This window comes from Mercenaria mercenaria, chromosome 19 (assembly GCF_021730395.1).
Source record: "Mercenaria mercenaria strain notata chromosome 19, MADL_Memer_1, whole genome shotgun sequence".
Taxonomy (NCBI): Eukaryota; Metazoa; Mollusca; class Bivalvia; order Venerida; family Veneridae; genus Mercenaria; species Mercenaria mercenaria.
The window spans coordinates 44,899,269-44,955,017 of NC_069379.1; the positions used below are offsets into that span (position 1 = coordinate 44,899,269).

The window sequence follows — 55,749 nt, forward strand, 5'->3', positions numbered from 1 at the left end:
AAAACTTTCAGAAATCAATTAGTGGATACTACTATTTTTTTGTAAGGGGTCACCGTTTTAAATGTCCGTTTATATTGTTTTTTGTTAGTTGTCTTTTAGATTTTAAACCTTGGAAAAACTTTAAAACATCTAATTTTTCGTTTGAAATTCATTTTTCTTTTTAGAAAGCGATGACTATCACAAAAAACAAAAAAAATGTTTCAAAATTGTAGTGTTTGTGGGACATGGACAAATTTAAAGGGGTGACTAAGATTTTTAACTCATGCAAAAAGACAATAAACAAATTTATGTTGCGTTTTTTTTCTTAGACTTTCCCCAATAAAGTTTTACTTTTTATTTTACTATTTTCGGATTTTGCCCCCCCCACACCATTTTTTATCCCCTTTCAAGAAAATTTTTGAAATCCCAATACTAAACGTAGGTTTTCTGGGGGTTGTTTTTAGGAAAAAAAATTTCAATTTGGGGGTTTGTTTTTTTTGTTCTTCAAAATAACAAATTTTTGGGGAAATTTTTCCTATCCCCCCTACAATTTAATGAAAATTCCACAATTATAAACATTTCGGGGGTTTAGGTTTTTTAAAAAAAAATTTAATTATAGTTTCTTTTTTTTAAAATTTTACCCAAAAATTTAATAGAAAAATTTTGCGCACCATTTTATCCCCCCGGAATTTAAAAAACTTCCAAATATAAAACCAAAAAATTGGATGGGGGTTTTTTCTTTAAAAAAAAATTGAATTATGGGGATTTTTTTTGTTTTTTATTATATCATAAACAATTTTACCTTTTCATTTTAAAATTTAAGAAAAACAATGATTTTAGAAAACATGTTGGAGGGGCTTTGGTTTTTCAAAAAAAAAATGTGCATTATGGGGAAATTTTTTGTTTTATTCTTTCTGACACAATTTTTTTGGGCCAACCCTTTCCTCATCCCCCAACAATTTAATAAAACTTTACCAAATAAAACAGACAACAGTATTGTCATGGGGCTTTTTGGTTTTTAAAAAGAAAGGGATTTTTTCTTTAAATAATGCAACATTGATATAACTTTCTCCCCCAAAACTACCAAACCCTTCAAAATTTAATGAAAAATTTCCCCGTGATTTTGTAAAACCTAGTTTATGTTGTTTTTTCAAAAAAATTCTGAAGTTTGGGGACTTTGTTTTTTGTTTTATCTTATCTCAGTTTTACTTCAAATAATTATGATTTTGTCTCTTGTGTTTTTGTGATGCGGGGGGTAATTATCCATTTAGTGAAGCTCAGTTTATTTTTTCAATCCCATGCCTTTTTCATGCACGATAATAGGCCTTCAAATTTAACTCCCAAAAGGGTTTGTTGATTTTTTCATATTACATTTTTAATTAAAATTTAAATTTTTTTAATTATTTAAAACGTGCCCAAAGTAACATGTTTTTTTCTATGGATTTTTTTAATAATTTTAAAAAAAGGGAAACCTTTAAAAAAGACCAGTATTTTACCCAAATTATTTTTCCTTTAAAAATGAATAAAAATTTTAACAGTTTAAAAAAATATTCATTTCTTTAAAAAATATTTTTCCCAATTTAAAATATGAATTGATTTTTTCCTACAAACCCTTTTACAGTGGAAATAGAAAATACCTTCAAATTTTTTAAGAAAAAATTGGGACGGTTTTCATAAAATAAAAATTAAATTATTAACTTTATATATAAGTTCATGAATTTAAAACTTTTTTGATATCTTGTTGGTAGCCTTTTAAAAAAAAAAAAAATTTTTTTTTAAAAAAAACGAAATTTGATTTTGAAAAAAAAAGCTTAAAACATTTGGGTGATTTTGTAAAAATTGTTCAATTAAAAAAATTTTTGACTTATATAAAACTGTTTTTTTATTCGTGTAAAACGTTTTTTGCCCTCCCCTTTGGTTTCTTTTTCAAACATTTATTTAAGGATGTTTATAAAAAACTTGTTTTATTACATTTACCAGAATTATCTTGAGTACTATAGGGTCAAAAAACCCATTTTTTGTTTTTTGATTTTTTATAGAAATAAGGGGCCGCAAAAGGTGAAAATAATTATCTTTTGATTGATGACGTTTAAATCAAATACAATTTATCAAGCAAAAAGTTTTTTGTAAAAAAATATTGCTACCCCGGGCGTGTTATTTAATTTTAATGCTTTTAAAATTTTTTTGTATTTGTAGTTTTAGATTAACTGTTTCGAAATTCGGTTTCCATCACCTTTTTTTCCATGTTTTCAGTCATATTGGAAGGGCATTATTTAAAGGTTGTTTTTGGATCGGGGTGGTAATTTAATTTCCAATGAATGGAACTGGAAGGTTCCCCAAAAAAAAAACAAAGGAAATTTGCGGAGGTGAAAAATTTTTTAAGTGGGCTAAAAAAATTTTAATCAGGCATTTCAAGGATTTAATTTTGCAATACATGGCTTTTAAAAAAAACAGAATGAAATCTTTTAATTTTTTAAATGGTTTTTTCGAATTTTTAAAAATTATTTCGTTTTATTTAAACCTTTCATTATTTTGGGGTTTTAAAATCCTTGTTGAAACTAATCTTTTATGTGAAAAAAATTTTCAAATTAAATTTTTCCCGAATATGGGGTTTTAATTAAAAAAGTAAAAATTAAAAAAAAATACTTAAATATAAATAATATTATTTTTTTGCATTCAGATATAAAGAATGAGATTTCAAAAAATTTTTGTGAAAACAGTGGGGGTAAAATTTAGAAGGGGTCCTTTTAAAATGTCAAAAAATTTGTTTTTAAAGAGAAAAATTACCGGTTTAAAAAAAAAATTAAACCCAGTAATTGTTCCAAGAAATGGGGAAAATTTTTTACGCATTAAAGTGTTAAGCTAAATTTAAACAAACGAATTAGAAAAAAAAAAAATCTAAAATTTTTGGAATCAAAAAAGGATACAAATAGATCTTTGTCGAGCTTTTCTTTAAAAGATTTTAAATGGCAAAAATTTAACCCCCCCGACCGGGTGTTGAACAAATTTAATCCTTTAATCCCCAAAAACCCATAAAGAAAATTTTAAAAAATTGAAAATTTTTAGAAAATTTGTCGGAATAAAACTCAGCATGATATTGGAAAGTTTGCAAATTGTTAAAAATAAAGAAGGCAAACGCAAAATTAAAGGGAAGGTCAAAAACCCCCCCTTACTGATCCCAAAAAAAATTTCCCAAACATATTTTTCGCAAAAAAAAATATTACTTCGATTTTCCAAAAAACGGTGTTCGGAATTAGTTTTAAAGCAAGCATTAGAGTAAGATAAAAAATAAAAAACTTTTCCCCCCCCTTATCAGTAGTTAAAATTTTTTTTAAAAAATCGCGGGACGGATTTTTCCTCGGACGGGGGGGTTTTTTTTCCTGTACTTGCTTTAATTTTATTGACGGTAGCTTTTAATTTATTGATTATCATCTTCTATTTTCTTTTTTATCAAAACAAATTCGATTTAAGGATCCCGGGTTGGAAAAAAGTTTAAAAAACTTTAGCTATTTGCCTGGGAAAACTTTCCCCCACTAAAAAGACTACAGGAAAACCCCCTTTTAAAAAGTTAGTACAAAAACGGGGTTTTTACTTAAAAAAAAAGTGCATTAAATGAATTCAGGCAATGTTTTATATTTTTTTAAATTATTTCCCAAATTTGGTTTAAGATATGGGAAGTCCTACAAATTTTTCGGGCAACAAAATTTATGCTAATTTTAATTTTTGGACATTACCTTTTGACAATGACTGTTTTTTCTTTTGATACTTCTTTTGGGAAAAATTTAAAAGAAATGCTTAATGTTTCCTTTCGTTTTTTTCGGCAATTGTGGTAAAAAAATTTTGGTCAAAAATTTTGTGTTAGTTTGATTTTTGAAATTTTAAAGGGGTGGATTTTTTTTTTTTAAATGTTAAAATTTTTTGTTTTTTTAAAAAAACTTTTGCTAACCCATATTTAAATGTAATTCTTAAAAAAAAGTTAAAGGGAAAACCAATAACTTTTCTAAAAAAATTTATTTAATAAACAGACAAACATACCCAAAAAAGGGTTTTTGGTTTGAACCCTTGTATTTTTTTAAAATTGCCTTTAAAGAATTTTTCCCTTCTGTCTTAAAAAATTTTTTAGTTTAATAATTGAAGAAAACAACCATTTTTTGGTAAAATTAAGATGCACCCATTTTTAAAAGGGAAAGGGGACCCCCTAGGTAAGTTTTTTTTCTTTGTATTTTTTATTGTTTTTTAAAATTTAAAAAAATTTCCTAAAAGATTGCTTAGCGAAATTTTAAAACTTAAAAATTTTTTTTATAAAAATTTCGGGGGGAAAACGGCAAATTTTGGTTAAAAATTGTGGTTTAATTTTGTAAATTTTAAAGGTCTTTACCTTTGGGAATTTTTGTGGTTGAAAAAAAAAGAAAATATCCCCCCCCAAAAAAAATATTTCCGTAGGGGGTATTTTGTGATCTGATTGGTTCAAAAATTGGTAGTTTTTACCTAAAAAAAGAAGTAACTTGTTTTTAAATAAAATTTTTTCATATTTTTTTTTTTTCAGTCCGGGGTTCGTTTAAAAAAAGGGTTTTTTTTAAAAGGGTTAAGAATGACCTTTTGCAAAATATTGTTTGGGGGCCCCCTTTTTTTTTTTTTTTTTACTTTTTTAAAAAATAAAAAACCTGAACTTTTTAGAAATATTTATTTTATTTGCATTGGTTCCCTCCGAACTTTTTTTTGCGGAAAATGAATTTTAAAGAAGAGGAAAACAAAAACTGTACGGAACGCATTTGTTTGTTTAAAACCGGGGTGTAAACTGCCCCGTGCATGAAGGGGGTTTCATCCAAACGGAGATAGTGTGGGTAACCTCCTTTTGGGAAGAGTATAATGATAAAAAAGTTTAAATATTTTTTCATGCTGCACAGCCTAATATTATAAAGAACTTACAACGAAAAAACAATAGCTCGAACCTTTGCTTTTTCTCTTTGCAATATGAAAAGAATACCAATGCTTTTTCAAAAATATAATTTGCAAAGAAACGGATCCGATAGTGATATCACCGTTAACCTTATTCCTCTTTTTTTCTTCTTCTTTAAATTCGAAAAAAAAAATAATCAATATAAAAGGCTACATTTGAATTTTAATCGTCAGTTGGGGCCCCCCCGTGGCCCTGGTAAGGGCCTGCTTCAAACACTTCCCCTATCGATGTGGGTTTGAGCTTTACTCGGGGGGTAATTCTTCATGTGAGGGGGGGCCCTCCTCCGCTAGGAAAATCGGTTTTGGGGTTTTTTTAAAAAAACAGGGGGGACCTGGGGTCCCCCCACATCAAAGTGGAAAGTCGCCAAAGAATTATTTTTCGTGCGACGTTAAACCCCAACAAAAAAAAACGCCGTGTAAAGATATTTTGTAAAAAACTCATTTTTATTTTAAGATATTTTACCATTACATAGAAAAGAATATAATTAAAAAATAGATGAGTGCACAGCAGATGAAAGTCCATGTTCCCACAGTGTAATAAAACAGAAGGAAGTTTCGTTGCATTTGAGTTGGCTATATTTCAAGAAGAAGAGTAACATGTCGAGGGAAATTGTTGGTTGAGTGTCTAGCAACTTTAAATAATGGATTTGGTACAGGTATAACCAAAATCTATCACAGGACCATTTTTTAAAAAATTTTCATTTTATTTGATTTGATTATTAAAATCATTATTACCCAAAAACACCCTTTTCAGAGTGAAAAACATGGACTTTTTGGTTTAAAATGTGAACAAAAATTGTTTTTTGTGACAAACTGAAAAAAGAAAAATGCGCCCCGAAACTGGAAGGTTTGTAAACCTGGTTGACGGACTTACGATGGGTGGGAAGAATGCAAATCGACATGCTTTCCCTAAAAATTTTATTTGTGAAATGCGGGGCGGAAATAGAATGTAAATGTAATAAAGGGAAAAATTAAAACAGGGGCTAGACACTGGAAGGTAGGTTAAAAAAAAATTGTTTTTTGAAAAACATGTGTGATTCAAAAGCTGTAAGGTTTTTGTTGGTAGCTTAATCTTTTGTACTCAAGACAAGGAACTAAAACGATTTGTAAAAAACCAACATTCATTTATCTTACAACATAAATTGGTTAGGAATGTGGAAAAGGCTTCCCACGTTACGCCCTCCCCTGCCCAATTTTTTTTTTTCTTTTCAATTTTAAAGTTCTTGATATTATCATTGTGACGAAAAAAAAAAATTTTTAATTTTAAAGAAGGAAAAAAAAAAATTTTTAACCTTTTCTTTAAAAGGCCCATAGAAAGTTGGTCGAAATTTAAATTTTTGTTAAAGGGGTAAAGAGAAGCATTTGAAAGATTCAGCGAAAAAAAATAACTGGTGATAAAATGGAAATTATATTTCTATGTTAAACCCCAAACGAATTTTAAATATTCGTTGAAAGAAATTGATAAAGTAAAAGAAAAAAAAAAATAAAAAAATGTATTTTAATATTTGATGAAATAATTTTATTATTTACCCCTTTGTCTTGATGTTATAATAACGAAATTTTACAGTAAAATTTAAATTTTAAAATTTTTTTACTAAAATAAAACAACCTTAGGAAAAAAATTTTTTTCCTTTAAGTAAAATAAGGTGCATTGATTTTAAAAGTCGTTATTTCTTTATGTTTATTGTTTTTTTAAGAGTGCGAAGCGAATTTTGGAGAAACTGTCTTGAAGAATGTACATGAATGAAATACAAGGGGTTGTGTCATGAGCGGGTGAATGTAAAAGCAAAAAGGGATTTAAATTTAAAATAAACAAATAATAAAAATACGGTGTAGAAAAACTAAAAAGTCACCCTGTATAATAAATATTGATACTTATCATATTTATCGAATCTTTGACTTATTATCGTGCATACGATTAAGAAGCAAACACAAATTTTTCCCCGCTGTTTCGCCATTTGGGTGATATTGAGCATTCCTTTTTAAAATTTCAATCAGAATTAAATTTTTCAAATTTTTTAAAATGTGTGATTTTTAATTTTAAAAAAAAAAGGTCTTTTTTTAAAACATTTTTATACGTAGGAAACTGTTAGGTTGTTATTTTGTTTTTTAAATGGGCTTTTTATTTTTTAAGGGAAAGGCGGGTAAAACTGTACTACCCATGGGACGAGGTGAAGAGAAGAAAAAGCTTTTTTTTAAAAAAAAATTCATTGTCGAAATTATTGGGGTCTTTGAATGTGTTGAATGAAGGTTTCGTTGAAATATTGGGGTTTGTAAAGGTTTGGGAAATTTTTTATTTTTTGCGTGAAGATAATACTACTCTGTTTATAAGTCCCTCTGATGTATTTTATATCTATTGAAATTAGTTTTGAAGAGACTTTTGATTTAAGAAATTTTTTTTTCTTTTCTCATTTACTTTGTGGCAGTGTTCATTTGATTATTTTGTAGTGAATTTATTAGGTATTTAACCTGTGCAGGAAACAATAAACGTTGGTAATCATATATTTCCACGTGCTTGTGTAATTTTTAAGGTTATTTTATTTGTCTAGTAACTTGATACAAAGCGCACATCTATAAGTTTCACTGAAAAAGGCATCTATATTTGATATTCTGTTGTATTTGACTTGGCACTACGGTATTTCCACCTTGAAAATTTTGTGTTTTTACAGACATAAATGAATGCTTAGATTCAGCAGTTAATAATTGTGAGCAGATATGCTTGAACACACCAGGCGGCTTTGAATGCGATTGCGAAACTGGTTTCGACATGCTGAATGGAACATGTGCAGGTATTTTGCGATGACATTGTGCCATTATCATCAAACTTCTGATATTCTGTACGACATACCTCCAAAATCAACCGCGACCTTTTATATTAACGTAAAATCGGGAATAGCAAATATAGTACATCTAAAACTGCATTAGAAGTTCTATTTATGCAAAGTAGGCAGTTTGTGTTACACTTGAAATCGATAGCTTTTCTTAACATTTTCATTTTAATTATTGTAGTAGTTACTAGTATGAGGCTACTATTTTTGTTTGTGTTATTTGTAGATATAGATGAATGTAGTGATAAAGAATCGTGTCAACAAATCTGTAACAATACTATTGGAAGCTATACATGCTCATGCGAGCCAGGATTTAGTCTGAATATAACAGACAGGAAGTCGTGCATATGTAAGAAGATTTATCCTATTTTTCACTTTCGCCATAAAACCCTCGGGAGTTGAGTTGTACAGCGATTACTTTGAGTATGGGAGCTCGTGGGTTTGATCCCTGGCCGCGGCATTTTAAACACGTAGCATCTTTCTCGCTTTGCATTTAGCATTTAGAGAATAGTGCTAGGACTAGTCGGCCAAGTTTCATTATAATTTGACTGTGTGGGGTATCATGTCACGTGTCTGCGGCTCGATATTCTTGTGAGGAAGCACTATAAAGTCGGACAGTGTGCTCGCTGCTATAAGTAGACATCGTCGTTTATTTGACTGAAAAATTGTTCAAAACACCCGGACAAAACAAAAAAACATAAAATATTAAAAACATTTCCAACGGGAATTATAGACGGAAAATCTTGCTAATGTAAGCATTTTCTCCAGCGTTCCGGTGTAAATTAATAAGAGCCGTAGTCGTCTATTTAAAGTTTTCAGTTTAAATACTTATTGCATTCATTTTAAAGTGGATATTTGCTTCAAATGTAATACTGTAGAATCTACGCAAAGTAATAATTATATACGTTATGCAATGAAGTCATGACTCAAGGAAAACTATTTCAGCATGTCAATCGTGGACCTATGGACTGAATTGTACATCAAACTGCTCTTGCGATATTCCAAACACGGAAACATGTAACGCGAAAAATGGTGACTGCTCATGTAAATCTGGTTGGAATGGCACATACTGTGAAGCTGATATCAACGAGTGTGCCAATCAATCTGTGTGTCCGGAAAATTCGTCATGTGTGAATGTGAATGGAAGTTTTGACTGTACTTGTGATAGGGGGTATTCAAAGACAAGTGACAAATTTCTCTGCAAGGGTATGGTCAAGATTATAACCATTTCTAAAGTTTACAAGCTCATGGATTATTTTACATACAGTAATTACAAAAAGTAGTCGAGCGTCATGTATTTTCACTCCTTATGTCTCTTAATAACCTTTGGAGACATATATGTCTCAAGAGTTTTCAGTTAGACTTAGTATATTGTTTATATATATCATTGACATGCTTCGTAATTTTTTTATATTTTTTGGGGGGGGTTGGGGTGGTGGGGGGCGTGGAGGTGGGGGGGGGGCATTATATTCCCTAAACAAAGAATTGTACGGCTTTTTAAGCTCTTTTTGGAGAAACCCTGGTCACATTTTTAGGAATATTGCATGCAATCTTTAGTTCATTGTGGTATTTTCGCATCCTAAACAATTTAGTTAGTTTTAGTCATTTGTTTTTATACATTAAGTATTCAGATCAAGGCATTATCCGAAGTGTAGTTAGGATTATATGTGGCAATATCTGCATCTGCTATTTCCAAATTTTTAAAATTCACAAAATTGTGTGCGTACCCTCTAGTAAATAATTTGCTAAATTCTTATGAAAATAAGCACAACTTATAATAAGAAAGTTAATTAAGTTAAAATATGGCTGTATTATTGTGAATAAAGTAGTTTTTTGAAGATTCTAAGTAAGGAATCTTGACTGGAAATATTCTCTTATATCGCGTGTGTGCTTTTGATATAACATCACACCATAATAGCACTGGCATCACGATAATTTGCACGCTAACATATATCTGGGAAATGTTTTACCTAGCTGCAAAATTTATTAATTGCTGGCAATTAAATAAATCTTTTTGTCACGCTTATTTAGAATGTGATGATTACATGTACGGTGATGATTGCCTTGAAAATTGCACGTGCAATGTTGAGACGACAAATGCCTGTAACAATGTAAACGGAAGTTGTTATTGTAAAAAGGTAATTATTTGTGATTGTTAGATTAATTTTATTTCTATTTGCGGTCAATTACACTTTGGTCGTAAGGTCTTTTTGTTTATTCAAAGTTTGGATTGTTCTTGGAGAGTTGATACCTTAGCCATTTGTTCTTAATAAAAGTGTAAAGTACTTAGAATCATTTTTTTTTGCTTCTGAACTAAAGCTGTTTAATGTTTAACCTTAGAAAGACAATTAGATAAGTGTGACTGATGGTTTTAATTATTGTTAATATATTAGTCATATTAATAAGGGAAACTTTTCAACGTTTAATGGAGTTCTCAGTATGATTCCTTTGTTGGTCATGAAAAGTAATTGAAAATACCAATTTTTGTCTTAAATGTTTAGGGAAATTCTGTATAGTATAGTACAGTATATATTAAAAAGAGTTCATTAGAGTTAGGCAATAATGACATATGGTTTGTATCTCTTTTGAAAGGGTTGGGAAGGTGAACGGTGTTCGCTTGACACAAATGAATGCTCAGAAAATGTTACTTTATGCTGGAATAAAGCAAACTCAACCTGCAAGAATGAAGCTGGTTCTTTTCGTTGTGATTGTAACGAAGGCTTCCGAGAACAAGACGGCTTTTGCACAGGTTCGATTATACATAAAATATATTCCATTATAATCTTGTCGTATTGTAATGGATAATTAATATTTATCTAAAGTTATATATAAGCAGCGCCTTATATGTGCCATTATTTTCTTTAGTTTGTTGTCTAGTTAAGCTTTGAATAGTTTAAACCATATTTCTTCTCGGGAACGGTATACTTCGTAAAAAATATCCATAACATATAAACCAAACATATCTAAATTTTGAACGGTAATAAATCAAATCAAAACATACCATGCACAATCAATTAGAACATATTTAGATAAAAGTTTGAACCAATAACTGTTAATAATAAAATTAGTAGTCAATATTTGAAACAAAGAATGTTCATAATAGTTCAGCCTAATTAAAAAAGATTAATATATTTAATGAAAATGACATCAATAACACTTCTGAACCACTGTTTAAAGTTTTTGACACCCATGATATATCTAACATCATGTTAGATTAAAATGTTACATCAATTGTATCTACATATTGCATGTCATTATTAAATTACTCTTATTGCAATTTAAATTTGTTTTTCTTCCAGATTGTGATCAATGGCAATTCGGAAAAGATTGTGAATCAAACTGCACATGCAACGTGACAAAATCTGAGTACTGTAATCAAATATCTGGAATCTGTGTATGTAAATCAGGGTGGAACGGCACAAACTGCCAGGATGACGTTGATGAATGTGACATAGAAAATATTTGCCCGGATAACTCTTCATGTGAAAACACGTTAGGAAGCTTCGAATGTAAATGTAACCTAGGTTATACAGAAACCGATAATGGGCAGTGCAATGGTTAGTTTCCGAATTATTGTTTTAATTGAACCATGTGACATTACATGAGTTAATATGTATGTATGCAAATTCTTAGTATTCCGTTTTTTGTTGGTGTTTTTGTACAAAAGTTCATTAGATATTTGTATGTTAATAGTGGTAATACGTACAGTCTGGTAAAATACACAACACAGCTCTTGAAGAGTAACTTATTTTCAGCTTCTTGAAATAACGTTTCGACAAAACACAGACTAATAATAGGCGTGTATTGATAGAAAGTTGTTCCCTTTCTCATTTACATTTGTGATATTCCGTATTGCAAGTAAGCATTATGAATGTCCATTGTTGATGATTACAAGGCTACGAATCGGTAAGTATTATAGTAGATCCAAATATGAAAGTTAAATGCAGATTTCCTGGAAGCACAGAGTATCCAAACGACAGAGTCTGACATAGAGCCAAGTATCGCGAAGTAGTTCCGCAACAAAAAGAAACTGTAACAGAAAAATAAATACAGCAGACGGGTGGCTTCAAAAATTTAAGAACAAGTACTTTTTGTTTATATGTAAATATAAAATGGGTAAGGGGTAGATACAATTCATGGCAAGTCGACACATTTTCTAATTTGTTTTTTTTTTTACTGTAGAAATGCATACTGTCTTGTTATTGCTGTAAGTCTATAGCCACTGTTTGTTTCACGTGCAGATGTAGATGAATGTAATGCCACTGAAACATGTCACCAAATCTGTAGCAATACCATTGGAAGTTTTACATGTTCATGCAAGCTAGGCTTTAGTTTGAACATAACAGACAAAACATCATGCACATGTAAGTTACTATTTTATATATTTTGCTTTTACTAAAGAAGCCTTTACGTAAATTGACAATAGTGCCGTGGACTCTGTTAATTCTTCGTAATATGAGTGGCAGCAAATTTGCATATGATTCAAAGTCAGTAATAAAAACCAACATTCCTAAATATATAAAATGCAGTTATAAAAACACTTAGGTTAATACTAACAAAATAATATTTTAGCATGTCAACCTTGGACGTATGGACAAAATTGTGAATCAAAATGCAATTGTGAGATTCCAAATACGGAGATATGTAATGCGACAAATGGAGAATGTACGTGTAAAACAGGATGGTATGGCACGTACTGCGAAGATGATATCAACGAGTGTGCTAATAAGTCTGTGTGTCCGGAAAATTCATTATGCGTAAATTTAAATGGAAGCTTTGACTGTAACTGTGATAGGGGATACGTAAAGACAGATGACAAACGCTGCAAGGGTATGGGACGTTTTATATCTATTTCATAAATGACAAATATCAATTATTTTATTATTTGAATCAAAGTTTTAACATTTTGTGAAATCTGGAGAAATCATAAATGAAAGTAAAACCACATATTTTCTCTTGTGTTCACTCCTATTGTACAAAAATTTTAAGCATCATGTCTTTATATATGTGCTTTGGAGAATATGCAGTTTGACAGTCTACCTTCATCCTGTCCACACTTTTATCTACCAACCATTACCATATAATCTGACACGTCTTGCACCCTATTTATCGCCAAGTTGTATACTGGTAACACATCGACCTATTGATTACTTATTATGCCTCAAGAAGCCCTGGCCAGAATTTCAACAAAAGTTCAATGAAATGACAGTACCACATGAAACCCTTCATCCCTATTTCAAGATTAATTGTTTTTACTGAGTTACGGTATATTGATTTTTATTCATCACGTTTGCTTACAGTCCAGACATTCTGAAAAGCTTACCGATGACTCTGCTGATCTGCAACTTTTAAGAAATTTAGTTTGTGTTATATTTTTTTAGATATTTGATTTGATTTATTACCCGTATTAGCCGCTGATGCTGTTTGAATTTCGTTTGTAGAGATCTTTACGTACTTTCTAATATCTTGATGACATTTTAAGCATTTATAAGCAAAACGTTTATTTACACGCATATATTATTGTATCTTTATTGTTCATAGTGTGTTGACCTTTTTGAGGAGTTAATTTATAAAAATCTTGTGAGCGCGGCTTCTCTTTAATTGTATTTATTATTAAGATCACAAAATGGATAAGCTATATCAGTTATTAATGTAAAGACACAAAAGTTACTTGTCTATGTACTTGTTGCATCAAGATTGAACGAACATGAAGTCTTATATGTTAAGGCATGTTTTTAGTAAATACAAGATGTATTCTTTGAAGGTATTTAATACAAATATTTGTATTGTTTTGTTAGAATGTGAGAATTTCATGTATGGTGATAACTGCAGTCAAAACTGCACGTGCAACGTGAATACAACCCATGTCTGTAACAATGTGAACGGAAGTTGTTATTGCAAAGAGGTATATTTTTGCTATTGTTGCATTTATATAGCTGTCTCATTTCTATGTGCACTCGATATTGGTAGTGCTATTGTTAAATCTAGGTATTTATATATACTTATAAAGTCTATAAAGAATAATATTCTAATTTAGTGTATTTTGCCTGGATTATAGTAGAATGAATGAGCATTCTTAATATTTAGCATATTCAGCATATTAATTAAGGAAAAAGGAACTTTTCACGCACTGACAACCAGTTCACCACTTATGTAGTACTTTAAACCGAGTAGAAACTCAGGAAAGTGAATTCATAATACCCCTTGTTGTCCGAAGAAATTATTGCAATGAACAATTAAGATACTTCACTAATTGTGTATTGTGTTGGTGGATAGTAAACAGTATTAACACACTATTCTCATGACTGTTGAAAGGGTTGGGAAGGTGAACTGTGTTCTCGTGACATAGATGAGTGTTCAGAAGATGTTACTATCTGCCAGACGAAAACAAACTCCACCTGTGAAAATGAGGATGGTTCGTTTAGGTGTGAATGTGATGACGGCTTTCGGGAACAAGGCGATATTTGCACAGGTTCGGTCATAAAACATGTACTAAATTATTTTTCACGTATTATCTTGCTGTGTTTGTACATGCTATTATTAGTATTGATATAAAATCACATCTTCTCAACGGGACATGTGTACCATCTTTTTCCTCGGTGTATTGTAGAGTTTAGGATTAAGTCTGATATGGAAAGGTATATGCAATACTTGATAAAAAATAACAATTCATTAACATCTTGTAGACAGGTAAAACAAATCTCAGCAGGTCTAGTAATGTAAAAGACTCGGTGCTTTTTACAACACAACATATACCATGCAAGAATAATTATATTGTTTCAAAAGAGTATTTAAATAAAAGTTTTAAAAAATGGGTTAAATAAGTTGTCATTATAAAAACTAGAGATCAAATGAAGGTTATTGTCTTTCAGATAATATAAATGTATATTTGATGTCATTTCAGGTCCATTATATGAAGTTCTTGAAAGTATACGTTGAAAATGCATGTAAAGTATATCTTTTACATATCCATGTAAGATGGACATGTTTCATCAAGTATGTCAACACCTGACATATCATTAATGAACTAGTCTTCCTTTCTATTGCCTATATTTTCAGACTGCGATCAGTGGAAATATGGAGAGAACTGTGGATCAAATTGCGCATGCGACGTGAACAGAACAATGTTCTGTGACCCAAAAACTGGAATGTGCATGTGTAAATCTGGATGGAACGGGTCTAATTGTCAGGATGATATCAATGAATGTGACATAGACGATATTTGCCCGGATAATTCTTCATGTGAAAACAAATTGGGAAGCTTTGAATGCAAATGCAACCTCGGTTATTCAGAAAATGAAACTGGCAACTGTGAAAGTAAGTTTTCGAAGTATATTTTAAGTGAACTGGTTTGAGATATCACTTGTAAAATCATGAACATGCAGACTTCTCCGATGCATTTTGTGTGTTTAAGAAAGAATAAGGTATTTTTGAGGCATTCAGGAAAGAGTAAAAATTATCTTAATCTAAACCAGATAACCGACAATAAGCTATTAAAAGTTAAACGACTATACAGAAGATGCATATTTGAGTTTCTATCTCCTGTGAAGTTTTCATTCCAAAATACTGGATTTCTTGAAATGATAAGGCATGGAAAATAATGTATCAATCAACACTCTTCGAACATAAGTCTATGTTAGAAGTCGTTTGTTAACACTTAAGACGAACACAAATAGGATGAATCAGATGTATGGTTAAGCTGTCGACATTTTATTGATTTATACGATATCGTTTGGAAATGCGAATCTTGCACATTACAATACATAAAGCATTGTGACACATTTTTTTCTACAAATCTATCGTGTATTGGAATACATTCTTTAATTTAACTTTACATTTACCCAGAAACGTTTGAGTACATTGTAGGACGGGTACATAATTTGAATTTTTAACAAGATTAATGCAGTTCTATGTGACGCGTAGCTGACACTTCCTACGAAACTAATATTACTTTTATTTCAGTGTGTGATAGCAGACATTACGGCGACAATTGCAGCAAGGACTGTTCATGTAGTTTTGAAAATACCAATCATTGTAATCATATCACTGGCTTTTGCAATTGTCTTCAAGTATGAACTTGTGTTTTTTTGCTTTATTTTATAATACTTTAACATTTATTGTATACATATCATTTACTAAACCCACGACGCACACCTTTTCTGTTCTATTTTAGTAATCAAAACTAGTTGTCATTAAACAGTTTTTAAATTTGTGTCCGATAAATATGCCGTTAAACTACCATACGGCATTGCAATCATGGTTCGGTAATCAGGTTTACATTGTGTTACCAATACATTTTTGTATAACTAGAACACAGTACCTGATAGTTCAACAAGGTATATGCTTTTTTTCAAATCTTCAGTGAAGCATTGTATTTTGCAACTTTGTACAGAGCTTTTTTATTTTCAAAGGGATGGAAAGGTGATAACTGTTCAGTCGACATTAACGAATGCGAAAGTAACGAGGATGTTTGTAAGGAAAAGGTCAATTCTACCTGCAGCAACACCATCGGATCGTATGATTGCAATTGTATTCCTGGATTCAAAGAAGAAGAAAAACTTGTGTGAAGGTACTTTGTGTCGTGATTTGTACACAAATATGTTTTATTCAATATCAGTCAGTTTGATACGCGTACATCCCACAGTCATTTTTATGTTATTTTTATAATTTACTTGAGTTCTTGTTTCATTTAAAACCTATGCCGCCATGGATATTGCATAAAAAAGGTCTTGTGATATGATTTTCAAAGTATACGACAGGATAGGATTCTTTGCATGTATTCGATTTCAGAATGTTTCGGAAGTACATATGGTGAAAATTGCTCGGAATCTTGCAACTGCAACGCGACCAATACAGTCAATGAAAACCAAACATGTGACAAAGTAACAGGAAGTTGTAAGTGCAAAGAAGGTTGGAATGGAGACACGTGCAATGATGATGTCAACGAATGCCAAAATAAAACAGTGTGTATCACGACGAACAACACAACATGTGTTAACACCATTGGATCGTTTCTGTGTGACTGCGTGAGAGGATTTATAAAGGATACAGGCGGAATCTGTGTTGAAGGTGAAACAACATTGAAAATTTTGGCTTGGGAAATATGAATAAAGCCTGTATGAAGATCCTTTGGAAACATAGAATTCAACCAAGCGAAATAATAGCAGACTCGGTTTGACTGAGTCTGTTTATGAGGGGTACTGGAAAGTGCAACACCTCTCACGTCCCCTAGCCCCGGCTTAAGCGGAACTCTATTATTTTTATATTGAATGAACTCCATGATCCCAACGGGACAGGAAATATTACAACACTGACTTTTAACGGCCGCCACACTGCACTTAAAGCTTGCTGTTGTGATAGTTAATAAAATATGTATGAAGATCCTTTGGATGCATAGAATGCAACAAAGCAGAATAATAGCAGACTCGGTTTGACTGAATCTGTTCATGAGAGGTAATGGAAAGTGCAACACCTCTAACGCCCCATTAACCACATCTACTAAAATGTAAAATTAGAAAATGTAAATATTACAATTACAAACTGTATATTACATAACATTTTTCTGATAAGTCTTGTGACCTTTTATTTCAGAATCATTTCTAATCCTATGACTTAAAGTTTAATGTTATCTAACATAAGAAATACATAGTGCATTTATTTAGAGATGACTGAATCTCTTTCCAGTCGTTAATCAATTTGGCTTGTGTCTAAAAATACCACTTTATTTGTTCTAGATGTTCGAGTAACAACTCAAAAACCTGGTAAGTTCGAATAAAAATATCATTAATTTTTGCAGTGTACACGACGTCGTACAGATTTTTGTTTAACATTCTGTGTAATGGACTTTGGAGGCTTGCACAATGTTTATCAACAGTGTGTATAAGCGTAAAAGTTTTCAATGTAATATTTGTGTTACATTTTCTTCCTTGATATTCCTATTTAAAGTGTGTGTATTGGACAGGTGTTATCCAACAATTTATAAGATTTAACTGAGTCTGACTTTGCGTTCTTCATACAACCAGCAGCTTCAACTTTATGCCAGCATACATTTTAAAACATCCAAGCTATCTTCAGGTATATCGTTTGATCATACTATTACGGTTGATACTGATTTGCCTTCTGGAACTAATCTTGATTCCGCAAACACTTTCAACAGACTGCAACAGGAACTGAAACTGAGCGTAAGTTCGCTTAATACATCAATACATTTTATGAGTATAAAAAGTACGTTTCCTACGTACATATGTCTGCCAGGTTTTATTAAAATATTAAGTACTTCTATAATAAAATACTTTCGAAAGTAAGTTGTTATTTTTAGAAACACAACCAATGAAATAAGTTTCAAGTAGACATACATTTCTGGATTTAAATACAAACAAAATTAAATTGATAAAATGTTATTTTCTAATAACAAAGTACCAGAGAAATGTATAAAGATATTCTTGTTATAAAAACGCTTGACTTTGTGATTACTTTAACTGTTTCAGCTACTGGAATATTTCAACAGATATATCTCTGCAATAATAGACCTTATTATCAATGATATACGGTATGTTCAATTTATACTATGATCAAACAAATGAACGTAATTTACCTAAATACGAGGGGCGTTCAATATGTAATGTTACTCCGTATGTAGTTCCGTAACCGCTGGTTATTGTTAGATGCGGTTTTCGGCACATTATAGAGCAATTTATTGGAAACACAATGCTATAAAAATTATAAAAATCGGCATGTTCAAAGTAAAAATATAATCATTTTAATGAGGTGTACTCAGGTATACTAGAGCATAATTATAATATAGGTTTGTCCTGGGCATCCAGAGTCTCAGAAAAATAGAATAACTTTTAAAATCACAAAATTCTATCATTTTTCTACAAGGCACAGCAATTTGTGATGTGTTTGTGTTTGTTGTAAACTATTTATTGCAGTTTTAATTTTACAACACAACTAAAAAAGTCTAAACTCGAGGTTGATCCAATCTGGAATGGGCGTTGAGAGCGATTAATCAAAGTTGTAAGAACTAGTTTCGCAATCGAAAATGAAGATACTAGTATCAACTTAAAATACAATTATTTTTTAAACGATGATTATCGCCTGACAAAATCACAGAGGCTTATTGTACTCACCTTATCATTTTTCGAGTAAAATATACACACTCCATTTAAAACTGTTATAAACTTTTTTATTTTAGTTTTCATATGTTTTTTGTGAAGATCATGATTTGTTTTATCTGTTTAAACTGAAAATTAAACTATAGTTCTAGTTGTTGAATAGTAGAATCAAGGAATTGCATATTACAATGTCAATATTTTGGACATAAAAATGTCCAGTATACCCGAGTACACCTCACTCAAATGATTATATTTTTACTTTGAACATGCCGATTTTTATAATTTATATATCATTGTGTTTCAATATATTGCTCTATAATGTGCCGAAACCCGCATCTAAAAATGAGATAAATAACATTACATATTGAACGCCCATCGTAGACATTTCGTGTAGATAAAACACGAGTATACAACAACTCTAACCCTGAGAACTTTTTGTAATAAACTTGTCCATCTTCCAATTTGGACAATACCATTAACTGTTAAAAGGGGTGCTTAACAAAAATATACTGAATGAATAGCGAACAATGCAGATCATGATTAGAATGCACGAATGGTCAAGATCTATTTTATTCGCAAAGGCAAAACCAATCGTGTCCAGCACGATAAGGGTTATACAGTACTTATAAAGATTCATAAGACCTACCTTCTGTTGTATATATGCTACATTTTCTATATACATTATTCTTGTACTTTTACTGCAATGAGGCTGCAGTTTAAGCGAGCTTTGTTCTTAAAACGTGTTTTTAAAACGTGACTTTTTTTCTTTGTTATTTATTTTATGCAAGAGATTATAAACTACACGCAAGAATATACCTAAATGTACATTGTTCAGGTATTGAACTGATGTATTATATTTTTTTTTTCAAAGTAATGCATTGAATGGTTTAATGAAATTTTAATATTGCATCTACATGGTCGATTTTTTATCAAATATTGTTTATGTCAGTGGTGACTGTATTAAAGTATTGGAAGCTTTTGGCAATATTGTAACCATGAACTGGTTTTGTTGTAAAATCGGTGAATATAACGTAAGGCATTCATGAATATACGTTAAACTTTATAGATAAAAGTTTTGGCATAATTGAATGCCTTGTAAACTCTGTTTCAACCTCTTTGGGCATCAGTTGATAAAAGAGCAAACGATATTGTCGAGGCGGTGCTGGTTACCAAAACCACTTGTAAATATAAAGACAAAAAGAGGGTTTCATGGCTCTATACCTTTTTACAGTAAATGGGCAATATTACCTTGTAGATATTACAATTTGCTTCATCTTCAACTCACATGAAGATATACGATTGCTCAGCAAATAAACTTGAATGTATGGAAGGAAGTATCATTTCGTAGCGAAAGTTAATGGACTCTAAGTATGCATTAAAAATGTCACAGAAAATACAAAATTATTTCTTCGCATTTGTGTACTATCTAGTTCCTGAAGTATCATTGGCTCTGTGTTCAACTGACGTTCACGGAGAGGTGGAGTCAGTGCTGTTAAGGTTCATTATATTATTTTACTGTTTTTGGTCTTTGTGCAAAACATGTTAATTGAGATGTATTAGCTGTTAAGCTCAATTCAAATCGTATATCGATAGGTCAGGAAGCATCACCGTCGATTACACTATTGTGTAAGGTAAGAAAGTGGAAGACATTTTATATGTTTTTCACTTTTGACCACCAATTCAAATTATATATCGATAGGTCAGGAAGCATCAAAGTCGATTACACTATTGTGTATGGTGAGAAAGCGGAAGACGTTGCCTCGAAACTAACGAAAGCGGTTTTGGATTTGGAACAAGGTGCTGAAATATCGTTGTATGGTGAGAATGTCACTGCTTCTTCAGGTGAGTCTCACGAAAACTGTTGCGGTTAGTATTTAGTGAAGTATTTCATTACCATATGTACATAAAAACTCAGCCTGAATGTGTAATTATACTATTTGTACATAAAAACTCAGACTGAATGTGTAATTATACTATTTGTACATAAAAACTCAGACTGAATGTGTAATTATACTATTTGTACATAAAAACTCAGACTGAATGTATAATTATACTATTTGTAAAATCTGTCTGCAAATACCACCATTGAGAAATGAAATCTGATGTTTTTGACAAGCAGACCCTAAACATAGATAACGTTTGCTATTGAGGATAAACCGTGAAAAAGGTGTATATTCGTCCTTGTTCAACTTTCCCCTTCATGTTCCTCCCCTCTCACGGCCCAGTTTTGCCCCTTACCATTTCCTTCCCCTCCATCTATATTTAGCATAAATTAGTATGTACTTGTTGGATGTTTGAAGCAACACGTCTAAAAAATTTTCCATTACAGCTTCTTTTTGTTGTGGGCCTACTATGCAAATGCGTGGCTCTTGGGTTGTGATTTTAGTGCTCTGTGCTTCCAAAAAATCTACACTTACCTATTATCTTTTATGGACAGGTGCTATTGAAGTGCTCTTTCGGAGGTTGTCTGTAGTTGTTCGACTGTATAAACATAGTGAAAAGATAAAGAATTTAAATTATTGTTCGTTTTAAATTCTTGTTGGATGTTTAAATCAACCCGTCTGAAATATTTTTCCATTAAAGCTTCTTTGTTGTTATGGGCCTACTATGCCAATGCGTGGTTCTGTGGCTATGTTTTTAGTGCTCTGTGCTTCCGAGAAAACTACCCTTACCTATTATCTTTTTTAAATAGACTTTTAAATTAATCACTGGAATATTTCCTTTAAATACATGTATAACTCATGTGTTGCGTGCATTTTTGTGTGAAAAGTTTATGTATTAAACATTACGGTTCATTGCAATGTATTTATATAATACGGTTTATTCATATGTATTTGCCAGATGTGTATAAAGAAATGAAACCGTGCGAAGTTTACAACTTGACAGCTGGAGGTTGTGATGAGGGTTACCAATGCAACGCTGAAAATGGCACTCCTACCTGCAGGTAAAAATTGTAACTTTTTAACTAAACTGAATTATTTGTGTTGATGTTTATAAATTATGAAGGAGCTGTTAACAGAAAATAAATTAACAATTACAATTCATAACAAAATCAGACAGTTTTGTTATCTGCTAGACAAGTCGATAATATAAATACGTAGAAAATTGATAAGAGTATAATTTCTATAAATGTCAATGTTTCGATCGGTACTACCGACTTTAGTAACAGGCTTTGCAGTCAAATGAACTTAAATTGTATAGTTACTGTGTACTTTGGCCTCAAAGTACAGTTTCAGTTTAAAACAGAATAGCATTATAAAGATAAAATCGTTACAAGGTTGCAACCTATGTTTAGAATAATGTAAACGGCATGCAAAAAGTAATGTTTTCATTATTTGCAGACCTATAGAAGATGAAAGTGAGGGTAAGTCGCTTTTTACATAATGCTTTCGATTCTTAATCGACGTTCTACTACAATAATGTGACTATAAATAATAAGTTATGCCTTACGGTAGCAGATCCACAAAGAATAATGCTGCCGCAATATACCAAATATTGATGCATCGTAAGATTTGAAAGTGTATTGTCTGATGAAAAAGAAAATATAATTTACATGCATGACGAAAATAATTTACAGATTTTATTTTACATTATACTTTTCAAAGATACTTCAAAGGAAAACCAGTTATTTCAGAGTAAGATTTCGCGGTCTAAACGTGACTTGTGCTTGCATATTATTCATGGTCAATTTATTTACTAAATCCTGTGCAGAAGAAAAAAACGCTTTCAGATAAAACAAATAAAAACAACATTTGTCACCAAGCATCAACATGCTATTTATTAATGTCTGTGTGAAATGTTTTGAGGTTAGAGGTCAGATGCACCTTAAACTGGTCTAAGCTTTCCCATGGTGGTTTTGCCCCACTTTGTTCCTTTATTTGTTTGTTTTGTCATTGTGTGTTTGCTCTGTGTGTGTGTGTGTGTGTGTGTGTTGGTCGTACGCGCTTCTGCGTGCTAGGTTTGCGTTTGGGGAGGCTGCGTTTTTAGAACGTGACTTTCTATGATGGATATTCTTCCTTGTTTAAATATTATCTCTCATTACTTTTCCTGTTGTCAGTGAACTGGTCATTGGTCATTGGACTGTCGGCGGTGGGACTGTTTCTTGTAATAATAGTGGCTGTTACTGTCGTTTTCTTGCGACACCTCTCTAGAAGACAGAAAATAAGGAAACATAGAACCCCGAGGTAAGCGTTCAAAAACAATTTTAAGCAAGTGCTTTTTATATAAAAAGCTCCGACCGTGTTAAACACCAATGATCAATTTACTTTAAATTGTTAAGCTGTTTCTAATCAGTAAAAAAATGGAGATTGCTTTTAAATGGAATAGTAATAGTAAAATTGATTTCTTTTCACGGTTTGTTTTACCTGAGCATAATTAAGATTCCAGTATGATATATTGCAATATAATTCAGAGTAAGAACTGGCATGTTCGGTCACAGTCCATATGAAATTGGTCCTGATGCCCACAAAGTACGAGGGTGGCAAAGAGGTACTGTATCAATATGTTCATGATTTGTTGCCCACATGTTTCAATGAATGATTTCCATGAACACTGACTAGCAGTTTACTACATAAGTAAATATTTTGCATTATTCGTCTCGGTTAAGTATTTTCCAGCCTTTGATTAATTCGAATGTTAACACTAATAAATAAGAAATTAAAACAACGTATATATTTCTGAATGTAAATGTTGATTGTTGATTTTTGAATGTGTGATTTATCACTAAAACGCTTGATTTAAGAAATAATAAATCTGTTCCTATATTTTCTCAGTTAATAAAATATGGGCAGGAGTTTGAATGCGTAATAATTAAATCACGAGTGCGTAGCACGAGTGATTTAATTATTCGCATCCAAACGACTGCCCATGTTTTATTAATTGATAAAATTATTGGAAGATATTTATTATTTCGATTCTAACAACGCAAATAATTCACATTTTACAGTACTACATTTTCAGCGTAATACGTCATTCGGGTCATATGCTGTTACAATTTACCCCCCTATGGTTAGAAAGTGTTGCATAGCCAATGGAACGTATAGATATTTGTTTCTTTTATTATCAGAGTTTTGAGAAGTATTCATAAATTAGTAATCTAACAGCTCGCAAACTAATTTTGAACAGAATCATCAAATTAGGCGAGTTGACCCTGTGTTACGAGTGACGAGCTTAACTTTTATATGACGTCACATCATTATGACGTCATACTTTATGTCATACATTTAGGACGTCACCGCTGAATCATAATTAGGGTAATTGAATTCGCTCGTAGAGATCAGAACGTGTTTTACGGACCTACACATGAATCAGTATGACTTTTTATTATATTTATGTTTTTGAAATGCTGTTTTCAACCGTTTGGCCCTGAAATAATTCGTATGTAATGGAACTGAAGTAGAATCTCTTATGTTAAAATCATAGGGGGTGAAATGTAACAGCCAACCATATTTTAACGTAGATTCATGTATAGGCGGTTTCGCTATATGTTTATATAGCAATTCTGCGGATCGTGTTAGAATATAATATTTTACAGTGCACGATATATTATCTGTATTACATAGTTTTATATGGGATCTCGTTCACATAAATCATGTTTCTGAAGCTTATTTAATAGAAAATTTCAATTTGTAGGTAACTCTGCAGACACTGAAAGTAGGATTCCAAGCCGGAGAAATAAATTATCTGGGACATCAAGCTTTTCCTCACACGGAAATAATCCTGCTGTAAGTAAACGCACGCTTTCTTATGACACATTTTGTTGACGGTAATAAAGTTACTATGACAAAGTACAATGTATATTTCTTTCGTGTTGTCTCAAAATGAACGAATCTTTCATTTAATACATTCTGTCATTTCATTTACCTTAAAATGCCTTTATTACTGGTTCCACAATTAAAATCTATTGGCATGTTTTTTAATCGCAACTTAAAAATGTTTATTTTTTCGTAAGTTTCGTTTTGTCTCGAACAAAACTATTGATACATATTGTTATTTGTCTTGCCTTAAATTACTTTTATTACCAGTTACAGTTTCATGAATGCTAATGGCGTTTTGTAAATCGCAACTATACAACAAAAACATCAAGATTACATTGATTTAAATTATGTGTACTGGTTAAGATTCAATAAGACTTATACGCGTATTCTACAAATGTTATCAACTGTTAATAATGGTCTAGGTTTTAAGCATGCTTACTTATGCAACTATTTTCTTAGCGCTCTGTGAAATTGCGTACGGCATACATTGTTTGTTAAAGTTCCTCTCGGCGAATACTGTTTTACCTGTGACACCTCGACAGATGATGACCATTGACTGGTGTTCTTCCATTTTGAAGCCGTGTTTTTTTTTATCCGTACTAAAACTGATTCTCGGACTACACTGTTCATTACTTTAATACATGGAGATACGATTTTGTAATGTAAATTTTAAAATCTTTATGTTGCAGTATAGCCAACCGTTCCACATTCCTTGAGCTAGACAATCTGACTACAACTATTAAGACTGGTTTTAGACTACCGATCTTCAGGAGAAATGGACCTACTCGACATATTCTAATAAAACTTTTGGATGAAATCGATACTTGATGTCTAACTCTATCTCATTAACAATAAGAACACAACCGTGAATGTTACTGACATCAATATATATCATAAATATAAATTCTATATATAATAGACAGTTCTAATGTTTCTGCGTCATGACTATCAAATTAAGTGGTCAATGGTTTGGTATCTGTTGGATAAACATCGTTCTGATTGCATGTTGTATGAACATTATTCAGATTGAGAAATTTGCTTATTTTCTGTTTAGTGGTTCTTATCTGTTTATGCTGCAATGAAATGTATGATATAGTTTTAAAGAACACATTACCCCGGAGTATCTAACTGTATGTAGTATATGTAATAAGTAATTAGTTATATGCTTCAGTTTTTCATGTATTTCACTAAGTTCAATTGTTATACTAATTGCACTAAACTTTCATGTCCTTTAAGATCATGAAGTACATCATTTTTTTATAATAAAATACAGATTAAACCTATGCTAGGGCACATGTTGCACTTTTCATCATACACGCTCATGTATATATTCAGTCGAACCAAGTCTGGTATTATGTTGCTTGGTTGCATTCTTTGCTTCTAAAGGATATTTTCACAGATTTTATTACTAACTAATCATTATAATAATTCATTCTAACATTAAAAACTACATATTTTCATACTAAGTCTAAATATGTTAGAACTGAAAAATGTTTATCATCGGCATTTAGGAGGTATTTGTGATAATTCCTGGGCAACGTGTCGCCCAAGTTTATATAGGAACTAATAACAATGAGTTATAATTTTACGTTGTCAAAGAAAATGCCGACCTGCAGTGGCCTTATGGATAAGGCACTTCCTCTTAATCGAAAGATTGAAGTTTCGATCCCTGTCGGCGGCAGGACTTAAATTGTTGTAAAGGAAGGTCAGATTTTTAGCCGCCAGCTAGATTGGTTACCGACTATCCACCTGCCTCTTGTCTGCCTTTAAAAAATAGGAATCTGGAAGTAATGCTGTATAAGATATGTAGCTGACTCATTTACCAATAGCTGGTTCTTTCAGTACTTGTGGCACCATAATAAACAGACACTTAACTTGATTATGAAACGAGTAATAAACTGAAACAATTGCACTTAATAACAATGCCTTCTTATCAATCCTTAAAACATTTCTTATTAATAACATGTTAATTCTTTCTGTAGTTGAATAAGGTTATTGGGAATTAATATATTTTAATTAGTATCCTAGAAACGAAGCAGCCCTCATATAACAAGCGTGCAATATATTAATATTTATTGAAACGTCTGATTTGAGCCGTTTAATTAAGCTAATGGATTATTATTTAACAGTCATTAATTTGTTGAAAAAATCATGCTTGATAACAAGTTAACATTTTCGTAAACTTTACCACTTTAAAGCATGTTTATACAACTTTAATATGGTTAAAGCATCACTGTTTTTCCTTTACTTTTTGTGAGCAATGTTGATGATTTATCATTGATATATTATATTTGTAATAAATTCGTAACAATTGATATGCTATATTATCTGCTAAATAAAATAAACGTGTAGCAATATTGAGTACTTCCTTGATAGTTATGTATTTAGTTGCATTTAGAATTTATTCTGTTATCAGGAGGGTGATTGATTGTTACTCATACTCGGTAATCTACCCTTACCTCCACTCTATATCGACTTTTATTACAGTAATACATATAAGCTGGAATAAAGTAATTTAGTATCGAAATTAAAAATAAAAAGCTTTTTCTGCTATAATTAGATACATACTGGTGACCGGGAACGGAACATATAGAGCAATTATATCGCAATCTGGTCACTGAAACCACATATCTACTGCCAGTTTCTTCTAAATGTCAGTAAGCAGACAAGCAGACTGCATCTTTCATTTTGTTTAAATCAAAATACCTATTTGACGTTTACTTGCGAGATATTGAATATATCGTGTCAGCACTTGAAGGCGATATATCTTTAATATATACTAGACTCCATAGCAGTAAATATATCTGCAGATGGGGTGTTGATCATTAACAAATTTGATGTGATTTGTGGAGTTAAAATTTGTTAAAAACCTCAAGTATAGTTCCCCCACTTGGTTTAAACGTCACAGGACAGTGTTAATAATATAAGAATGTTTCACTGGTTGAAGGTACGGATGCATACTCTTGCTAGAGGAAACTTGTTAAGGGGATAACGAGGCAATTAATAGAACGAATGTTTTTATTTATGCACTTTATTATTTTACGTAGTAGCGTGTGCATTTACGCTCATAAATTACAACACGAGAGAAATCTGACAGCCCAGGATGTAGGACGACTTTTTCTATCACCTTGCGAAACTCTGATTACTCCTGCAATAAAAGTTATACCAAACTCAAACTCAAGACCTACACAAGATTGGCGCTCTACATTATAAGCTACCCAAAGCGTCTTTGAGGGGTTTCCGTGGCCAAGAGGTTAAGGTCACTGCACTGACTTTAAATCACTTGCCCTAACCTATGTAGGTTCGAGCCTCATTCGGGGCGTTGAATTCTTCATGTGAAAAAAAACAACATCCAGCTGGCTAACGGACGGTCGGTGGTTCCTACACAAACTTGAAAGTCGCCATATGACCTATAATTGTGTCGGTGTGACGTTGAACCAAACAAAATAAATCTTTGAAATAAACTACCTAAATCTAATTTTTATCAAATGAGCCAGGCCATGAGAAAACCAACATAATGGGTTTGCCACCAGCATGGATCCAGACCAGCCTGCGTATCCGCGCAGTATGGTCAGGATCCATGCTTTTCGCTAACATTTTCTCTAATTGCTATAGGCTTTGAAAGCGAACAGCATGGATCCTGACCAGACTGCGCGTATGCGCAGGCTTGTCTGGATCCATGCTGGTCGCAAAGCCACTATGTTGGTTTTCTCATGGCACGGCTCAAATGTACAACTGAACAATAGCTCGATGTCGCCATATGATCTGTAATTGTGTCAGTGTGACGTTGAACCAAATGAAAAAAAAAAAACTTTGAAATAAACCACCTAAATCTAAGTTCTATCAAATATACGCCTGAAAAATAGCTCGAATTTCTATTATCTGCGGCTACGCCGCCGACTGTTACGCTTAAGTTTATGTCCTATTCGTATCTTAATAAACATGTATTAATTAGAAGAAGTCATCATAAATACAAATTTATTACAGATCCTTGTTTCAATACTGTTTCCCTTGTGCTAAAGTCAATTACGGTATTCTCGATAAAAATGAAAGAAATATGAAATTAACATGACAGTTAATTAATTTGTGAACAGTTGCTAAAGATATAATCTGTCGAAAAAAAATGTTGACAGGTGTAATGATTTTAAAGTATCATTCAGATATGTATGAAACGATGTGTGTACCTCAAGCATATGCATATGCGCCAATAGTTTTGAGCATATATTGCACAATCCATTTGTTTGTGAAAAGTTTTCTTAAACTATAACCTTTAGAACAAATTCGCAAACATGTCGTTTGTGTTGCGATGTACACGTTGAAGCTTGTTATTAAAATTTGCGTAAAATCTAAATCCACAATATTCAAGTTACTCTAGCAAGAATCAAACCTACGAACATTTATTTACATTTGCCTTAAATTCTTCGTCTTACTGTAATTTATTAGCCTAAGGGTTAAATAAATTTCTACATCGTAAAATATGACATAACGTGCAGAATGACTTTGATACAAAGTTATATTTCTATATGTTATCGAAATCTTGGTTTAAGATATATTAGTAAATCTTGAACACTTAATGTCATGTACTTCAGTTCTTTATGTGATATACATTGTATTAATGTATAATGTCAGCCTAGATTTATGTTATTTGTACAAGGCAAGTTTAATACTTATTGCATTTTCATTGTCATGTGCCTCATCTGATTGGTGACCAATGTATAAACTGCATTTAAATAAATTTCCATAAAATGCACGTAATTAAAAATTTCGTTTGTTGTACAGACATGAAAAATGACGTTCTGTTACGTTTTATCAATTCAAGAGCTCCTGTGTACGGTATCACAGTATAGTTTCCAAATTCATCAATACGGCAGGAATGCCAGATGGACAATATTTATTTATAGGTAGGAAGGTGTAGAAAATGTATATAATTGCGATATAAACATCGAACCGATGGTAATCACGAGTTGTTTCGTTTAATTGTTTGTGATAGAATGTTTCTCATTGCAGAGTTGGTGCAGCCGATTCTGCGCATGCCCGTAATTATTATTAATTGCAGCGCACGGTAAATTACGCATTTTTTGCACGTCCGTACGCATTTAGTGTATTGTATGCATAATATACTGACTAAAGGTTAGGGTAAGTATCACCATGGTTACTAAATATATACATTTAAAATATTTTCGTTCAAAGTTAGTTAAACCGGTATATACCGGAGTCTTTATTATATCACAGGCTCAACAACTCTGTATTTAGTCACAGCCTATGTGATATGGCAGGATCTTAATGACGTTGGGCCTCTTTTTAGGAAATGCCATTACCTAGGAGACGATAAATAAATATTATGCATGTTCTGATACCTTAAATTAAAATATTAGCATTTATTGGGTTTATATCCGTCATATTTCATTTTGTTTAATTTTTGATTTGCCAAAGTTGCATATTTGCTTTTCCTCCCTCCTCTACTAACATAGCCATTCATAAATCTTTGAATGTGGATATCGGAGGTTCGTCCTATTTTACCTTAGCTGCTTATTACACCCGAAAAGGGCAACAAGTGCCTTTGATTTAGTAGACTTGAAAGAAGCATCTACTCCAGTGTTTAACTAATTAGGGTTATTATAAAACAATGAATACTTAATAAAGTTTCAGTTTCACAAAGTAATTGTCAGATGAGAGCACTTTCATTGTCTTCAAAGAAACGAGGACATTTAAGATTTACGTAGACGTAGAAGATAATATTATGATAAGTGGTTATTGTTATTGTTTAAGGTAATAAACTCAAAATGCCAATCGGCAGTTTCCGATCATTTACGTAATCTCCGTTTTCGAATTCGGAATTCTTCGGTTGTTACGAAAAAAAAAAAGGTTTCTAATACGTCCGAAGGATGCCGATCTCCTTTATGACTGATTTTAATCACGCGCAAAATTGTTGTAATTTCGAGGCCACAGCCTTAAGAGAAAAAACTGAAGGAAAATTAAATGCCGGATAACAATATGTTCACTAGATGACAGTTTAAGTGTTTTTTCTTGTCACAATGAAATGGGGGAATTCCCTAGACAATTATACGTACAAGTCACTGTTATGTCTTTATTGTATCGGGAATAAGGGGAACTGTTATGTTGCATTATTGCTTGACGTGACAGCATTAACATTTGGACTTGACATCCCAAAACATATATATATATATATATATATATATATATATATATAACATGTTTTCACTTTAACAACAACAACAATACTGATAATAACAACAACAATAATTATAACGATGTTGATGATGATGATGATACTATAAAATTACTAATATTCGTGGGCATTAGTTTTCGTGGATTTCGTCGTTGAGTCAATCCGCGAAATTTAATCCCAACTAACAAGACAATATTCCCATTCATTTTATGTTCAAAAGCTGAAATCCACGAATTCATATCCCCACGAAAGTGCCGTTTTACCAAAACCACGAAATTCCATGCCAACGAAATTAAATGATATTTCATTAGAAACTATTTTAGCGTACTGACTACATGCATATTATAAAGTGTATGAATGACCAGCAAACGTGAAATTCTCATTTTGACAGCTCTGTATAGAGAAATATGTACCCGTTTTAGTGGAAATATTGCGCGATTATACTATTAGCTTTAAAACAGATATAAGTGGACTTATTTGTTTGTTTGTTTTAGGTTTAACGCCGTTTTTCATCCGTATTTCAGTCATGTAATGGCGGACAGTTAGCCTAACCAGTGTTCCAGATTCTGTACCAGTACAAACCTGTTCTCCGCAAGTAACCGCCAACTTCCCCACATGAATTGTCAGAGGTAGAGGACTAATGATTTCAAACACAATGCCTTTTATCAAATCGTCACGGAGAACATACGCCCCGCCCGGGGATCGAACTCGCGACCCCGCGATCCTTAGACTAAGCTCTTCCTACTGAGCTAAAGGGTGGGTATCAGTGGATTTAGGATTTTTTTTATATTTTTTTTAGCAAATGTCAGCAAAATAGTTTTCTTTTTACTGACACGTTGTCTAAAGTATGCATTCATTAATGTGTGTAAGGCTTATCACTCCTATGAAATTACTTAAAGATAAACAAGAGCTGTCGGAGAACAGCAACGATCGACTATTCAACAGCCCTGTCAATTGAATTAATATAAAAGTCGAAAAAGGAGCACAATTTTGTACAAATGGGGAACAGAGTTATGGAACCTGCACTGTTCTCATCAACTCGCCAAAGTGGAAATGTGGGGGGCAGTTTCAATCCATTCCCATCAGCGGGTACTGAGATACCAGCTTACATATAAGAACTTAACAAAAAAACTGCTAAGTTGAAAAAGGGGCAAAAATCTGTAAAATGCAAAGTAGAGTTATTGAATCTTTGCCCTGCATGTCATATCATGACTGTGAATAAGTATGTGAAGTTTCAATCCTTTCCCATAAGTGGATACTGAAGTCCAAACAAGAGGGCAAGATAGCCCTATATATCGTTCACCAGAGTTGATTTGGCCTACTTACCTAGTTTTTTACCCCACATGAGCCAGTTTCGAATTTAACCTAGAGATCACCGAGCAAAACATTCTGACCAAGTTTCACAAAGATTGAGTCACAATTCTGGCCTCAAAGTATTCACAAGTTTTTCATTTAATTTGAAAGGGTCACCTAGTTTTTAACCCCACATGACCCAGAATCAAACATGACCTAGAAATCATCAAGACAAACATTCTGACCAAGTTTAATAAAGATTGTGCCACAAATGTTGCGTCTAGAGTGTTCATAAGCTTTACGATTTATCTGGCCAACTTACCTAGTTTTTGACCCAACATAACCCAGTTTCGAACTTGACCTAGAGATCATCAAGACAAACATTCTGCCTAATTTTCGTAAAGATTGGCTCACAAATGTTGTCTCTAGTTTGTTCACAAGCTTTTCCTTTGATTTGACCGGGTGACCTGGTTTTTGACTCCACATGACCGAGATTCGAACTTGACCTATAGATAATCATGACAAACATTCTCTATAATTCTAATGAGTTTCAAACTTAAACTGTTGTCTCTAGTGTTGACAAGATTTACCTTTCATCTGCTCTAGTGACCTAGTTTTTGACCCCACATGACCAAGTTTCAAATTTGACATAGAAATCATTAAGGCAAACATTCTGACTAAGTTTCAAAAAGATTTAATCACAAATATGGCCTCCAAAGTATTCACAATCTTTTCCTTTGACTTGACTGGGTGACCTAATTTTTTACTCCACATAACCCAGATTCAAACTTAACCTAGAAATCATCAAGACTAACATTCTGGCCATGTTTTATCAAGATTGTACCAAATGTTGCCTCTAGAGCGTTCACAAACTTTTCCTTTGATCATGCCTACTGACCTAGTTTTTGACCAAACATGACCCAGTTTTAAACCTGACCTAGAAATCATCAAGGCAAACATTCTGACGAAGATTCATAAAGATTGGGCTACAAATGCAGCCTCTAGAGTGTTCACAAGTTTTTCATTTGATCAGGCCTAATGACCTTTTTTCCGACCCCACATAACCCAGTTTCAAACTTAACCTAGAAAACATCAAGTCAATTATTCTGACCAAGTTTCATAAAGATTGTGTCAAAATGTGGCCTCTAGAGTGTTCACAAGCTTTTCATTTGTTCTGGCCTACTGACCTACTTTTTGATCCCACATATCTCAGATTCAAACTTAACATAAAAATCATCAAGGTAAACATTCTGACTAAGTCAGTGTATCACAGTGAATAAGTGTGTGAAATTCCAATTCATTCTCACAAGTGGTTACTGAGATACCAGCTTACATACTGAAACCAAATCGGGACACCGACGCAGACGCAGACACTGACGCAGACGTGTATGACGTACCATTTGGGTCAAAAGTCTGAAATCGCTCGAGCGGTACCATAATACACGGTAAGCGTGTAAATTTATACGTTAAGCGTGTTTTTACACGGTAAGCGTATAAATTACACGGTAAGCGCGTAAATTTACACGCTTACCGTGTTAATTTACACACTCAACGTGTATTTTCGTTGACCCGATTCTTAATTTAGAATTCGAGCGAATGGACTAATCAAAATTTAGTTTAGAACTGCAAAAATGATTGCATTCACCGTGGACGCAGACGCACAGGCGCGTCCAATAGCTCTACTATTCTTTGAATAGTCGAGCTAAAAATTAACACCTCCTCATCCGTCTAGTTGACAATATAAAGGAGTACGGCTCAGCTAAAGAGCAAAATATTGGAAAAGAAACTCTAACAAAGTATTGTTGTGAATTATTTCATAATTGTGTCCCTTATCAGTTATGATCGGCTTGGCTTCCACCAGTCCAGTTCTCTTTGTAAAGACTTCTGAAAATATACATTACGTTTTATTTATCGTCCACCAGGTAACTTTATAAGCTGTTAATTCTATATATTATAGAGGAATGTAATATTATCTATGATAATACTTATCTAAATTCTTTAAAACGTTTTGAGCGAAGCATATTTGTATTGTTTTCATAAAAATAAGTTACATCTGAAAACAAAACTTAAAAAAAATTATTCAAAACTAATACTTACGTACATTTTATGTGTTTGTGGTGACGCACTTATTGTACAAATCAAAAATAAACTTCTGTTGTATAGCTGGATATTCCCATCAAACGGTAACAGAATCTTGTTCCTGCATCCCATAATGAACATGTGATACTAAAAATAAAATCAAATGAACGAGTTTGTTCATGACACTTCTTTTTTACAAAGCACGTGCAATTTATTAGAAAGGAATGACGTCATACCGCTACGACGTCAAACAACAACGACGAGCTCCGGTTTCAATGCTAAAAATAACTTTTATCCCATGTTGGACGTCTTTAGAATGAAATAAAGCCATTACACCAATTTAATGATACTCCAGTGTAATAAAGATTTGACGCTTACGTCGTTTTAAGTATGGAGACGTTGGTCGAATAAATAAAAAAAGAAGAAATTTTTATGTTTCAGCAGAAATGAAACTTACATGTGATAAAAAAAACATAACATTTGTGATTTTTTTTCACATTGAACTCGTTGAAAAAAAAAACCCTTATACATTGCAGAGCCTTACATTTCATTTTTTTATTCATCTCTAACAAATTACACTCATGTAATATCATCTTTATATAGCTAACATGATTTTAGACTTTTAGTTGTCGCCATAGGAACCCCTGGTTGATCCACAAGAAAACTCTTAGTAATTTTCATAGGAGAATAGTCCAAGATACAGTAAATGTTTAGTGAACATCTTTTTGATAAATACCTAAAGTAACAGTCCATTTAAGAAATATTGCAGGGTGAAAGTTTACCGATTAATACGTTAATTTGTACAGGGAGACAACCGTGTCTTTTATATTAATATTATAAAAAGGTTTGTACAGAGTAACGTCGAATACTGTTCGTATTTTAGCATAAACAATCAAATATCATCAGCACGTGCTTGATGCCCGTTCCGAACGTGCTGTATATGAACAATGTGTAAAGGAATCAATAGAAATGTTCCAGCAACAGTTGTTTTGCTGCATGAACTATCATAATAATCAGAACTTTTATGAAAATAAGCGGCATCATCTCATTTGGAGAGAAATGGAATTTGGCGTTTAAATGGTTTCTCCATAAAAAATGTATTATAACGCTATTCCACACCTCTTCAAGCTTCATGCGCGAGAACTCGTGGGATTGATCCAAGGCCGTGTCATACTAAGTACGTGAAATATGGTACTAACGGTACTGTTCACTTCCTCTCTTGGCATTCGGCATTAAGATTTGTTCTAAGATCTGGACTGTCCAGTGTATAATGTAAATGAGTTGGGTATCATGTCACGTGTCTACGTGATATGCCAGAGAGGCAGGACTATAAAATTAAGCAATGTGTTCAGGGTACATGTAGACACCGCTGGAATTTCGTCCTGGGTTCACTTACAAATACCTATTTCGATGCAGTACAACTGATGGTTCTGAATGAGTGTTGTGCGCCTTGAAATACCTTTAAAACATGACAAGGCATTTGCCGAATGTCATCGAATCAGCAGTTTTCCATGGGAAATATAAGAATTGAATAGCAATATCTACAAAAATAGTAAGACTAGAATAATTAAAGTGGTAGGTTGGTATATGGTAGTTATGGGCTTACATTCAGTACAAGTACTAAGTGTTTTTGCCAAATATTGCCCGCGGAAAATTAAAATTAGCGACCATTTATGGAACATTTGTGTTCTAATGTTGTCCCAAGGTTGGTCCCAAATTACCCAAAATTTTACTATTTCTGTGAAAGGTCTTTGATATTAATTCGTCAATGTTGTTTGTACGAAAATGAATTCTTGTTTCTTTCCATACAAAATATATAGTTAATGTAGATATAATGTTTTGAAGGTTTACAGACTGTGAGTATACATTTTATATAAAGAGTGTTATAGTTTTCATCTGACATCGGTTCAACCTTGGTAATATAATGGCTTGCAAAGGCACCAGAAAATATGAAGAGTCAAATAAATGACCACACCACAAAACGTCGTGTGCATTCGCGAAAAGTATATTTCAAAGTGCGCATGTGTGTAGGTGACGTCAGGTTAAGTAAAAGAGAGCAATATCGTGTGTGTGTGTGTTGTAAAATATGATATGGGTTGTGTGTGATTGGTGTAACGTGAAAGGCTGTAGTGTTGAATGGTGTATAATGTATGTGTTTATGTGACTATGTATACATATATGACAACAAAACAAAACAGAAGTTACTACGGAGGACAATACAGGACATCACAATACTATAAATACACATAAAAATAAGTAAGGGTACCGATCCTGCAGCAAGAGAAAATATCGTGCCAATAGTAAAACTGGGGGGAAATGCTAGGTGTGCATGTAGTGTATGCAGTTCAGTGTAATAGTTAGTTGATTAATATGTTTATATGCATACCTCATTTAATTACTCCACGTTTACTTTTACGCACCGGGCCATGTGTCAGGGATGGAAGCAAGTCAAAAGTGATGATTTCGCTTCCCAAACGGGAAACAAATTACTATATTCAGTAACAAGCTTCCAATTCAAGGAGTAGGGAAAAGGCATATTATTATTTCCCGCATACATTTTATGATTATAAAATGATAGGCTTTGTATCTCATTTTTCGAGGAATTGTCTTGCCAAAACGGGGTTATTACACATAAAACATCATTTATAGTAACATACAAATTATATGAAGTACACGTCTTCTGTTGCGTATATGTGGCAGAGGTTTTTTTTTTTATTTTTTTGGTTTAACGCCGTTTTCTATTAGTATTTCAGTCATGTAACGGCGGGCAGTTAACCTAACCAGTGTTCCTGGATTCACTACTAGTACAAACCTGTTCTCCGCAAGTAACTGCCAACTTCCCCACATGAATCAGAGGTGGAAGACTAATGATTTCAGACACAATGTCGTTTATCAAATAGTCACGGAGAACATACGCCCTGCCTGAGGATCGAACTCACGACCCCGCGATCCGTAGACCAACGCTCTACCTACTAAGCTAAGCGGATGGGCTGTGACAGAGATGGTGCTAATGACCACATATAAAATTTATATAGTTACGTGATTATAACAAGAGACAAAGGAATAATGAGTGTAGGAACTCCGAATATCAAATTGTTGTAAGCGCAGTCAGAAAGGAAAAGCCCATGAAACAAATATAGCAAGAGTTCAACAACTGTAACCTCCACTCCCTCCCCCCATCACCCCACACACCCAACCCAAATAAATAAATAAACTCCAGTTAATGCTCAGTTTTCGTCAGTGTGCACTGCTTATAATGACGACTTTTCTGTCACCATCCAAGTTTTTAAGATTCATTTCGTAACAACAGAGAAGAAACTGGCAGTTTGTCTTTAAACTGTCAAATGTTTTGAGCAAACACTTCAGTTCATGTTTCAAAAGAAATAAAAAAATGACAATAATAACTTTGGCCGAAATGTCAACAATGCATAAACATTATCAATATCAAAACACTCGTATACAGTTAGTTAAGCTCACTGAACTGAACATCACACGTTTAAAGCACCCCGGAACAATAGTTTTAAAGGGCTCCTGCGCCGTAACTATTTCCTTTGGATTCAGTTGCACGTTACTGCAGCTCTTCAAATAACAGCATGGATAGTTTATTTTTGCAAGTTTAGTATATATACCGGGAAGGAGGTGTCAGCACCAATGTGTTTGACGAAGACGTGACATGTATCATAATATTGTGGAAATATCTGCTCGTCACAGCCAGTCCAGCTTACACCTGCCAATTGTTTTCCCTATTTCATGATATTGAATTGTTAAAGTTTCATTTTTTCCACAGCAAACGTTTATCACCTACGTCTGTGGTTCATGACAACTCGCTTGCCTTTAGTTGCGAGGCTCCAGTGCCTACGCTTCGAGGTACCGGGCACGGTAAATTGCGCAATGAGGTATCCGTTATGGATTGACACTTTGCTTGAATATTATTGCAGTGTAACCAATAGATAAATCATGAGTGACAGGTAGGTGACAGGTACGAAAAGTTGGAAAATTCAACTCGTAATAAACCTGTAACTTAAACCTGAGCCAGGTTGCAAATGATTTTTCTTTTTATTAACAAAAACTTACTCATGATACTTCATCCTTTTGTTGCATCATGCTTTTGCATGTTTTGGCAGGATCCAATCAGTCTTGGCGTTTACAGTTAAGACATGTGTTTGTAATATAAACAAATTCACGTAAAGAGTCTACGATCGCATATTAATACATTCCTCAGCTTTAAGAATCATTTGTAGTTAAACAACGTGCGAGGACACATGAAATTAAGATGCATTACTTAACCAACTGAAAATCGAAAAAGACATGTACTGCAGCCTGAAACGTAAGGTAGTCATCCACAAGGCTTATGTTAGATGCGTGTACCCAGGTTCACACCCATGCATGAGATAATGCACTCAGGGCACCTGAGTCTTCGGACACCAACAATAGCTGGAAAGTCGTCATATGGGTTATAACAGTGTCTGTGTTACGGTAAACACGACTGTTAAGGTATGTACCATGTAAAAGCGTACCTCCTTTTCGAAGAGTATTCAATTCCTACAATAAACTTACTTTGACTTAAATTTTCCAAGGAGGGCGGGGGTGGCGTAGGTTTAAGCCCCACTGAGACCAATTGTTTTCCTTATATTCCTTCTAACAAGAAAGTGGTTTGCTTTTTTCAAGACTCATTATTGATTTATTGTTCAAAAGTGAAAAATTTTGATTGATAAGTGTCTTTTGCTGTACAGAGTGAATTTACCTCTGAGACAGTATGGGGTTGAGTTAGATGTCTTTAACAATACTGAGTTACATGCGGTAAAAATTCTCAATTTTGTCTTTACTTTTTAGATTACATATTTCGTAAGAAATGTACGTAGGTTTTACTTCTGCCCCAAGGTCAATTTTGATGTGTGCAAAATTTGAAACAGGCCCACATGACTCAACATTAGCTTTTTCAATGTTCGAATTAGAATTCATTAAATCCTTTTACTTGAGACACCCAAGAAAAAAAATGGTATTCACAGTTTTATTTCGTGTTTTATAATTGTTTACTAATAGCTATATGTTTCTTTTATCAACATTAATTGTAAAATGATTTCTCTGCAAACGTTTTGGACAGTGGCAATCACTTTGAAATTTCTCTCTACTTGGGTTTGAGGAAATATTATGAATTATACAAAACAAAAAACAAAAAAGGCACATTAAACTTGTTTAAATTTTTCATACAAGTCTCTCACCGGATACAGTATATTGCTGTAATATTGTTTTGAACATTTGAAATATTCACCATAAGGTGGGCCATACCTTAAAATAAGCTCTTGTTCAGCTTTGATATAGTGTGTTTCTTAACCGGTGTCTCAACAAAATCTGACACTACGCTTGAATCAAATAGAAAGAGATTATCTTGCTTGGTAAGTCATTCAAGGTAAGTGATTATAATGTGTCTCTTATGTGTTTGTGAAATTAATTTGTGATATATTTTTGCAAATGTTAAGTTGCTTAGTTGCGTGAGGCCTCCGTTGCTGAGTGTTTAAGGTCTCTGAGTACAAATCACTTGTCCTTAATGTTAGCTAGAGTCTTACTCGGGCCGTTGAATTCTCTGTGTGAGAATGTCATCCAGCTTGGGGTCTCCTCCGACATCAAAGCTAGAAAGTTGCCATATGACCTATAATTAAGTCCATGCAACGTCACATCAAACAAAACATAATATATTGCTGGGATTTGAAATTCATAATTTATAAGTTCGTTTTCATCTACACTCCAGTTAAGTACAAAAACAAAATATTTTCTTGCAGGGGATTTTCTCCAAATGTACGAGCCCTAGAAAGAATAGATATGTCAATATAGGAGATACAATATTTGCAATTTGATTGGTTAAGTAAAAAACCTATCAGTATAGTATCTTCTTGCTGACAACATATTCTATTTGTTTTCACGTATGTTTGAATAAACTTGACATCCGAACCTTTCATGTTTATGGTGATTTGACAGTCCATTTTTTGTTTTATAATGTTTACAAATAGTTTAATGTTTCTTTTATCAAAATTAATGGTAAAATAAATTTTCTGCAAACGTTTTGGATAGTTGCCATCACATTGAAATTTGTCTATACTTGGGCTTGATGAAAAAAAAAAACACGAATTATACAAAATTAACAAAACACGGCACGATAAAAGTTGTTGAAAAAAATGCAACACTGTGAGAAACACGGTCAACTTTAAGAACGTATTAAACAAATGCTTCTCTTTAAGCATTTCTATTAGGGGTCCGATACCTTAATGCATTAGGGCGGAATATAACTAAAATTCACAGAGGCAATGCATAATCTAAAATACTGGACATTTACCAATAAGGGAGTGAGTGCAAATTTATAATTACAGTTGAAAAATGATATGCTTAAGTACACACATCCAGTATTTATGCCATATTTGAAGCTGATCTATTTAAAAGAAATGCTTAAAAGATTTTTATATGATATATTTAAAACCTTCTTTAGAAAATTACAATTCATCCTAAAACTTCTTATACATCTGCTTTTGTCCTTTAAAAGAATGTTCTCTTTTTCAACACCTGCAATATTCTACAGCTGTAACTTTGAGGCATATTTGCAGCTCTAACATTTTTATTTTTTCACAGCTGTATTTTAACAGCTGTATCTCATTTGCATTTTTCTACCTGTTTTACAGTCGTTTTACAACTGTAAATTAATATTTAAATGTTTCAGTGCCAATATAACATCAGCTGTAAAATTAATGTTCTTATATAAAATCTACAGGCGTAAACTAGACGACAAACCACCAGAAGGCCTAGATTGTTTTCATTTTTACATGGTAACTGAAATATCTCAAGGAAAATGCTGAGATTCACTGATTCAAGTAGAAAAATCCTGACGTAATGCAACAATTTGACGTGATAATTGACGTGTCATGATTCTTTCTTACCGATCCACAAGTCAACCGTTGTTGACTGAAAAAATAATATATCCCAAACAGTAATTTGACATGTAACAAATTCACTGTTTTGAGTTAAGATTCGAAGGAATTATATCACGGGGATGCAGCCCGAGTGATATAATGATACGCATCTTAACCACAAACAAAGACTTATTCTTGCGCAAGTCACTGCTTGATGTATATCATTTCGATTCTAACTAGTTATCTAGGATTATTATATAACCATGTCCTTGACAATATCCGTCAAATATGTGCCTCAGTCTTGTTGATTTCTACCCAGCGGCGCGCTGCTATGCCATCTAACGATAAATGGCGTAATAATTGTGACGTCAGAAAAATGAGTCGTTGAATGATAACAAACAGTTTTCAGCCTTCTTCCTTTAACAGGAAACAAATCGGGTCGTGTCAGAATGCAGAGATTGACTTTCTTCTTTTTAACTAGCAATCAAATGTCGTCATTCAGAATTGTCAGTATGACACAAATGAGTACGTAAGAACTGTAGGCAGTGCAAGTTGCATGAAAAGCTAATACAACATATGCCATGAAGTAGTATTCCAAATCCCTATTCAATCGCATGACGATTTATCATCAATTTGCATACGATGACGTCATTTTCATGTGTGGCATTGCCTTATCTTTTTATTTCTTTTTTTTTTTTCATATACGTCAGTATTGTCCATTTAATTCAGGTTATTGAACAAGTTCATAATATTCATATAGCATAAATATATTGTGATGCATATGTAATAAAAAGAGTACCGGTATTAGCTTTGCATCTAGAAATATGCACTCGCTCCTCATCGGCGTTATACTGAGCTCCTTCGGTTGCGCATACGCAATACTTTTGTTGAAGAACTCGTGCATATTTCTGTATACAAACCAAATAGTCAATAACTGTATGATGGTTGAGGTATTTTATGATCGTATACACAAATGAAGCCCATGGTCGAACACTGATAGTGGTATTTATTGCAAACAAGTATTGTTGATATAACCCAATAATCTCTAAAAAAAAAAAGGGGGGGGGGAATGTTATCACTCCTCTGGGTACACTTCATATTCGTATTTGTTTTGAAAAACTTGATAAATGTCATCTCGAACCCGCCCTCTTAGCTAAATAGGGAAAGCGCAGATCTACGGATTGCGGGGTCGCGAGTTGGAGCCCTGAGCGAGGCGTCTGTTTTCCGTGACGATTTGATAAAATACATTGTGTCTCATATCATTTGTCCTCCACCGCTGATTCATGTGGAGAAATTGGAAATTTCTTGCGGAGAACAGATTTGTTCTGGTACAGAATCCAGGAACACTGGTTAGGTTAACTGCCCGCCGTTACATAACTGAAATACTGTCGAAAAACGGCATTAAACTCAAAACAGAAAAAAATGTCATCTCGAGATAAGCTTAAGATATTTTACTTTAACATGCATTATACGGCTTCAAACTGGATAAAAATGTACAGATAGAAGTTTTATGCTTAACAATCTTGCAAATCGGACAGATATGTTCACTTGATTAATTGAAAGAAATAAAGATATTATTGTGTATTTCAACAGTGTGTTCCCTAGCTGGGTTAAAAGTATGTAAAATTACAGTGAATAAATCAACTCATTAATTTTATAAAATTTTAAACTTTTCCAATATCAATATTTGGTTTTATTTTAAATGTTATTTTATTTAATACTTAAGTGTTTGAGTGCCAATATAAAAACACTCAGCAACCAAACCATTGTGTATTTTATGTGTTTATTTTTTATATCTATCAAAGATACTGTCAGCTGGTGAGGAATGCTTTTTTTATGAAGAGCTTATCTATTCTTCGCTTCCTTCATGTGAGGGCAAATAAAAATGTGCAAATATTTCCTTAGTGAAAAATAAAACATTGCACCTAGAATGGTCAGATAATATGCTCTAAGTTGAATCATATAAGCTACTGAAAACAATTATACAAAGGTAAGAATTTTATCAGGTAACATAAGTTACACTATTTGTTATATACCTATTTTTGACTCGCAATCAACGATTCTCATTTGCAACATGTGACTGTACAATATGGTTAATACTGGACAAGGCAGTGTTTTTGAACAAATTCTGATTAACGCCGATAACGGATAAAGGTCTTTGCATGATGTTAAACGTTACACATTTTATAGTATTAGCCGGTCACGTAAATTTATAGGTCCCGCCTATCTAACCGTTTTTCCTTTTTCTACAGGAAGAATACATTATTTAAAACCAGTTTACATAGCAATACGGGATATAATTGGAGAACTCGTGTCCAGCTATAACACTCATATCAGAATCGTATATAAGCTCGTGCAATATGATTGTTCAGCTCGCTACATGTCCAAATATATCACCGTTTTATACAGCCGAAAGTTAGACATTAACTTACAAGTATTTCATGGAGTTTGGGAAACAGTCTAAATTACACAAAACAGCATTAGGGGCAACAGTTTTAAGTCGCCTCATATTCCACGGGATGATACTTTCGACACATCTCCAAACACCTACAAAACTACTAAATGATACTAAAGATAAAATAACTTGCAACACACTCATATTTGTTATTAAATAAATTTCGAAATATTTAATATGCTTTTCACACAATTTACCACTCAAAAGCTCGATTTTAAAGTGTCTGCTATGATGACGGGTTGTCAGGGTCTCAATCCTTGATCGTGGCCGTAAAAATGGTACTGACAACACTCTTGATTGGTTCTCCATATCCAAAGGATTTTACCAGATAGTTCAAGTTAGTGTTTGATATGAAATAAGGCAATGACTCAATCGGGAATAGTTACAGTCCATCATCTTGCCCAGAAATATATTTCAACCTGTATATATCGCATTTGACCGTAGAGGGATCGATCCCGATTCCCTATAGCTGGATACCAATGCCATGATATCTGTTGATCAAATGCGTTGTTAAATACCTTTTACCTATACATTTAACTTAATTGTTACGACATTTTTGCATTACATTGCCCATACTGTAGTCCCAAAATACTTTCTTTACATTGAACTTACTATAAGTAAAAATTAAGAATACAATTGTTGAATTTTATACTAATGAAAATTCTTCATATGTGTCATTTGATTAATATTTTATAATTGGAGAAACTTGCATGAATTTCTAAATATTTTTCAGTATGTGTGAAACCGTCCTTTTTGTTTTTATCTTTAATAATATTGATTGTCTATATTTAGTCGGGTATAAAATAAGACTATTTTCTTCCTAATCTTTAATTGTAGTGAACCCAGTGACAAAAGTGAGGAATGATAAAGACATAATCATTGTGAATTTTGCACTTTGGTATAATAATAATATCATCAATAAAAATATTAAAACAAATATCAATTATTATCATTATTATTAGTAGTAGTCTAATTAAACCACTATTACTACCATTATAATTCTGTTCTTATATATATTATTATTAATGATAATTACATTATGAATACTAAAACAGCACGGATGTAGAGTTATATTTTGCAGAAATACAATAACAAATTTCCTCTTTACATAACACACTTGCTTTTAATATTAGTTAAATATCGGATAATTTGAAGAATAAATAATAACCAAAATTGTGGCACTAAACGTGTAATTGCTACAAAACTGTTTTGTAGCTTCATGGTGCTTCTACCGGAGTGAAAGACATGCTTCTTCTCCTCCTCGTTTGGATACTGGCTTTGATACAAAGTGGTGTAGTATCAGGTAAGGAAATCCTTTAAATTGTCGTAGCATTGTACTCTTGGAAATGTTTTAGTCTTCTATACTTAACACAAAACCATAAAAGAAATAGATAAAAACAAAACTTGAAAGGATGAATTAGGTTAAGAAATAGACAACATGTATTGAACATTTCTCACTCTCAAGAAACTAAGAAGGGATATTTAGCGATCTTACTGAATCTAATCCTGTTCAAATTTCACATATTAAGATATTTTTTTCTCTCTTATTTATTTTGGTGCAATATCGAATGTTATTTCATTTAGCTTTATACGTAAATTTTATTGAGTTCAAATCTGAATTGTACATTATAATGTATGGAGCTTTAGACTACGGATAAATGTTGTTTTGCAGAAAAAATCTAACATTTTTTTCAAGAGTTGAATATGTTGCTTTGTAGAGTAATTAACACCATCAGAAACACCAAACATCAAGCGAACTGAACACTTCACTCGGGACAAAATATAGGTTTCTAAATCGAGTATATCGTTATTAGAAAACAAAGATAACCTTTTACTCAAATGGACACGCTAAAATCATATATTCAGAAGAATTAATAATTCTGAGAATGCATGAAAATATATCCAAATATTTTTACCACTCGAAGCGGTGGAAAGATCAGGAAAGTACTTATCGCTTTATTTGAATAAACCGATGAAAAAGTTGAAATTGTTATCAGCTTCAGCGATTTTTATTTCTTTTGATATTTTCTTATATATTTGGGACAAAAGGAGTTATGAGTTAAGCAAGACCTACATTGTGTCATTAATATAAAATGAACACCAAATCAGGAATATGTCACACTTTTTCAGGTAACAGTGTCCTAGATGCCAACGGAGTACGACTAGTAGGTGGTACAGGTCCATATGGTGGAAGAGTAGAAATTAAGATAAATGGAATATGGGGGACAATATGTGATGATTCCTTTGATATCAGAGAAGCTAAAGTCTTGTGCAGGATGATGAATTTGTCGTATGTATATCTACACAATGAATAGTTCTTTCCCGCGCTAGACATAATCCAATATAAGTGCTTGTCAAATAAAATCTCCTGTTCTTATTTAATTTTCTTAGATCAACATTCTTATATATCATAGGGGGAAAACAAAAGATGACTGAGTGCGCAAAGACAAAGAAGCACTTAGACTTCTTACACATTCACCCATCGATCTGCAAGGTTATTAACTTACTTTATGAATGTTTTGTCAGGACTTCCTTATATATTTATGCATTATACGGATATATTTACGAGGTTTGATCTTATCAGTTTAAATCTAATCGTATAAAATAAAACTATATCGATCCTTGTTATATTTGCACTCCACTAACATGTAACTTAAAAGTAGAAAAACGAGCATGAATATCTTTGACATATCCCCTGAGCGAAAGCTAATAGATAACTATGTCATTGTCACGGCCTGCTTCAAGCCGGTAGAGCTTTTAACTTCACGTTACACCCTCATTGGTGACTATGGCCTCAGCCTCAAAATGTGGCAACAAATTTGTACTTGATTATATGTGTGGACGTGGGTCCTTTTGTACTGACGTGACACTACAACTGTAAGACAATATCCAAGATATACGTATGTTTATTTACTATGTAAGTAATATGTATATGTAAACAACGTAGCGGTTACAATATAGCGAAGGCGAATGCAATCTAAATAATCATGATGGAAGTAGATGTATATGAGAATGAAACAATGATTCCTTTTCATAAAGTAATTACTGATAAATTATGAAAATGTATTAAGGTACATATTTAGAGTATAATGAATAAGTAAAATGTCTAACTAACCTGTAAGACAATATCCAAGATATATGTATGTTTATTTACTATGTAAGTAATATGTATATGTAAACAACGTAGCGGTTACAATATAGCGAAGGCGAATGCAATGAAGCGTTGTATTTATCATAAACGCTACGGGTCACAGGTTAGTAAGATATTAGTATACTATAACGGGACATATAGATTATATTGGATACAGGTACGAATAGAGTATTGGAGGGTTGTGGGCGGTTATCGGGAGGACTGTATTTGATTATTTCCCCTGGACCAGTTATGTATTTAAATAAAGCGGGTAGTTATGGAATTAAAAACAACATGTCTGATTAATTAATTATGTTTTATCGTATACTTTATTCAAATCACAAGTTAATATACAAATTAGCGTGAGATAATTTGCCCTACGACATCATCTTTAAATACTTAGATGATAATATATCTGGTTTATTTATGTACATAAAAGCCTATGCTAATCTTTTTGTTTATCTTTTCAATATTTCATCATGAAGCATTTCTTTTTTCATTTAGTGCTACCATGTATTTTCCGGGTGCTCGGTATGGACATGGAATTGGTCCAATATTTGCTGACAGACTCTCTTGTATTGGGTACGAGACACACATACGTGAATGCTCTTTCGTTACCAACACACTTTGTTACCACTCAAGAGATGTTTCCATCATTTGCACTGGTAAATAAAATGAATAAATTCGTTCATCATTTAAAGTTTGATATCAGCTTGAAAAGAGTTTGTTTCAGTTGAACGATTTGACATCAGGCTAAGTACACACACGTCAGCTCAAAATCATTTGTACAAACTCTTAAGGCAGTCCGTGCTAAATGTCGAGGCATTCCTTTTTACATGGTTTTAAGATACATGTTGCACAAAGTATTCATTCTTATCAATACGTTTGCCTTATCACATCGTTTAAAGATAAATGCTGCATGAAGTAGTATTTCTTATCATTAATACGTAACAACCCATGCTACATGCACAGACACACGATTGCCTTATCAGAACGTTTTAAGATAAAATGTTCAATACCGTATTTCTTCTTTGCAATGATAAGCGTATATCAATTTCAGCATGTGGTCAGTTCAATGTATATAACGGGCAGATATCTTCTGTGTCTTCAAATGGAAACGTTTTGACGACTTCCTGTAACAGTGGGTTTGTATCAAATGCGACTACGGTTGAGTGTAGAAGGTCAGGAACCTGGTCTGTCGGATCACTATCCTGCAAAATGCCTACGGATCCAGGTATGCATTACCCTTTTTGGTTTTCAATTCTTTTGTGTAAAATTCCAGGTAATCGTTTAATTCACTTAAAATATAATGCTTAACAATGTATTTACAGGTTAACACAGTATGCAGGGAAGTCGCTTAATGGCGTTTTCAAATATTCCTCAGTTTTTTTTGTAGAGTACAAGAGTAATGTCGTTAATTTCTTTGCCATTATTTTCCCCAAAGAACATGACAAGTCTATATTTGACATTTAGATACTATTTATATCATCTAATGACAGCTTTGCTTTCGATATTTCTGTTATTGTGGCAATAAGTATGTCAAAGCTTGAACGAAGCCTTTCAGGGGATTTGAAATAAAGATAACAATAACAAGATAAATATATGAAAGTTAATCATTGGATTATCAAATTATTGAAGTATTTAGCAATGTAAAAGCTTTGGAAAGTAATAAAGAAATTAAAGAATAACTCAGATTAACTGAATATGTCATTGTTGATCTCATGCTTTGAAAGGTTATCCACTACCGATATCTGACATACGGCTTTCAAATGGGGTTGGTCTATATGATGGTAGAATTGAGGTTCAGGTCAATAACACGTGGGGGACGATTTGCGGCTCATCATTCTCGACTGGTGAAGCCAGTGCGATTTGTAGCATGCTTGGATACTCGTAAGTTGTTTTTAAATCTGAAAATTAAACACTTTGAATTCTTTATACAGATATTGTAATGGGATTGCAGCGAACCTTATTTATCGACAATCACTTTAAAAACCTTTATAAAGCTTATTTGTTAACATAGAATGCGACCAAGGAAAATAATAGTAGACGCAGTTTGAATGGTGTTTATAAGCTGTATTGCACAATCATTGTATGGACTCCCAAAGGATTAAAAAATAAAACACTGAATTTAAATCCATCTTAGTAGTAATTCTTGACTCTATTAAAACTCTTTTCAAAGATAAGATACCATTTACAATATGTAATACATTTCCAAATTTACAACAATTGAAACGAAATGTGTACGGGTAAATCATACGGTTTTTGCGCGTACTTGATGTGTATCACCATCATGTATAATCGTATTTATGTATGTTCTTACATTACATACGACGAATTGCAAGCCAAAGTTTCCAACATAAAGACGTGCATTTCTAAAATCAATATGTTAACATGCTTGTCATATGCCTTTTTATTACAAGGCGTCTTATATAAGTATCTGGTCCATAAATTTGTGTTACTGGCCAGTGTATAGTTCAACACGCTTTACTAGACCCAAAATGAAATCTTGAAGAAACAAAAAATATGAAGGTATATTTCTAATGCCTTGTACATGTAACAAAAGTCCTAATGAATGGCCTCTTTCCAACGGTAATAGTTTGGCTTTTTATAGACGATCTAGTCAATAAGTATAAGTATCTAAAGAGTAACAGCTTTGTACACCACTGTTAAGAACGTGCGAAATAACCGGGTGTTGGGGCGCCTTGTGTATGTTTGACTTCATTTTATTCTTTGACCTCGCGTTAAAGAACTAATGAATGTCTATATTTTAAATTTTACTCTAAATATGATCAATTTATTTCAATGTTTAAGTGCATTTGATATTTTCAATGATCAAATGACTTTAATGCTTAGTGCAATTTTGCGTTTTGATATTAAACACTTAGTAATACGGCATAATATGATTAATTGCTCTCCTAAGCCATTGTTAAGTCGTGATTATAAGCGTATAATGCTCACCATTTACATTACATGTTGTTTAAAAGTAATCCCTTTATGAAAATACTTATGTCGTGTGTAAAACGATCGATGTATTTCCGGTAACTCTTGTGCAACGAATAACCGTAGCTATCACAACAAATACAATTAATGAAAATATCAAGTAAGAGAGTTGTGTGTTAGTCTAACTAATTTGACGCGACTGTAGGAAATATTGAGATTTTTTTTTTAAATGGGCAATATCCTCAATCGCGTTAAACACTCGAAAGATCAAATTAGTTGAAGCAATTTCCGATGAAAGTTCACCGCTGCAGACTCTTTACATGCTAAAGGCCTAAATGCCGTTTATTACACGAATTTATCCATCAATTAAAAAAATCTTATATGTATTGTAAGGTGATTCAATTCCTCATTGATTTATGCCAAGATTATCCCCAAAAAATCCAAAATTACGAATTTTCTGGTGATTTAAACATATGTATGTACTGTGCACGATTAACGATGACCGTTGACTACACGCCAATATGCGCAAGTGATAAAGCGAATAACTTTACATGACTGGTGTACTGCGATCAACCTTCCATTGTTTTGGTCCTTCAAAGTGTTGACGTTTAGATTTCCCTGTCACAAACATAAAACTATCTGAACGTCGAATTATTTTGAATAGGTTGTGTGTGTGTGTTAAACTTGTTACTTGTTTGTAGTTCGGTAAAATTTATCTTTTAATAAAGTTTATATCGTGTATATCTAAACTGATACGGATATTCCATTTTACAATGATATACAATAGAGGAAACATGTTTTCTTTACTGTATGTTTGTCACAAATATTTTCAGGACAAATTATCGACAGTACTATGGATCTTCATCTACCTACGGACAGGGTTCCGGTCCTATATACATCGACAAACTGGATTGTACTGGTTCGGAAAAGGAAATGAACAAATGCACATATCGCGTGAACAACTCCTGTAGCCATAGTAATGATGCGGCGGTCGCTTGCAATAGTAAGTATGCTTGGTTGATAAATTCAATCGCAGTCAATAATATTTCAGTAATTTAGCATATATAGGACTCTGGAAACTATTGTGAAACGTATGTTTCCTTGCAAAATGAAATCTGCAAGCCTGATGTGTTTTGATGTGTTATTATTCTTTGTTCATTTTCAATTTTGATTACATTATTAAATTTTGTAGAAAATCCACTAAATATCACGGATATACGATTGGTCAATGGTACCGGGCTGTATGATGGACGGGTTGAGCTTTTTGTAGATGGTATTTGGGGAACTATCTGTGGCTGGTCAATAAACACAAATGCAGTTGAAACTCTCTGTAGAATGAAGGGAACAGGATTAAGGCAAGTAGCCTGAAATTTCACTTCTTGGACATTACTGACAATATCATTCTACATGCGCTATTTTCAAATTAAAGCAAGTTGTATAATTTGGTTGCAGGGAAATAATTTCATACCATATTAGTAAGATTATTGATAAAGAAGTAAAGTACAAATATGTTCGTTAGCTAGTTCAGTCCAGATTCCATGTAGCTTTTGACCCTAATGAGGGGATTTCCTAAGATCACAGCACTCAGTTGTACACTTTCGTTCACATTAACTGCGCTTCGTATATGCGATTAGATTTCCCCAGTCGTTGTTCATCGCGTTCATTGAATGGAATGTACCATTATGAATTTTATGATATTTAAAACAAATAATTGGACCACCTAAAGCAAGATAAGAGATGTTAAGTTTAATTTCTCAACTAGTATAACTACGTACAAACAAATTCTTATCTTATTTTTTATAAAAAAGAAAATTCGAAAGTAACATGTAAATAATGTTAGTTTAATGTGCGAATTACTAGATTATCCTGTCGTAATACTTATTATTTTATCAATGTTTTTCAAAGTATCATTAACTCAGGTTCTTGATCTTTTCGAAAACAATGTTTTTTTTTTAACATATATTATAGAAATTTTTGCAACACGGTATTGCTTGTTCTTTTTCTAATTTTTGTATATATGAAGTACAGTGTTTTCTTTTAAGCCGATACTTTGGTATACTCTTAAGGTCTTGACGTTCACTTTTGTATTATGTGCGTTGAATGATACATCATTTTGTTCTGTATGTTTTGGTCTAAATTAGAGACTTCCCAGTAAAACTGTACAGCCAGAGTAAAGACGCTTTCGCAAAATAGCACCTTACTCTACAAACAAATCCATTGTAATTATGGCAGTTGAGAACAATTTTGCTACAACTGATTAATATTGCACATCAAAAGTCTCTCCATTGTGTGCTTATACTTCATGACATTGCATTCTTTTTTCCAGAGTTTTTAAATATCACACAACATCAACGACACATTATGGAAAAGGAACTGGTCCTATTCTCGTTTCGTATCTACGCTGTGGAAGCGGTTTAAATCACATCACGCAATGTTCTTATTATTCACCTCGGCGTAATTATTGTACGCACAGACGGGATGTGGCGATAGTTTGTTCACGTAAGTGTGTAACACTTTTGTTTAGCGTACATTTTATCTAAAATACCCGAGCTAGATTTAAAAGTCGACAGATATAGATAACTGTGGCCTAGAATTGCTGAACCAGAGCTTTTACTAAAACCATAAAATCTTGGAAATAGAAGCACCGAGAACAATGCAAACAATACAAATTGCAGACTCGGTTTGACTGAGACTGTTCATGAGCAGTAATGGAAAATGCAACATTACCTACGCCCCCTAGCACCGGCTTAAGCAGTATTCAATCTTCAATCTGAATGAATTAATATTAATGATCCTGAATGACCAGAAAATATGATAACACTGAAATGAAGTCGGGGCGACTTTATACGGTCGCCACACAGCACTTAACACCCGCTGTTGTAAAGTAAATAAAATCTGGAAAGTATATCCCTCGGAAGCACCGAAAACAATGCAAACAGTGAATATTGCAGACTCGGTTTGATTACTAATTAAAACCGAGATCAAATTATTAAACAAAGACGCTTTTGTGCCAATATGAAAGTAATAACAATCTATCAGAAGTTTCCACAGTATTTCAGAACTGCTAGCTGTCGGAGAAATTTATATTGAAACAATAAGATATTTATTGTCACAGAATGCAGGTTGTGTGGACGCTATAGTTATTTCGTATTAAATATACTAGTAGCAAGCTTGTGAAATATTTGTTAAAATTAAAAATAATCGTTTCGTTTCTAATTTCCATTAGTAACCACTGTGATGAACGATGTCATATACAAATTACTAGTAAAGACGTATCTTTTAAAAAATAATGTAAATACTGTGTACTAAACAGCGGAATTCATGAAGATCGTTTGTAGAAAAAAAATGTTTCTGTTTTAGCTTCATACAAATCTTAGCAATCGCAGAACACTTTTTAACTAATTACCCTTTCAGCCTGTGACAAAGATGAAATTCTGCATGTTAGTTTTGTTTCATATGTCAATGATACCAACTACATTGCAACGTGCAATAGCGGTTTCAGGCCACAAAAAATACACCTGCGTTGTTTGAGTAACGGATCATGGGAGTATGAGGAAACTTGCACATCGAAATACGGTAATCATTAAACGTGATTTATATAGCATACTTATATTTATCGAATGATTTATCTCTTGGCGTGGCTGATTATCTGATTTCCTTTGGTTACGAGTTCAGATTCGCAGAAATCGAACCACTAGGGATCTATAAGAGCTCTTAAATATTCTATCATATAGCATATCTAACGATGTACCGCAGGAAGGTCTTGTTTATTTTCATTCTTAAATTCTCTTTGGAAATATTTCTTGACTTCATTTATATGTCGGGTAATTAAATTGGACCCATGCGGCTATTGGTATCATAATTGACTACGTAATTGACGTTCTCTCACCAGAAAATCACAGAATATAAAATGTGTGTATACATTTTAAGAAATATCATTTATTTTCTATGGAGAGAATACGTTAAAAGCGCTAGCTAATTGCATAGCTTCTGTTGTAGATGAGATAATATGATGCATTAGTGAAAAAAATGTGTATAGACGAATTTCATCAGTCCAGATTCCAGATTTAGTACAACTACCAGCAAAGCTATAATTGTTGGATGATTGGGTTCGCAACTGCTTCGTAATGTCGATATGTCGATGCAGATATGATACAAGTCTCCAGTAAAACATTTTTGTCAGTTTGAATCAAAGTAAACAAAGTTTCTTGCAGATTATCCACTTGAAATACGTAAAATTAGGCAGTCAGGCAATAGAGTCGAAGTCAATGTAGATGGTGTATGGGGAACACTATGCAACAACAATTTTGATTCATCAGATGCACGAGTAATATGCCGCATGTTAGGACTAAAGTGCGTACAGCATAATGTCTCTGAGATATCATAGTTACACGTGGTCGTATTATTACTTTTATAGTTTGCACAATTTTAGAGGATTAATTTATATAATGTTTACAAAGAACTTGTCCAATTTGCGAAATATGTAATTATATTACTTTATAAATAAAGTGTATTACATTTGTATATGAATATTCGTATTGTTTCGCTTTGAATAAAGTGGTGTAGAAAACATTATCTCAACGACATAGAGAATACAGACGATATTGAAAATCCTATAATTGCCCGCTACAAAGTTTTCTGTAAAAACAAATTCGCCAGACTAAACATATCAAAATTTGCCACCATATTTAAAAATATGATTTCGACAATATAACCACATAATCTGTTTCAGGCGTGTTTTGTACAAAGACAGTTTTTAATCACATTTATATGCTGCACTTTAATGCTTATAAGGCAATGTAAGTTTTCATTGAGTATCATGACAATTTATAATAGATGGTGGTGTACTATACAGCTGTACTAATTATAAAATACTCTGAGTTACGCATTTATCAATATTTCTTTTATTTAACTTTTATATTGTTCGGACAGCGTACCATAGGGATATAACATTTTAAACTGGAAACATTTGTCTTAAAGCTTTGAGAAAGTTACAACTAGCTGTGCTGGAAGTGGGCCTATATACTTGGATAATTTGAGCTGTAATGGTACTGAACCCCACTTAAATAACTGCACGTATAATGTGACTAACGAATGTCACCATCGGAATGACGTCTGTGTCGCTTGCACAAGTAAGTTCATTTAAATCATATCTATACATTCTATATTATTGTAAGAAAATATACACTTACTGAACGGTGTGCTGGTCAACAGTCAATATTTTGGTCGAGGTGCCGGGGTATAATTATTGGCCGAGGTCCCGGGATATAATTATTGGCCGAGGTCCCGGGATATAATTATTGGCCGAGGTCCCGCCGTATAATTATTGGCCGAGTTTCCGCGGTATAATTGTTGGCCGAGGTCCCGCGTATAATTATTGGCCGAGGTCCCGCGTATACTTATTGGCCGAGGTCCCGAGGTATGAGAAACCAGCGTGAATACTTTTGTCTATTGACGTTTAAGCCGTTCAATAAAGCGTTATTATATAACATCATAAATTGATCTTCATTATTTTATTTTCTTTTGTTTACTAAATAAAAAACAGGACCGGAAACATTTGTTGAATAAGAGCCGGTCATAAAGCACACACTATGGACCGGCGATATATATACAAATGGAAGGAGTCATGTAATGCTCTTTTTTATAATCAAATGACATTGATTGACGTTTGCGTATTAACATATTTTAATTCTAAATGAATAAACAGACCTAACGTAAGATCCATTTAATGATTAACATGCCGTTTCTACGATCAATTAAAAATACATATTACACATATTAAATGCAGACGTTTGCAACCAACGTTTAAACTTATTTATTCGCCAATAATTTCAATATACATACAGTTCACAGCACATGATACAATAGATTGACGAGTAAAGATAGAACCGGAAACAAATTGCTTATTGAAATATTCCTTTCACAAAGAAGCTTAATAATGTTTAAGGTTTCATCTAATTTGGTTTTGGTTTTTCTCCAGAGTATCCTTTGGATATAAGTAAAATACGACTCTCTCGAGGCCCTTATCATGGACGAATAGAGTTGGAAGTAAACAAAACTTGGGGCACAGTTTGCCAATATTATGACAACTTTTACGCAAAGGAGGCTAACGTAATTTGTCAGATGC

The 55,749-nt window shown here is 32.9% G+C and overlaps 2 protein-coding genes and 1 long non-coding RNA gene across 4 annotated transcripts; all 3 read left to right on the forward strand.

The window, feature by feature from the left end:
• The first annotated feature begins 7,579 nt into the window (after nt 1-7,579).
• LOC128551206 (multiple epidermal growth factor-like domains protein 10) lies at nt 7,580-26,997 on the forward strand. 2 transcript variants are annotated; one of them, XM_053531825.1, is made up of 14 exons: nt 14,913-15,083; nt 15,729-15,835; nt 16,178-16,335; nt 16,557-16,835; nt 17,501-17,527; nt 17,841-17,947; nt 18,254-18,315; nt 20,580-20,722; nt 21,722-21,824; nt 22,222-22,244; nt 22,938-23,064; nt 23,292-23,368; nt 24,512-24,603; nt 25,326-26,997. In XM_053531825.1, exons 1-14 carry the CDS (start codon nt 15,063-15,065, stop codon nt 25,350-25,352), a joined length of 1,353 nt encoding a protein of 450 aa, XP_053387800.1. In that variant the 5' UTR covers nt 14,913-15,062; the 3' UTR covers nt 25,353-26,997. The 2 variants fall into 2 exon arrangements, with proteins under 2 accessions (XP_053387799.1, XP_053387800.1); XM_053531824.1 differs by lacking the exons at nt 16,557-16,835; nt 17,501-17,527; nt 17,841-17,947; ... (6 more) ...; nt 24,512-24,603; nt 25,326-26,997 and adding exons at nt 7,580-7,727; nt 7,993-8,115; nt 8,712-8,972; ... (5 more) ...; nt 13,565-13,671; nt 14,082-14,238 and having other exon boundaries at nt 14,826-15,083.
• Nucleotides 26,998-44,772: 17,775 nt separating this feature from the next.
• On the forward strand, nt 44,773-50,990 carry LOC123542055 (deleted in malignant brain tumors 1 protein-like). Its single transcript, XM_045327688.2, has 7 exons — nt 44,773-44,855; nt 45,683-45,842; nt 47,187-47,347; nt 47,743-47,916; nt 48,416-48,572; nt 50,456-50,625; nt 50,815-50,990. Exons 1-7 carry the CDS (start codon nt 44,798-44,800, stop codon nt 50,988-50,990), a joined length of 1,056 nt encoding a protein of 351 aa, XP_045183623.2. The 5' UTR covers nt 44,773-44,797.
• Nucleotides 50,991-51,956: 966 nt separating this feature from the next.
• LOC123542604 (uncharacterized) lies at nt 51,957-53,964 on the forward strand. The gene is made up of 3 exons (XR_006684778.1): nt 51,957-52,121; nt 53,037-53,198; nt 53,837-53,964. It is a non-coding gene; the product is annotated as an uncharacterized LOC123542604 (long non-coding RNA).
• Nucleotides 53,965-55,749: the final 1,785 nt, after the last annotated feature.

What these genes read in the sequence shown, in the direction of transcription:
- LOC128551206 (XM_053531824.1), top strand. Translation starts at nt 7,706, where the DNA reads ATGCTGAATGGAACATGTGCAG. An exon ending in TGACAAATTTCTCTGCAAGG is followed by an intron (nt 8,973 to 9,797) that starts GTATGGTCAAGA and finishes ACGCTTATTTAG; the next exon opens with AATGTGATGATTACATGTAC. An exon ending in CGATAATGGGCAGTGCAATG is followed by an intron (nt 11,324 to 12,007) that starts GTTAGTTTCCGA and finishes TTTCACGTGCAG; the next exon opens with ATGTAGATGAATGTAATGCC.
- LOC123542055 (XM_045327688.2), top strand. Translation starts at nt 44,798, where the DNA reads ATGCTTCTTCTCCTCCTCGTTTGGATACTGGCTTTGATACAAAGTGGT. An exon ending in TGTTTCCATCATTTGCACTG is followed by an intron (nt 47,348 to 47,742) that starts GTAAATAAAATG and finishes TATCAATTTCAG; the next exon opens with CATGTGGTCAGTTCAATGTA. An exon ending in CAAAATGCCTACGGATCCAG is followed by an intron (nt 47,917 to 48,415) that starts GTATGCATTACC and finishes ATGCTTTGAAAG; the next exon opens with GTTATCCACTACCGATATCT.